Source organism: Malaclemys terrapin, chromosome 20, assembly GCF_027887155.1.
Source record: "Malaclemys terrapin pileata isolate rMalTer1 chromosome 20, rMalTer1.hap1, whole genome shotgun sequence".
NCBI lineage: Eukaryota > Metazoa > Chordata > Testudines > Emydidae > Malaclemys > Malaclemys terrapin.
This window is the reverse complement of record NC_071524.1, coordinates 16,399,048-16,461,764: the sequence shown is the minus strand read 5'-3', so window position 1 is coordinate 16,461,764 and position 62,717 is coordinate 16,399,048. Positions and strand designations below refer to the sequence as shown.

General features: G+C 50.7%; 2 protein-coding genes and 1 long non-coding RNA gene across 3 annotated transcripts; 1 reads left to right on the top strand and 2 right to left on the bottom strand.

Moving 5' to 3' along the window:
• Positions 1-41,179: 41,179 nt before the first annotated feature.
• On the top strand, positions 41,180-48,433 carry LOC128826786 (calpain small subunit 2-like). Its single transcript, XM_054010278.1, has 8 exons — positions 41,180-41,385; positions 42,803-42,860; positions 43,790-43,854; positions 44,971-45,039; positions 45,774-45,852; positions 47,154-47,270; positions 48,056-48,114; positions 48,328-48,433. Exons 1-8 carry the CDS (start codon positions 41,218-41,220, stop codon positions 48,352-48,354), a joined length of 642 nt encoding a protein of 213 aa, XP_053866253.1. The 5' UTR covers positions 41,180-41,217; the 3' UTR covers positions 48,355-48,433.
• A 1,127-nt stretch (positions 48,434-49,560) lies between these two features.
• On the bottom strand, positions 49,561-56,974 carry LOC128826797 (uncharacterized). Its single transcript, XR_008442889.1, has 2 exons — positions 56,078-56,974; positions 49,561-50,945 (listed from the first exon to the last, which is right to left on the bottom strand). It is a non-coding gene; the product is annotated as an uncharacterized LOC128826797 (long non-coding RNA).
• Positions 56,975-58,935: 1,961 nt separating this feature from the next.
• LGALS7 (galectin 7) lies at positions 58,936-62,340 on the bottom strand. The gene is made up of 4 exons (XM_054010283.1): positions 62,274-62,340; positions 61,104-61,192; positions 60,473-60,677; positions 58,936-59,913 (listed from the first exon to the last, which is right to left on the bottom strand). Exons 1-4 carry the CDS (start codon positions 62,310-62,312, stop codon positions 59,737-59,739), a joined length of 510 nt encoding a protein of 169 aa, XP_053866258.1. The 5' UTR covers positions 62,313-62,340; the 3' UTR covers positions 58,936-59,736.
• Between the last annotated feature and the right edge of the window lie 377 nt (positions 62,341-62,717).

Sequence of the window (62,717 nt, the reverse complement as noted above, 5' to 3'; positions counted from 1 at the left end):
ATTGTACTGAGGCACAGAGAGTTTAAGGGACTAGATTGAGGACAAACAGGGAGTCTGTGGCAGAGCTGGGAATTAAACCCAAGTCTCTGGCTAGTGCCGTAAGTGCTGGCCCACCCTTGCTGTCCAGGGATCTATGATGGCGTATGCCCCGCTGGGCTCCAGGCTCTCTGCCCCTGAACTGGTGACATTTCAGAACAGGAGATGGGAGGTGTTTGCTCCATGTGGCTTAAGGTGATTGAAGTGGGTAGCCAACAAGTCTCCAGTTCCTCAGTGGGATAAGCAGCCAAGAGCACATCCCTCCTGCGCTCTGCCCTGGCTCCAAGTTCTGATCTGCTGCCTGTGCAAGGCCTTGGTCCTGAATTCCAGAGCCATTAATGTTTCAGCACCCAGATATATTGGGGACGGGCTTGCCATCCACAACCCAGAGAAAACAGCGCTCCTCGGGGACAGGGCCCAGGACAAATCATGTGAGAATCATATTCATGGGGAGATGTTTGGGGAACAGGCTTGTGGAGAACAGCCAGCGCCAAAGACATCGTGCAAGGCCTGTCTCCTTAGCAAAGCTTTTCTGCCAGATCTGAAGTCACGAGCAAGCCGGGGGGGGGGGGGGGAACAAGCAGCGCATCCACTCGGGTGGGAGTCCAACTCTAACTCTTTAGTAGTCTGATAACCATTAACACAGGGCTGTTCTGTGATATGAGGCCTGAAGGGCCATGTCCCTGTCTCAGAGGCTTCGGAACGCCTTGCTGGGGACGCCGGGTGCGCTCAGGCAGGAGCAACCCTGGAGCCTGGCACAGGCCCATCTCCTGCACTGCCGGGAGCCAGTACATCGTCTGGGACTTCACAGAGGGAGCGGCGCTGGTCTGGCTAGAAATGATCCGTCCTCCTCAGTCAGGCTGCAGGGTTCAGGCCAGTTCCGAGGGTCAGGCCTGGCTCGTGCCCCTCCGGAGAGACTCTCGTGCCAACCCCAGACCAGCCATTTCAGTGCCCTGGGGAACGCCCCATCGCCCACGGGCGGGAGCCGCCAGCTGCAGCTGAGGGGGGCGGTGGCGCTGGGGGGCGTCCGCAGGGATGTTTGTGTAGAGGCAGTTTAACGAGTCGAGTATTGAACTAGAGCGACGAGGAGAGGAAACGTCCCAGGCGATAGCCGGGGCAATGAACCTACAGCCTGGAACAGCGGTAACTGACTCCGTGCTGCGTGAGTGGTACGGGCCGACTGCCGGAACGTTCTGTAACCCCGTCACCACCACCAGTGGGAGTGGTACAGCCCAACTGCCGGAACTGTCTGTATCCCCACCAGCACCACTGCGAGTGGGAGTGGTACAGCCCAACTGCCGGAACTGTCTGTATCCCCACCAGCACCACTGCGAGTGGGAGTGGTACAGCCCAACTGCCGGAACTGTCTGTATCCCCACCAGCACCACTGCGAGTGGGAGTGGTACAGCCCAACTGCCGGAACTGTCTGTATCCCCATCACCACCACCGCGAGTGGGAGTGGTACAGCCCAACTGCCGGAACTTTCTGTATCCCCATCACCACCACTGCGAATGGAAGTGGTACAGCCCAACTGCTGGAACTTTCTGTATCCCCATCACCACCACCGCGAGTGGGAGTGGTACAGCCCAACTGCCGGAACTTTCTGTATCCCCATCACCACCACCGCGAGTGGGAGTGGTATGGCCCACCTGCCAGAATGTTCTGCAGTGTCCCCACCAGTGGGAGTGGTACAGCCCAACTGTGCTGCTGACAGTTGAGGGGCTCCCTGACAGTCATGCCCTGCCCCTGAGGGGCCGGGGCCCGGGCAGAGCCCCCCGAACCCCGCTGCCCCCGTGAGGGGCCGGGGCCCGGGCAGAGCCCCCCTGAACCCCGCTGCCCCCGTGAGGGGCCGGGGCCCGGGCAGAGCCCCCCGAACCCCGCTGCCCCCGTGAGGGGCCGGGGCCCGGGCAGAGCCCCCCGAACCCCGCTGCCCCCGTGAGGGGCCGGGGCCCGGGCAGAGCCCCCCGAACCCCGCTGCCCCCGTGAGGGGCCGGGGCCCGGGCAGAGCCCCCCTGAACCCCGCTGCCCCCGTGAGGGGCCGGGGCCCAGGCAGAGCCCCCTCACCCCCACTGTCCCCGTGAGGGGCCGGGGCCCAGGCAGAGCCCCCCTGAACCCCGCCGCCCCCGTGAGGGGCCGGGGCCCAGGCAGAGCCGCCCCGCCGCCCCCGTGAGGGGCCGGGGCCCAGGCAGAGCCCCCCTGAACCCCGCTGCCCCCGTGAGGGGCCGGGGCCCAGGCAGAGCCCCCTCACCCCCACTGTCCCCGTGAGGGGCCGGGGCCCAGGCAGAGCCCCCCTGAACCCCGCCGCCCCCGTGAGGGGCCGGGGCCCAGGCAGAGCCGCCCCTCCACCCCCGCCGCCCCCGTGAGGGGCCGGGGCCCAGGCAGAGCCGCCCCTCCACCCCCGCCGCCCCCGTGAGGGGCCGGGGCCCAGGCAGAGCCGCCCCTCCACCCCCGCCGCCCCCGTGAGGGGCCGGGGCCCAGGCAGAGCCCCCCTGAACCCCGCTGCCCCCGTGAGGGGCCGGGGCCCAGGCAGAGCCGCCCCTCCACCCCCGCTGCCCCCGTGAGAGGCCGGGGCCCAGGCAGAGCCGCCTCCCCACCCCCGCTGCCCCCGTGAGGGGCCGGGACCCAGGCAGAGCTGCCCCCTAACCCCGCTGCCCCCCTGAGGGGCTGGGGCCCAGACAGAGCTGCCCCCCACGCCCACTGCCCCCGTGAAGGGTCGGTGCCCAGACAGAGCTGCCCCCCACCCTCGCTGCCCCCCGTGAAGGGTCGGTGCCCAGACAGAGCCGCCCTCCCAGCCTTGAGGCGAGTCTGGCAGTGTAGGTCACGGTTCTCCGCGGAGCAGTGTCCCTGCGAGTGGTTTGCACCCGGCCAGCTGCATCGGAGAGTAAGGACCCCGCACAGACAGAGGGGAAGCGACTTCCCAAGGCTACATGGTGAGTCAGTGTCAGAACTGAGAGAGTGGCTCCCAGCTCTCCAGCCCTCACTCTAACCACTAGACCTCAGAGCTGCGTGAGAACCCAGGAGTTCTGGCTGCCAGGACCCCCTGCTCTAACCACTAGACTCCAGTTCGCTCCCAGAGCTGGGATAGAACAATTCTAGGCAGAGTTATAACAGTTATTGCAATCAAAGAGTTTGGAAGCAGGGCTATTAAACATCCTGCTTCAGAGATTAAGTCAATCTCTGAGTACAGTACTAGAGACCTGAACAAGCCCTAATGGGGGTGGGGAGAGAATTTTCCCCAAACCGCGGGTTCTGTAGTGTCCAGCCCTCTCCTGGATTGTTCAAAGAAAATCCTCTGGTTCATTTGTGGGGTGTGGACGGGTGAATTATTATCATACACAGAGAGTTCTATGGAAGGTTCATAGTTTACAGGTAAAGGTGAGATTGAAGGTAAGAAGATCCCTCGCTACCCTTGTGAGGGCCTGGAGCCAGACAGAGCCTCTCTACCCTCCTTTCCCTCCCCCCCTCGTGCCCCCCTTCCCTCCTCCCCACTCCCTCTCCTTTTGCCTTCTATCTAATAAGAACGTGGCTTAGCTGGCCAATACTGTGTATTTTGGAACACTGCTGTAAGCCTGTGACCAGAGAGGCAGCTAAAAGAAATTCCCTAAACAGCCTGATGCTGGTACCAGTTAGGGTGACCAGATGTCCCGATTTTATAGGGACAGTCCCAATTTTGGGGTCTTTTTTCTTATATAGGCTCCTATTACCCCCCCATCCCTGTCCCGATTTTTCACACTTGCTGTCTGGTCACCCTAGTACCAGTTCAGAGTGGCTGTTCAGAGCGTGTGCCATGCCTGTGTTTTTCAGCAGCGAGGTTGCAAGTAAGAGACAACACCAGGGACAGAAGCTGCATTTCATGACTTTGCTTTTCTTTTCTCTCCCCTCCCTTGTGTATTTGCCTTGTAGGAAGTGGGACTGGACTTTAACAACAACAGTAATGACAACAAAAAGAACAGGAGTACTTGTGGCACCTTAGAGACTAACACATTTATTGGAGCATAAGCTTTCGTGGACTACAGTGAACACTCTATATGCATCCGAAGAAGTGGGCTGTAGTTCACGAAAGCTTATGCTCTAATAAATTTGTTAGTCTCTAAGGTGCCACAAGTACTCCTGTTCTTTTTGCGGATACAGACTAACACGGCTGCTACTCTAAAAGTAATGACAACAGCTCCAGCCCATCTCAACTAACTGCTTCTCTTTTCCCCAAAAAGGATTGTTAGTACCATCTAAAGGTGTGTTTGCTCCTGAGAACTCTGCCGAACGGAAATGAAATGAAAATAAAATGAAAGCCTTACTTAATACTTTACATGTCGAAGGCTTTAACTGTTTTTCCTTCTTTTCTGTGTCTCTAATAAGAGGTAAAGTTTCTGCAGGGCAAATAAAGCTCTCATTGATACCTGTGCAACCCCATGGCCCTCTCAGTCACTCCCCAGAGATGGGAATAGAACCTAGGAGAATCTGAGGCCTCCTGATCCAGCCATTAGATCAGACTGTCTCCCAGAACTGGGAATTGAACCCAGGTGTCCGCAGTCCCTGAGCCATATTCCCTGGGCTATACTCCTCCTAGCCCAGTGGTTCTCAAACTTTTGTACTGGTGACCCCTTTCACGTAGCAAGCCTCTGAATGTGACCCCCCCTTATAAATTAAAAACACTTTTTTATATATTTAATACCCTTATAAATGCTGGAGGCTAAGCGGGGTTTGGGGTTGAGGCTGACCGCTTACGACCACCCATGTAATAACCTTGCAACCCCCTGTTTGAGAACCCCTGTTCTAACCTATTGCTCCTGGACTTGTTTTAGAAGCCATGAATAAATTAACATTACTCACAATAACAACAGGCGTGACTGCATTTGCCACAGCAGAATTTATTGTATTTGGAATAACGCTTCCCTGATTCTATAGACTGATTTAAAATCAACACACACCATTGATTTTATTTTATCAGATTCAAAAAGTGCCCCAGTTGGAGGTGGGGAGAGCAGAATGGCCTGTTTGTTGGCACATCCTCAACCCCCAGCAACCTGACTACATCTGCTCAGTGGTCACCTCACCGAGACAAGTTTCCTGCAACTGCCTGCTTATTGTGGGTGTCACCTACATCACAGCCAGAATCACTCTATTTGGTTTCAGGGAATGTACAGCTGCTGTCTTTGAAGATCTCAATTTGCTGCACCTCCACAGTCCAGGCCACCTGGAGGATTTTCACTTGTTCGATCGGGATACGATGAGAGTACTCATAGAAGGGCTTGTTGTCCACAATCACCTGGTGAGTAAAGGGGAGTGTTAAAAAAGTGGGTGTCGGCGAGACCATTGGATGATGGTTCTTTGGGGGTCAGAGGGTTGGTCAGAGGTTCCTTGACATTTAGGTAGGTGTCGGTCAATGGATGTTTGCAGAGTGGAATCAGTAAATCAGTCACCAGCACGGAGCAGGGTAAATGCAGGGCCAGGGGTATGCTTCCCACCGTACTTAACCACTCAAGCTATTGCTCACTCTGGCTAGCAGGAAATGCAATAGAAGCAGGGACCGGGTGTTCATACCACCCCACCTACAGAACCAGCAGGAACTGGGGTCTGGGGGCACGAATGGAAGGTGGCCAAGAGCCTGCCTGCTCCCCTCAACCAGGAAATGGATTATGTGGAAGGAGGAGAACCTGTGTTAATGCCGGTTGCACCCACCCAAAACATTCTCAAAAGAAACAGGTAGTTTCCATTTTAAAACTGATGCTTTCCCTGGTCTGGGTAGTGCAACAACCTTCCTTGTCCCCCAAAGCCTCGATTAGAGACAGGCCCAACTACAGCTGCAGCTCCCAGCTCGGCACTGTACCTGGCTCACCATTTCCTCCCCACCTGGCCTCACTTTCCCCTCTTCCTCCTGGTCCAACTCAGTAAACTCTGAGAGAGATTGTTAAAGAAAAAGACCCCACTGTATTCAACCCCTCACCCTCGTCTCCAAGCTCCCCAAGTGCTTTCAGCCCTGCAGTCTCCTATCCCATCTCATCACCATCCTTCCTCCAATTTCCCTTCCCCAGTCCAAATGGGGAATTGTCTCCAGTCCCCAACGCAGAGGCTCTTTCCTGCTTACATCCCTTACCTTGTAGCCGTTTTCAGTAATGACAAACTGCAGCAGGAAGCTCGTCCCTTTGCGGAAAGGGCTAGTAGAGCTCTCTTCTGCGTGGCCCCACTCTTTGTTCAGCAAGCTGTTGAAAATGACTCTGTCCCTGCCCTCTTCGAAGCGGGGGTTAAAGTGAAAGGCGATTTCATTCTTTCTGTCCCCACCACAGAGAAAGTTCACATCAAACCTGGACAGGAGGAATAGGAAAGTAATGACCAAGTGGCCTGTGAGGCTTTTGGGAAGAGCAGCTCCTTCGCCCCACCACCCCCATCCTTAATATAAACTGGGGAATGGATTAGACCGTGGTATGTCTAACCTCATGCTGGATTTCTGTGTTTCCCCATATTGCTGGACGCTGAACCACTGTCTCGTGTTTCAATGGGGCCACATGGCTCCAGAGACCAAGAAGCAGTTCCCACCAGGTTCTGGTGTCAGGGAAATAACGTCGTCCTTTGAACATCTACTGGGTGGCTTGTTTTCAGTCTGCAATGGTGCATCACCAGTGAGACCAGCAGGAGGTGCTGAAGTGGCAGAAATGCTGATTTTAAAGTGGGTGGGGATTATAATTACTATTAATCATGTTTATTATGGCAATATCTAGGGGCCAAGGAGTTGGTAGACCTGGGTTCAATTCCCTGCTCTGCCGCAGACTTCCTGTGTCCTTGGGCCTGTCACTTAGCCTGTCTGTGCCGTAGTCTGTCCATGTCACAGTTTCAGGGTAGCGGCACCTGTATTCTCTATCCACAGTCCCTCGAGGTCACCCACTTAAAGGTTTCTGGCTCCCAGCTGTCACCTCTCTTGTGCAGAGACCTGCATGTGTCTCCCTCCTGACTGTGGTTTTTAGGCTGCACAGCTCCCTGGATTTACACTATGATATCCCCAGCAAGCCAGACTGCCTAAGCAGGCGAGTGTCCGTGCTTTGCTGTCTCCCCAGAGCCTATGCTCAGTGTATTGCCTGCAGCTGTGAGTTGCCACATAGCTTCTTCTAAGCAAGCACATGTATTCTTCAGGGAAAAGCTTTACAGAGAAAACACATTAAAAACAATAAACATTCCTACATGCACGCTGACAGCTCACCAGAGGTCACCATCAGTCTTGTGGGGCCCTAGCATGTCAAGCCCTTCCAATGCTTACGCAAGGGTCCCCCCAACCCCTCAGACAGAAAGTCCTGTCTATTTGCTGGCTCAGAAGGAAGGCCCCAGTTAGTTTAAACTCAGGCACTTTGTCCCAAAGGCCTTTCTTTGTCTGTTGCTCTCCGGAGAATCTACTTTGAACTAGTATATGTGAGTCTCCACAGGAATTCGTACCTTTTGGAGGGGAGGGGGGTTTGCAGCCTGGCTGATTTGCCTTAATCACCACCTCGTTTTTAGTTCCCGAAGGAGCTGTACATAATTATACATAAGCCATTCACTTAAAATAAGCGACCCCAAAGATATTACATGCAGTTGCAATATCTGTCACATCTCCCCCCAGAGAGCTTACAGACAATCCCGGCCCACAATAATATATAAACATCATGCAATACATTTTTTAAGGCATTTATAAGAAATTGCCACATCTGTCACACTCCTCTCTAGCACTGATGGGCTGGGATGTCTCCCCCAAATGGAGCAGTATAAAGGGGAGCCGTGCTGTTGAGAGAGGGGGCTTACACTGTATCTACACAGCAGATAAAGGGGGAGGGGAATGAGGGTGTTTCACTGAGGGGGGGTTCTTTTTTTATTTTTCAGAGCTGCCTTTTCCTAAACCCTCATGGGTGAAAACCTTGTAAATATGTGAAGAAATCCTTGTGTCGGGTACCTCTTGCTGTCCTTTGGCACGGAGCCACGGATATTCACCAACATCCCTAGCAGAAAGCCCCCAGCGACAGCGATGTTGGAAGGAGTCCCCTGGGAGAGAGAGAGAGAGAGACATGTGATGAGGAGAGGTTTGTAGCACTGACAAATCACACCCCTCACAGCCCATGTGGATCAAACTAAAGCAGATCTGACAAGATCTCCCCACACCCACCTGACTTCACCTGTGCAGATACCGAAGACTCCAGTGCCCGGTGCCAGCAGCATGACACTGGGGAGTCTGAAATCTTCCCACATCCTCATCTCATAAAGGGTAAGTGTACACTGCAATCATGGTGGATTGTGAGTTATGGTGGATTCTCCATCACTGACAATGTTTAAATCAAGCTGGGAAGTTTTTCTAAAAGATCTGCTCTGGGAATTATGTTGGGGATGTTTTCTGGCCTGTATTATACAGGAGATCAGACTAGATCATCACAATGGTCCTTCTGGCCTCAGAATCTATAAATCGGGACAGCATGTTTAGATGTACCCGAGCTAGCTGTGATCAAGATAGCTCACAACAAACAGAAGTGTAGCCACAGTGGCATGGGCAGTGACATGGGCTAGTTTCCAAGTATGTACCTAGGCGGGTGTGGGCGGGATTGTACTCAGGTGGCTAGACCCTGCCACCATGGCTAGTTTTAGTACAGCAGGTCGATCAAAGGTAGTTTGGGTGCACCTACACATGCTGCAATCAGGCCTCCCGATTGTTATGAAGACTAACCTCCAGTAACATGACAGGTGCAGCGCAGATATCACGGGAAAAAGCAGTAGACAAAGGTGTGACATTATTGATATAATCTGGGACCATATAGAACACGGTTGCAACCAAAGTCCGGTAGTGGCACCAAATCTTGTATAAAGGGGATCAAATGAGGTGTCCAAGACAAGGTTATGGTTTGCTGGTTATGATTATGCTGTCTATATGTGTGTATCAATTTTGTAGTTGAAGTTATGAATATTGGCTCTATATTGTCTGTATTTCAAACTTATGCTATGCTTCTGGGAAATATCCCAGACAAGTTGGTGTTAGCTCTGCCTAGCATGTTTGATGGCCCATTAAGGACCATCAGCTATACAATTGACCCATTGAGAGAAGGCAAATACGCCTTGAGACTCAGCAAAGTATGCAGGGACTGGCCCATGTGACTCCAGACTCCATTTTGCTGTAATTTTCCACAGTAAGGACAAAGAGGGGTTCTTACACCTGGAAAAGACTATAAAAGGCTGATGCCTTATCTCCATCTGGTCTTCAATCCTACTTCTTACCTCTGGAGGGATTTTGCTACAAACAGAAGCTCTACTCAAAGGACTGATGGCCCATCCCAGCTGGGGAAGTATTCCAGAGACTTAATTTGAACCTGCAGTTTATTTCATCACTGCTACAAGCCTGAACCAAGAACTTTGCCATTACTGTATGTAATTGATTCCATTTAACCGATTCTAGCTCTCATCTATATCTTTTTCCTTTTACGAATAAACCTTTAGATTTTAGAGTAGCAGCCGTGTTAGTCTGTATCCGCAAAAAGAACAGGAGTACTTGTGGCACCTTAGAGACTAACAAATTTATTAGAGCATAAGCTTTCGTGGACTACAGCCCACTCCTTCGGATGCATATGTTCCATTCTATAAATTTAGCTCTAATAAATTTGTTAGTCTCTAAGGTGCCACATGTACTCCTGTTCTTTCTTTAGATTTTAGATTCTAAAGGATTGGCAACAGCATGATTTGTGGGTAAGATCTGATTTGTATATTGACCTGGGTCTGGGGCTTGGTCCTTTGGGATAAGGAGAACCGTTTGTTCTTTTATTGGGGTATTGGTTTTCATAACCATTTGTCCCCATAACGTGTGGCACTGGTGGTGATACTGGGAAACTGGAGTGTCTAAGGGAATTGCTTGTGAGACTTGTGGTTAGCCAATGGGGTGAGACCAAAGTCCTCTTAGTCTGGCTGGTTTGGTTTGCCTTAGAGGTGGAAAAACCCCAGCCTTGGGCTGTAACTGCCCTGTTTTGAGCAATTAGTCCTGAATTGGCATTCTCAGTTGGGTCCCGCCATAACCAGCATCGTTACAAAACGGTTAACGTGCATTTGGGTTTTAACTTTCCCTATCAGACGCTGAATCATTTTTCAGATTTACAAACGTGCTTGTCACGTTCCTCTAAGGGCAGTGTGTGAAAACAAAACGTTCTCTGCTGAAGCAAATCACAGAACTAGGTGACACCACACACACAATATCCCTGGCACAGTCTGCAACTCTGAAATTTGTCAGTACAAACAGTGCTGATACTTCTTTACTTAATGAAGCTTGTAGTAAAAGTTTCTTTGCATGACCGCTTTGCAGACCCACCAGTGCTGCCCTGCATCCCTTTACTTTATTCCTGTCCCTGTCTCTGGCTGGCCTTGGGCAGCAGCACCTGCAGGAGCCCTGAGTGGAGAGAGGATCAATACTCACCAGGTTGGTGACAGAAACGAGAGCCATTGGAGCTGTCATTCTTCCTGTGCAGTGAAGGAGCTGCTGTCAGTTGACAGTCCAGGGCTCAGGTAGCACCTTATATACAGTCCTGGCTTCTAAAAGGTGGGGCCTCCACATCCAATTCTGCAGTTTCTCTTGCCTCTGGATTCCACCCACTTTTGTTGGCAGGAATCTGCATGTCCGTGTTACAAGGACTCTTATACTGGTGTCTGCAAACCCAGGGGGTCTAGTGTCTGGAAGCCCTATCTCTCCCCGACACTGCTGAGATGTTGCCAATTGGCCATTTAGTAACAAATCTCTGATTCTTACATAGTTAAGAACCCAGGAATTGCTGTGTCCAATGGCGGCCGATGCTCAAAGTAAATAGTGGGGCTACAGGCAGCAATCGCTTCCCCTTGTATTTTCAAAGAGAGAAACTGGGATGCTGTGGTTGGAGGTGACAGGGGGAAGTATTTTGGTGGGGATGTGGTAAGAAAAGGGAGGCGGACGCCCTCTCCTCTCTCCCTCCAGTTCCCCTTTTAGGATGAAAATCAGGGACACTTTACAGTGAAGGGGAGGATGGGAGAAAAGAGTATTTATCACTGTGAGCCCCCTCGCTGTTCTCACCTAGGCCATGTCTAAATTAGGAGGATTTACCGTTTGCCCTTGTTCCAGCATACTTCTGCCACCATTGCTATTTCCTGAGAGAACATGCACACTTGGCTGCCTCTGCCGGCACGTCGTCCTAGTGAGAGGTTGTGCCAGCAAAAGATACAAAAGCTTCCCAGTGTGCCCCGCGTCACCGTCTGGTGCACTGGCTTGTGGAACATTTTACAGTGCATTGTGGGAAACTAGTGCTCCTCTCAGGGACTTGTGAGAGCGTATATCCCATAATCTGCTGTTTTCTTGCCTTTTCTTAAATGACCACTCCCACTGTTATGTCCCATAATGTGCTCTTCCTTATGTGACTCTTCTGGGCTTATGAACTGAGCACTGAGTGGTGGGATGGGATCATGATGCAAACCTGGGATGACCAGCAGTGGCTGCAGAACTTCTGGTTGAGGAAGCCATGTTCCTGGCATTGTCTATCGAGCTCGCCCCAGCCCTCCAGCACAGACACCAGATTGAGAGCCGCTTTGACAGTGGAGAAATGGATGGGTATTGCGCACTGGAAGCTTGCAACCCTGGATTGCTGTCAGTCAGCGGACAATCAGTTTGATATTGGAAAATCGATGGTGGGAGCTGTTGTCATCCAAGTAGATGTAAGGCCTGTAAGTGCATCCTGCTCCATAGGATTGTGACTCTGGAAGTGTGCAGGAAATCACAGAGGGATTCCTGAATTGTGGTGGGGTGATTCACGAGATGCATATCCTGATTCTGTCCTTCTCCCAGTTTGCCACTGAGTATATGAACAAAAAGGGGAAGATTTCCATGGTTATGGTGGATCATCAGGGACATTTCCATGACATTAGCATTGTCTGGTCAGGGAAGGTGCGTGATGCTCACATCTCTAGCAACACAGGACTGTTAGAAATGATGCAAGCAGGGACATTTTTTCTGGCCTGGCCCATTAACATAGATGAAGTTCAATACTAAAAGTTATTCTCAGTGGCGTGGGCTACCCTTTCCTTTCCTGGCTCCTGAAGCCAGACACAAGATACATAGAGACACCAGCAAGGAAAGATCTAATTACTGTCCGAGCAGGTGCAGGATGGTTGTGGAATGTGCTCTATAGACAAAGGTTTATAGAGCCATGGTCCCATACATAGCCCAGAACAGGAACATGCTCATCAGGAGATGCCCTATTATAGTTGGAAGCCCGCATAGTAACTATGTCTGGGCACTTCCCAGAAATACATCCCATACTCCAGATTGGAGCCACTCATTGGCTTGAGTCAAACCAGCACTGTTGTTTCAGGATCTGCAGGGATTTTACCATTGAACACTAATAACTCCCTGTCATGGAGTCACTGGGTCAATGCTCTGGAACTACTCCGTATGTATGAAGCCAGTCCGGACTCTGGGGGAGCCTCCTCTCTCTGAGCATACCGTCTCCAGGGCAAGCGCTAACACAGCTTCGACCTTCCTGGGTCTGACCTCGGATCATTTAGCATCCCCTTCCAAATCCGTGCACTTTCCGCAGCGAGTCCGCCCATGCGGGACTCCGGGGGAAGCCAGAGGGCCCTGCACCCCAACTCTGCAGTCAGATGTGACTCTCATCCAGCCGGTAAAACAGAAGGTTTATTAGTCGACAGGACCACAGCGTAGAACAGAGCTTGTTATCACGGAAATCAGTGACTTTCAGCCAAGTCCATCTTGGGAGTCCTGAGCCAGATGCCCTGGACTCCCCCTCTTCCAGTTCCCCCAGGCAGACAGCCAGCTTCCAGTAACCTGACCTCTGACACCCCCCGTTGCTCCTCCTCCAGCTTTTGTCTAGCTTCCCAGGCAAAAGGTGTCACCTGGTCTTACCCCCCTCCTGGGTCTCAGGTTACACAGGTGCAAATACCTGGACAGCCTCACCTGTCCTGAGGGCCTCAGCAAAAATCACACACCCAATTCCTACCACCGAAGTATTGGTGCAGTACACTGGGAAACTGAGGTAACACAGTATTAGTATAGGACAGTAAGTCTCACATGCAGCATAACAAGATGAATAAAATCCCACTTCGGTACATCCTCCCCCCCCCCATCCCAGGAGCTAACTAGCTAATGGGAAATGGCTGCAAGGGAAGTAGGAGGAGGCGGTGCCTGGCTCTGAGCCTTTGTACCAGCAGGGCCAAGAGGAGCTGGACTAGGGGGGCTGTAGTTCCCCATGCAGCATGGAGTCCGTACATTCTGTGTGGCAATGGAGCATGCACAAAGCCCCAAGGGCCACTGCGTTCAGGGAGCTCCAACCTCTTATCTTGGGGTCCCCAAAGGAAAGTGTCTGCTCCTCGAATCCGGAAGGGTGTGTTAACATCTGGCAAGGGGCCTGGCGTGAGAAATTCTTAGGGTGGTGATAGGGAAATTATTGATATACACCGCGAGTTCCAAGGAAGGCTCCCAGTTGGCAGATGAAGGTGAGATCTTGGATAAGCTGACAGGCCTCATGTGCCGTGAAAGATCTCTCTGTAAATAGAATGGTTTCACCTGAACTTTAGTTGACTTCTCCCTGGAACAGAAGTTCAGTTCCTCAGAACTTCAGGGCATATTTACACTAAAAAAATATGTTGACCTAACTAAGCTATGTCAACATACAGCCGCCACAGTAATTAAATCATTTTTGCATATCCACCCTACACTCCTTGGGTTAGCGGTGTACATCCTCACTAGCAGCACTTGCATGGATGCAGAGAGCAGTGCACCGTGGGAAGCTATCCCACTGTGCAACTCAACACCCTTTGGTGCAGGTGTTTTGGGAAGGGTTTGCAAAACCTCATGGGGGCAAATGAGTCACGCAAAGGTGACTGGGAACACGATTCGGACATCCCATGATGCAGTTTTCTCCATCCCAGGGTATATGCTTCCCATAATGTTTTGTGCCTCTTTTAAGAAGGCCCACAAACCCTCAAGTCTGAGAGAAGCATGGATTCTGCATTGCTCTTCAGTACTGTGCTGACGGTTACAAACACAACGCGCCTGGTCCTTCCGTATTTTCAGGAGCTGCAATGGAGATGATGATGCTTACAGGCTGTCTTGCTGCCAGACATAAAAAGAAACAAATCAGGTTTCTTGTGAGACACTTGGCAACGTACAGAAAATGCTGAATGGTTTTGCAGGCATGGGGTTCCTCAACTGTGGTGGGGCAATAGATGGTAAAAATATCCTTATTTTGGCACCAGACCCCGTTGCCACGGAGTACAGGGCTCCTTTTCCATGGTATTGCAAGTTCTGGTGGGTTACGGAGGACATGTTACCGACATCAGTGTGGGCTGGTGAGGGAAGGTGCATGATGCTCGTCTCTCTAGGACATAGATGCAAGTAGGGACATTTTTTCTGTCCCGGACAATTAATATAGGTGAGGTTCAATGCCAGAAGTGATTCCCAGTGACTTTAGGTGACAAATCTGAGGAACTGTCCCAGATCGAGATGTCATTGGAAGAGGTTTTGGAACAAATTGTAATAAGTCACTAGGACCAATGGTATTCACCCAAGAGTTTTGAAGGAACTCAAATGTGAAATTGCAGAACTACTAACTGTGGTATAAATAACAAGGAGTCTTTATGGCACCTTAGAGACTAACAAATTTAGTCTCTAAGGTGCCACAAGGACTCCTCATTGTTTTTGCTGATGGAGACTAGCATGGCTATCACTCTGTAACTGTGGTATGTCACTTATCATTTAAATCAGCTTGTGTACCAGATGACCGGAGGATAGTTAATGTGATGCCAATTTTTAAAAAAGGCTCCAGAGGCAATTATAGGCCAGTGAACCTAACTTCAGTATTGGGCAAACTGGTTGAAACTTTAGTAAAGGACAGAATTATCAGACACAGAGATGAACATGATTTGTTGGGGGAAGTGTCAACATGTTTTTTGTAAAGGGAAATCATGCCTCACCAATCTACTAGAATTCTTTAAGGGGGGGTCAACAATCATGCGGACAAGGGTGATCCAGTGGAGATATTGTACTTTGATTTTCAGAAAGTTTTTGACAAGGTCCCTCACCAAAGGCTCTTAGCGAAGTAAGCTGTCACGGGATAAGAGGGAAGGTCCTCTTATGGATCAGTAACTGGTTAAAAGATAGGAAACAAAGGGTAGGAATAAATGGTCAGTTTTCAGAATGGAGAGAGGTAAATAGTGGTGTCCCTCAGGGGTCTGTACTGGACCCAGTCCTATTCAACATATTCATAAATGGTCTGGAAAAAGGGGTAAACAGTGAAGTGGTAAAATTTGCAGATGATACAAAACTACTCAAGATAGTTAAGTCCAGAGCAGACTGCGAAGAGTTACAAAGGGACCGCACAAAACTGGGTGACCGGGCAACAAAATGGCAGATGAAATTCAATATTGATAAAGGCAAAGTAATGCACATTGGAAAACATAATCGCAATGAGACATATAAAATGATGAGGTCTAAATTAGCTGTTACCGCTCAAGAAAGAGATCTTGGAGTCACTGTGGATAGTTCTCTGAAAACATCCACTCAATGTACAGCGGCAGTCAGGAAAGCTAACACAATGTTGGGAATCATTAGGAAAGGAATACATAATAAGACAGAAAATATCATATTTTCTCTATATACATTTGTGGTACGCCCACATCTTGAATACTGCGTGCAGATCTGGTCGCCCCATCTCAAACAGGGTATATTGGAATTGGAAAAGATACCGAAAAAGGCAAGAAAAATGATTAGGGGTACGGAACAGCTTCCATGTGACGTTATGAGTGTAATATAATATTTCGTTGGAAGGTGACAGGGCCAGAAAGAGTTAATTAACTCACAGACTGACCTGACCCATGGGTGAACCTTAAGGACTGCAAAAAGAGGAAAGAAGTACTTGTGGCACCTTAGAGACTAACAAATTTATTAGAGCATAATGCTAATGTTCTTAATGTTCTTCTTTTTGCGGATACAGACTAACACGGCTGCTACTCTGAAACCTTAAGGACTGGTTAGGAAGATATGTAAATGAATAGAGCTTTGAAATGCAAGTCTGCATTGTTAGAGATCTCAAGGGTAGATGTTTGCTCAGGTCTTGTGATGTAAGCAAACAAATCTTGTCTATTGCTATAACTTTAATTCAAAGATCGAAAAAGGAATATTAACATTTGTGATGATACTTGAGTGAAATAGTATTATTGTCTATAGGTCTCCTTGAAGGTTGTGGTAACCTGGATCTGAACTGTTTAATGGATAAATTACCCTGTGCTAATTGCCAGGATGTTTGGAAGGAGAATTGAGCCTATTGTTTTCTCAGGCCGAAAGGCTGCTGGAAATGTGTAAGAACCCTGGGACACGATCCTTCTCAAATCTGCTTTGGGTTCAAGAGGGGGAAACCTTAAGCCACAAGGATTGAGATCCCCAGTCATTGACTGGAGCCACCCTGAATATGAACATTGGACTATAGCCTATGAACTCTATCTAAAAGGACTTTTGACAACTACAAGCTCACCTCTGCTATGTGTCTGAACCTCAAGAATTGAATTCAAGTCTGTATATATATTGATCTTTGAACCAACACACTCTCTTTTCTTTTATAATAAATTTTAGCTTAGTCAATAAGAATTGGCTATAAGCGTATATTTTGGGTAAGATCTAAGTTATAATTGAACCTGGGTATGTGGCTGATCCTTTGGGATTGGAAGAACCTTGTCTTTTATATGATGAAATAAGATTTTCAGTAATCATCATCATATCTGACGTGTGTGTCTGGATGGAGGCCTGAGGCTGGGTACTTTAAGGGAACTGCGTTGTTTGGACTTCTCAGTAACCAGTGAGGTACTACAGAAGCTGTTCTGTGCTGGTTGATAAATCTAAGTATTGGATATCCACCAGCGTTTGTGGTTTGTCTGCCCCGTTCTGTTTGCAGCTCACCCTAATTGAGTGACCTCAGCAGGCTCCCATGGGCAGCACCGTCACATTCCATATGAAGAGAGATTAATAAGACTGGGACTATTCAGCTTGGAAAAGAGACGACAAATGGGGGATATGATAGAGGTCTATAAAATCATGACTGGTGTGAGAAAGTAAATAACGAAGTGTTATTTACTCTTTCTTGTAACACGAGAATTAAGGGTGACCAAGTGAAATTAATAGGCAACAGTTTTAAAACAAACAAAAGGGAGTATTTCTTCACAGAATGCATAGTCAACCTGCTGACAGGCTCTGTGTGCAGTGACAGACAGGTCTCTTTGTAAATAGCACAGCTCCATCTGCACTATAGTTGTCTCCTCCCTGGAACAGAAACAGGGCCGGCTCCAGGCACCAGCTTGTCAAGCAGGTGCTTGGGGCGGCTGCTCCGGAGAGGGGCGGCTGCTCCGGAGAGGGGCGGCACGTCCAGGTATTCGGCGGCAATTCGGCGGACGGTCCCTCACTCCGCCTGGGAGCGAAGGACCTCCTGCCGAATTGCCGCCGCAGATCGCGATCGCGGCTTTTTGTTTTGTTTTGTTTTGGCTGCTTGGGGCGGCCAAAACCCTGGAGCCGACCCTGAACAGAAATTCAGTTCTCAGAAATTCATTGTTTGAAATGGCATCAACTCATGACTGTGTTATTGTTCTGAAATGTGCTTGGGGGTGAGGTGCAGTGTGAGGGTAGATTGGGACTCTCCAAAATGCCTAACAGCCCCCAGGAAGCCTTAGGCCTGGTCTACTGTTAAAATTCAGCTCAACATAGCTGCACCGGTCACTCTTGCACAGTTTAACCAGACACTGAATCATGATGCATGTGTGGTTCTCTGCTACGTCTGAGCCCGTCGGTGTAGTGTGGGGTGAACTGGCATTTTCTACAGCACTGAAGGGATTTGGGTGCCTGGATGTAATTGACATTCATTGGGAAGAGGGTGTCCAATTTCCTTAGGATCCTTAGAATCTGCCTCCCACATATAGGGGTCATTAGAGGATCCCTGACCTACAGTTGTGGATTCCAGTAGCCCAGAGCAGCACGTCCAGCCAGTGGAGGGGAGCCCGCTTTCGCTGGTGCCTAAGCAATTAGGCATGCACTAACTCTGCTAGCTCCGCTCAGTGCTGAAAACCCCCTGGGGCATCTAGATACAGGCTGCACCCAGGACCCCAAAATTTTGTTCATGTCCACTCCTGAGCACACCGAGGAGCATCTTCCACCTAGGCACCAGATTAGGAGCCTCTAGGGTCATGTCCCCGTCATAGAGGCTTCCGAAATGTCTTGCTGGGAGTGCCAGGTTCTCTCATGCAGGAGCACCCTCCTGAATCCTGGCACAGGAGAGAATACATGCAACAAGGAGCAGCACGTCTCCTGCACTGTCTGGAGCCGGTGCGCCAGCTGGGATCTCTCAAAGGGAGTGTAGCTAGTCCTGCTAGAAGTGATCTGTCATCCTCAGTCAGACTGGAGGTTTCAGGCGGGTTCGTAGAGATCAGGCCTGGCTTGTGCCTCCCTCCTGAAAGACTCTTGTGCCAACCCCAGACCGGCCATTTCAGCCCCCTGGCAAGCACCGTCTCCTACAGGTGGGAAGTCACCAATAGCAGCTGAGGTGGATTGGGGATGGGTTTTTGCAGGTTATTTTACGTAGAGGCAGTTTAATGAGTCAAATACTGAACTAGAGCGAGAGGGACAGGGACAGGGATAGAAAACTTCCCAATCGATAGCCAGGGCTAATGCACATAGACCTTGAAACAGGTATAAATGAACCCATGCTGCATGAGTGGTATGGCTGGGGAGAGTGTTATACCAATAAAAACTAGCAGGATCTTATTAAAGGGGACAAGATAAAGATGCCACATTTATTATGATAACAATTTGATTTATGACCAATAATTAATATCTTATTCCTTATACACACACATTATACCTAATACACACACACACACACACCATCAGATGTTCTGCAGCTGCTGCACAGTTACCAGTCCTGCTTGAGTTGGCAGCTTGGGTTTGTAGCTTGTGGCGGTAACTGGCCAGGAAAGCCGGGCACAAGGACGAGCTGGGTCTCTGTTGGGCGCGCACCGATGCCCTTCCATGTTGGCAGCAGAATGTTACCCTCCTCCAAAGTTTTCCATCTCACCCATCCTTTTTGTAGGCTTTAGTTTGAATCCAGAGTCTATAGGGCTTGCTGTGTCACGCTGCCTTCAGGTTTGGTGATTGATCACCCGTCAATTGCAGACATGACTTTCAGCCTTGGACCGGGCTTTGATCTTCCTTCTATTGTACCTTTTCTTTTTAGGGTGGATTCTTATTACTTTGTTAGGGCTCTTGTCTACATTTTCAGCCGTTGGTGTTTGAACTTTATTTAACCAGGACAGGCTGGGGCTGGAAGTTGATTCCATCATTCATACATACCTCATTCACACATTTAAACTAAACCAATAAGATTACAGCAAGGTTTGCAAAAATTAAGGTTGCAGCAAGCCCTTACAAAACGGAGTAAGCGTTTTAAAATGGGGTTTGAATTACAATATGGCAAACAGTGAACAGAAGTTACAATATAGACAAGTATAATGGATGGCAAACAGTGAACAGAAGTTACACTGTAGGCAAGTGTAATAAATGGTGAACAGAAGTTCCAATACTGAAACAGTGAAAGTCTCAGTGATTTAAGCAGGAATTGGATTGATAGTGAAACTTACAAAGGCAACTGACTGAACAGCTATGGCTCTTAACAAGCATTTTAATTGTTAATTAGCCAGTTATTGGGGTAACCGGTTTTATGAATGAATATTGTTTCATTCATAAAACTTTACTTATGAAGTTACATTAATAAAGTGAACAATTAAAAACAATTTCATTCATCAGTTCTACAAGAGGTGAGAACAGAACCAGGAGTCCTGGCTTCCAACCCCCTGCTCTAACCACTAGATCCCACTCCCCTCCCAGAGCTGGGATAGAACAAATCTATCCAGAGAATCAGAGTTTGGAAGCAGGGATATTAAACCACCTGTTTCAGGGATTAAGCCAATCTCTGATTAAGCCAATCTCTGAACGAGCCCTAATGGGGTGGGGGTGGATTATCCAACAGCTGCCCACTATGGGGTCGTACTCCCTGCTCTGAAACCTCTGGTGCCAGCTGGTGTCAGAAACAGGATTCTGGGCTAGATGGGCCTCAAGTCTGATCCAAAGACCTTGGGTCTGGCCATTCCTGTGTCCCTATGGATTCTCTCCAGTCCCGGCTCTCAGAATTGTGGTTATTTTGAAAAGGCAGATCCCGTGTGAGTCTGACTCTCTCTCTTTATTAGTCTGATAGCCATTAACATGGATGGGGCTTTTCTGTGATATGAGAGGCCTCCAGGGGCAGTGGGGATGCAAACCTGTCAATAGAGAAACCCCAAACCAAAAGCCTGGCCCTTGGGGAACAAAACCTGCATCCAAATTTTGCAGTTCAGCCCTAGCTCTCCTCTAATCATTGAACCCTTACCTGGTGCAGGGCCGGATCCTGTTCCTTCCGTGGTGGGCAGAGAGTGCCTGGAGGCAGGGCCATTGCTTTGGTGCAGCGATGCTTGGGGGAGGGCAGGATTTCTGGCCTGTGTTTTAATTAGATTGGGATAGGAGATGGGACTCCATGATACATGGTTATCTAGGGTTGGGCTGGGCTTGTAGAGGAGAGGGAATGAGGTTCCAACAGGAGCCCAGTGAAGGAAAGTGCCCTTGGTGAGGATCACACGTCACCCATGCATATGGCCCTGGGGTTTCGATGGTTTGTAAGGAGGTGACTGTTCTGAGCACTTGTCCTTTCATTACCTAGCAATTTGGCCTCTGTGTTGGTTACAGTGGCTGGCTAGCTGGTGAATCTCTTTCCCTGGTGGGGTTGACTCAGATCAACCCTTCTATTGTAAAACCTTCCTCTTGTGTCAACCTCAGTGATAAAGATCTCCTAGTAGGAATGGAGCTGGTGATTCCATTGAGGACGTGTGACTCTGACTCCTTTTCCTAACAGGCCTAACGGGAGCAAGAAACAGAGTCATCCAGATATGCTGGTGAAACTCAAACATGTGGGAAGCAAAGACAGGACATGAGTAGGAGCCATTTTTAATGTCATTATCGTAACTCCCCCTAACTCCTCCTTGAAATCTCCACAACCCACTGCCAATTGCTGGTCTTTCCCTTTTCTTCCCCAGAGTGTCTTATGTAAAACAAAGTGTTTCTTTATGTCAGATTTCTGTTTGGTGCCTTTTTAATTTCATTGAATGTCTCCCTGTTCTTGTTTTATGAGAGAGGATAAACAGGAGCGTCCCATTTACCTTCTCTAAATCTTTCATTACATTGTATACCTCTCACATGTCATCTTTATTAATTTCCTCTCTAAATTATAATCTTAATCTTTCCAATCTCTCTTTATATGGAAATCTTTCCGGCTCCTAATAGTCTACGCATAATAACCTTTTTTTGTTGCCTTTCTGCGGACTCACTGCACTAGGGGTGCTGTACAGATACAGTGAAAAAATGATCTTTGGCCCAAAGAGTTTATAAGCTCAGTAACTGGACAGAGATTCCTGATACAAGTTTAGGGTGACCAGATAGCAACTGTAAAAAAAAAACAGGAGGGGGTTGGGGGGTAATAGGCCCCTATATAAGAAAAAATCCCCCAAAACGGGACTGTCCCTTTAAAAATGGGACATCTGGTCACCCTATACAAGTTTGAGATTCCTCAGAAATAGTTTGTTATATATTTTTTCCTGTCAGAAATAAATTTTCTGTGCGCTGGGGCCCTCTGGTTGGCCGGATGGTTCATCTCAGTTAGTAACTTTCCCAAGTACTTGTTACAGCTGGCTGGTGTAACACACTGGTAAAGAGCGTGTCTATGTGTCATAGGCTTCCCCGTCTAGTGGCTGGAAGCCTCACATTCTGGAAGAGTACCAGGGGCAGAAGGCCCTATTGTGCAGGAGCAACTTTAGCTCCCTCCTCCCCCTTAGAGTTTTGTCATAAATGAACTGAGGTTTGATGTGCAGCTCTACTCTCAAAAGTGACTGCATGAGTTGCAGGGCTCTGTGTTTGTCCCAAGGACTCCAGACCAAATGAATTCATTTTACGTGTAAGAAGAGGGTAAAATGTGTCAGTCCCACAAAGAGTCTGAGCTCTGAGAGGTTCTTTCTGGTTTATGCATCATCACCAGAATAGATTCTACAGGGCCAAATTCAGTCTTCTGGGTTTATCTAGATTAGGAAAAATTAAATCTGTCCCAATTTTACCTTCTTCTCTAATCTAGACAAAGACAGTCACTCCTGTGCCACCTTCATTGTCATCAGATTATTCCTTCTGGTCTGCCCTTGCCATCTTCTTGTCCAGTGGTGTTGGACGGGCGTCACTGAGGGCAGAACTTGGCCTTGTACTCGGACTTTGGCTAACAATTCCAAATCATGAGTCAGAATAAGATCCGTCTCCCGCAGTTGTGCTAACTCTTCAGGGCTACATCAGCTTTACTTCTGGGGGAATTCTGCGCATCTGCGGACGTGCAGTAATCCTCTGTCTCTCATAATTCTGTATTTTATAACATCAAATACGTTGCCTAAGAAGTGCTGCAGTTCCACCGGAGGCCGCTGCGGCACCAGAACAGCCGGCTGCGTTCATGCTGGCTGTTCTAGCGCCAGAGCAGCCTCTGGTGGGCAAAAGGTGTAACTGCAGCGTTTCTTAGGCAAAATGTATTTTATGCAGGAAAATACAAAATTCTATGCTCAGTGCTGCAGAATTCCCCTAGGAGTAGAAGTTCATCATAGCACCTTCCCGTGGAGCCAGGTTAGGACAGAGTGGGGCACCCAGGGCTGCTGGGGGTCACAGACTGGGGCTCAGAATGGCTAGTGTGGGGACAGACTGGAGCATCGGCTCAGGAGCTAGTGAGGTGACAGCATTGAGCCTGGGGATGGGGGAGGGGGACTGCAGGGACACGTGGGGATGAGGGGTGCAGGGATAGGGGCAGACTGAATGGGAGAGGCTTGGGGTCAGACAAGGTCTGCATGGGGGAGGCTTCCCAACACCCTAACAATCCCAACCCCTCCAAAGAAAAACCTCCCACCCACAGCCAACATCCTTCAGGTTCACTCTCTGACAGGTCTCCCCTACTTCAGGGTGCCACTTGGAACTGGGGTACCACTGCGCCTGCCTGACCCAACAGCCTGGGGTCCCTAGGCTTCAGACTGCACTTTACCAGCACACATACAGGTAGGGACACACCCAGCTGAAGGTTTACACACACATGCTGAGATCAGCTCTGCATGGGAAGCTCAGCTAAGGAACTGCCCAGTTACTCAAGTGCACAACCCCCTCTGGGGTGTAAATCCAAAATTATACCATCTTGCGCTGCATAGAGAACTGTACAGCGTAAGCTCATGAAATTCACCCCCACCCTCAATGTGGAGAGAGAGATGCAACAGCTTTTTGCCCCCCAGTTATGAATTCCACACACTGGGTTTTAGACAAAACAAAACCAAGTTTATTACCTACAAAAGATAGATTTTAAGTGATTATAAGGGATAGCAAACAGATCAAAGCCGATTACCCAGCAAATAAAACAAAACACAATCGAAGATTAATATACTAACGAAATTGGTTATAAGTGGCAAATTCTCACCCTAAATAATGTTTTTAGGCAGACTGCAGAGACTTGCTTGCAGATATCCTTTCACAGGCCAGACACCCTCTAGCCTGGGCTCATCCCCCCGCCCCAGCTCAGTCTCTTTGTTTCTCAGGTGTTTCCAGGAGAGGGTTCGTGAAGAAGGAACCACGATGATGTCACTCTCCTGCCTTAAATGGTTCTTGCATATGGCAGGAATCCTTTGTTTCCAGTTTGATTCCCACCCCTGGTCAGTGAAAAAAAATACTAGTATTACCCTGGAATCCAGTACCAGGTGACTTAGATTCATATTCATAGATTCTAGGGCTGGAAGGGACCTCGAGAGGTCATCGACTCCAGTCCCCTGCCCTCATGGCAGGACCAAATACTGTCTAGACCATCCCTGATAGACATTTATCTAACCCACTCTTAAATATCTCCAGAGATGGAGATTCCACAACCTCCGTAGGCAGTTTATTCCAGTGTTTAACCATCGACAGTTAGGAACTTTTTCCTAATGTCCAACCTAAACTTCCCTTGCTGCAGTTTAAGCCCATTGCTTCTTGTTCTATCCTTAGAGGCTAAGAGGAACAAGTTTTCTCCCTCCTCCTTATGACACCGTTTTAGATACTTGAAAACTGCTATCATGTCCCCTCTCAGTCTTCTCTTTTCCAAACTAAACAAACCCAATTCTTTCAGCCTTCCTTCATAGGTCATGTTCTCTAGACCTTTAATCATTCTTGTTGCTCTTCTCTATCCTCTCCATTTTCTCCACATCTTTCTTGAAATGCGGTGCCCAGAACTGGACACAATACTTCAGTTGAGGCCTAACCAGCGCAGAGTAGAGCGGAAGAATGACTTCTCGTGTCTTGCTCACAACATATCTGTTAATGCATCCCAGAATCATGTTTGCTTTTTTTGCAACAGCATCACACTGTTGACTCATATTTAGCTTGTGGTCCACTATAACCCCTAGATCCCTTTCTGCCGTACTCCTTCCTAGACAGTCTCTTCCCATTCTGTATGTGTGAAACTGATTGTTCCTTCCTAAGTGGAGCTCTTTGCATTTGTCTTTATTAAACTTCATCCTGTTTACCTCAGACCATTTCTCCAATTTGTCCAGATCATTTTGAATTATGACCCTATCCTCCAAAGCAGTTGCAATCCCTCCCAGTTTGGTATCATCTGCAAACTTAATAAGCGTACTTTCTATGCCAATATCTAAGTCGTTGAGAAAGATATTGAACAGAGCCGGTCCCAAAACAGACCCCTGCGGAACCCCACTTGTTATACCTTTCCAGCAGGATTGGGAACCATTAATAACTACTCTCTGAGTACAGTTATCCAGCCAGTTATGCACCCATCTAAGTTGTATTGGCCTAGTTTGTTGATAAGAATATCATGCGAGACTGTATCAAGTGCCTTACTAAAGTCTAGGTATGCTACATCCACCGCTTCTCCCTTATCCACAAGACTCGTTATCCTATCAAAGAAAGCTATCAGATTGGTTTGACATAATTTGTTCTTTACAAATCCATGCTGGCTATTCCCTATCACCTTACCACCTTCCAAGTGTTTGTAGATGATTTCCTTAATTACTTGCTCCATTATCTTCCCTGGCACATGTCCCTGCAGCCATAACTCAGAGGTTGGTTGTAAGGTTCCCAGGAAGGTGGGAGATTAGCATCTTCTAAGACCTATTGTTTTCTCTAATGGTCAATTGACTTTTTTCCAGCTAGCCATGTAGACTCATTGCGTTCTGTCTAGTAGGCGTTCCCCACGTGTAAACACAATTTGTAGTACAGTTACATAGACAGTATTCCTAACTTCAGATACAAAAATGATACATGCATACAAAAATAGGATAATCATATTCAGTAAATCATAACCTTTCCAATGATATCTCACATACCTTCTCTTGCACAAAATACATCATAGTTATGCCATAATCATATCATAACAATATCTATATGAAGAATATGGGGTGTGATGCCACACCTCTCCCCTTAGATTACTGCCAAAGGGTTAATCACTGACTAATGCAAAGGCAGTGTGCCTAATGCCCTCTCTAGGCCTTGGTTATACAACTCCCAAGTGTTACCAAACATTGTAGTATTATCCATAAGTGTTTTTGCAAAGTTCTTTGTTTTTTTCCCCCAAGGTGCCAGAAAGCATTCTAGTGTCCAGCATAGTTAACACAATGCAGATATCAATATCTTTTAGAGTGTAGGTGTCTTGGCATTTAGCCACCAATGCCATGAGGCGGTGTGCCTCAGTTTCCCCCTTCACACAGCAGTTTAGGTTTGTTATGCTTTCTCTGCTGTGCCAAGCTCTAAGCCTGTTTACAGGTATTAGCTGAGAAGCAGTATTCTCAGGTGTAGTGTGTGTCCTACACCAGAAGCAGATGTCCTGCTCTACTTTATGGGCTGTCTCTACTACGAAGGTGGAAAAGGAAGTCACCTGGGGCATTAGGGAATGCAGGTATGGCTAGTGTGCGGGTGTCTGAGGGGTGTGACGCTCATACACTTTCCCTAGCCCATGTTGTAGTGATAATAGGGTGCAGGTCTTGAGACAAAAGGGTTAAGATGCTCTAAATCTCTTCTTTTTATTAAAACATTGAATAGTTATGTGTGGTGGAGGCCTTGTACAAAGTTACAGCTAACTGCACACAGCCACCATGAAACACACTTCGACCTTTTATGAAACACACACAAAAAGAAGGAAAATCAATGAATGCAATTGAAACGTTCAAAGTTTAAATTTAAGAGACAAATCATCAGCAAAGACACCAGCAGCTGGAGAGGTGAGAGGGAGCTTGTGGGGGATCCCTCTGTCGGCTAATCCCCTTCTGGCTTTGTCTTGCTGAGCTCCCAAAGTGGGGCTTTTCTAACTGCAGCTCAAAGGCAAATTAAATCCTCCTGTTACTCCACTGCAATGATGTCCACACGAATGTCTTTGCCTCACGGAGACAAAACAGCGATCGCGTACACCAGCGGTCCCCAACGCAATGCCCACGGGTGCCATGGCGCCTGCCGGGGCATCTATGTGCACCCACCTACTGACAAGGGAACGCCCCACCGCTGAGAAGCACGGCTGCTGGACAAGCAGCCACCGAAATGCCGCCGAGAAGCGGCAAAGTCAAGAAGTGTTGCCACCGAAATGCCGCTGCTTCTCTGCAGCCAACCCATCCCTCCCCCTTGCAAGGCCCAGGAATTTTAAATCTCATTTCCCGCTTGCTGGATTCCCAGGTGGCTTTCCCCAGGTCAGCATGGCTGGCTATCGCACCAAACGCAGTCCCGCTTGATTGGGCTATGATTGGGACACGCAGCAGTGTAGAGCGAAGATAAAGGAGCTGACACAGGCGTACCATAAGGCACGGGAGGCGAACCATCACTCTGGTGGTGCACCTAAGACCTGCCGCTTCTATAATGAATGCTATCCTCGGTGGTGACCCCATCGCCGATAGCCCTGTGGATACTTCACAGGCAGCAGAAAGAGGGGGTAACCCGGAGGCTGAAATTCTGGATGAAGAAGTCGAGCTAGAAGAGGATGCGGTGCTCCCAGCGGGGTCGCCTGGTGGGGCAGGCAGCCAGGAACTTTTCTCCACTCCAGAAGTGCCGCTCAACGGGGAACAGGAAGCAAATGAGACGCCAGGTAAGTTGCTGTGGCTTGAGTAGGGAATTGAAAAGTGGGAGGCAGGCAGTGTTTTCTGTGAGCTGGACATTGCCCGGTGTAGCTAATCTGCATGGCCAAGCAGGATGTCGATGGACATCAAGACCTGCAGGGAATCCTCCAGAGAGAGGCTCTGGAAAGTTTCCAAGAGGTACTTGTTAATCCTCTACTGCAGATTCCGCTGAAGACTGAAGAGGAGCGATTGAGCTGCCGCCGAAGAACCTGCCGCCGAATTGCCGCTGCAGATGTGCCACCCCAACAATGGACGGACTGCCGCCCTTTTCTATTGGCTGCCCCAGGCACCTGCTTCCTTCGCTGGTGCCTGAAGCTGGCCCTGGATGCAGCAGTTGTGCCCTGGTTTCTCTGGTCACCCGCAGCAGCGAGATGTCAGCCAGCAGGTGGCCGCCTGTGAAAAAGTGTGGGATAATTTTAGAACGCGTTTCCTGCAAAGCTGCCCTGCAAGCCGTGACCTTTTTGTCCGTACGCACAACCGCCTTCCCCCAGCTCCCGACACTCACCATGATTGGGGTGCTTACAGAGCTGTGTGCCTGCCTAGAGTCACAGAAAAAGTGATTTCTGCTAGCAAAAGACCCTTGTTACTAAAATGTTTCAATCGTTTGCTGGAATGTAACAATCCCTCTTCTGTTCAGCACAGACCTTGAGGAACACACCACGTACCCCCACAGACAGGCTTCAGCAGATAAGGAAGAACTCTAGGCGCAGCAAAGAAGACATGTTCCAGGAGGTGCTGCAGCGCGATGAGAAACAGACCAGGGAACGCAAAGAGTGCTGGGAAGCCAACAGGCAGGACAGGAAAGAGAATGCTGCTTTTGCTAGACAAGCGACAGAGTGGATGATAAAAATTATGGAGGATCAGACAGAGATGCTCAAGTCTTTGATACAGCTGCAGATTGAGCAGATCCGTGGTCGACCGCCACTGCAGTACATGCAGATGCACAATTCTTTGCCAACTCCACCCCCCTCTATGCCCACACGTTCCTTTTCACTTCACAGCACTCCTGAGTTTGTATTCACCAGGGAAGCAACTCCAAAGCAGACATGTGTTAGTGCCCCTCAGTGTCAAAGTGGTTCCTCAAAGCCTCTCCGATGTTAATAGCAGCCCTCTGGGCCACTCTGACAGCCCTAGCATCTGTCTGTTCAAACTGTGCAGCCAAGTACTCTGCCTCAGTGCTCCACACCTGAGCAAATATTTCACCCTTAGATTCACACAGATTATGCAAAGTGCAGCACGCGGCTATGACCACGGGAATATTATCCTCGGTAAGGTCTAGTCTGCCATTGAGACACCTTCAGCGAGCTTTCAAACGGCGAAAGGCACATTCGACTACCATGCGGTACCTGCTCAGCCTCTTGTTAAAATGCTCCTTGCTGCTGTCCAGGTGCCCTGTGTAAGGTTTCATGAGCCAGGGCTGTAAGGGGTAAGCTGGGTCTCCCAGGATTACTATGGGCATTTCCACATCCCCCACTGTGATCTTCTGGTCTGGAAAGAAAGCCCCTGCCTGCAGCTTTCTGTACAGCCCACTGTTCCTGAAGATGTGTGCGTCATGCACCTTTCCAGACCAGCCTGCACTGATGTCGTGAAATGCCCCCAGTGATCCACAAGTGCCTGCAACACCATGGAGAAGTATTCCTTCCGATTGATGTATTCAGAGGCAAGGTGGTTTGGCGCTAAAATTGGAATGTGTGTGCCATCAATCGCCCGGTCACAGTTAGGGAAACCCATCTCTGCAAAGCCATCCGCTATTTCCTGCACATTTCCCAGAGTCACGGTCCTCTGCAGCAGGATGAGATTTATTGCCCTGCACACTTGGAGTAATGTACAGCCCCAACCATGGATTTTCCTTCTCCAAGTTGATTTGCGACTGACCGGTACCAGCTGGATTCGCCAACTTCCACACAGCGATTGCAACACGCTTCTCTACCAAAAGGGCAGCTCTCAATCTGGTGTCCTTGCGCAGCAGGTCGGGCGGCAGCTCAGCACATAGCTCCATGAAGGTTGCTTTGTGCATGCTAAAGTTCTGCACCCACTGGTTGTCATCCCACACCTGCATGACAATGCGATCCCACTAATCAGTGCTTGTTTCCCTAGCTCAAAAGCGACAGTCTACCGTATGCAGCTGCTCTGTGAATTCACAAAGCATTGATAAGTTGCTGCCGTCCATATCACACTCGGGTGCCTGTGATTCATCCTCTGTTAACTTTGCAAGTAACTCTGCGAGTAACAGAGCTGCTATGTGCGATGTCCTCACGACAGCTAACAATGCATAAAAGAGAAGAAGAAGTTACTCACCTTGTGCAGTAATGATGGTTCTTCGAGATGTGTGTCCCTGTGGGTGCTCCACTCTAGGTGTCGGTGTGTCCCTGCACCAGAGATTTCTCACAGCAGTACTCGGTTGGGGGAAGGGTGCGCACAAGAGTTGTCTTGTGCAGCCGTTGGCACCTCCCGTAGCGCGCGCTCCCCCGACCATCCCCTCCGTTCCTTCTGTACCACAGAGCTCGGCTGTGTGAACTCCGAAGTAGAGGGGAGGTGGGTGGGTAGTGGAGCACCCACAGGAACACACATCTCAAAGAACCATCTTTACTACACAAGGTGAGTAACTTCTTCTTCGAGTGGTGTCCCTGGGGCTGCTCCACTCTAGGTGCTTGTAGAGCAGTACCCCACCAGGGGTGGCAGGGGTTCGGAGTTATGTATAAGTGTGTGATGAGAGCACAGTGAGGCTAACGATAGAGTTTGAGACAAGGCCTTGGGTGATAGCGTAATGCTTTGGAAAAGTGTGCTCCCATGTCCAGGTTGCAGCTCTACAAATGTCTATTAAGGGGACATTGTTCAATAATGCGATTGATGTCGCCATGGCTCGTGTTGAGTGGGATCTGATGCCCACGGGGGGTTCTTTGTGATGCAGGCTGTTTGAATACAGGAAGAGACCCATTTGGAGAGTCTCTGGGTCGATATTGTAGAGCCCTTGGAGCGCTCTGCTGTAGAGACGAATAGACTTGGTGACTTGTGAAATGGTTTAGCTCTATCCGAGTAGAAGGCTACAGCCCGTCTGACATCCAGCATGTGCAACGTTGCTTCTCGAGAGTCCTTATGTGGCTTGGGATAGAAGACAGGTAAGTGTATGGTTTGGTTAATGTGGAAGTTTGTAGTCACTTTGGGCAAGAATTTTGGGTGAGGACGTAACATGATTTTGTCTTTGGCAAATACAGTGTACAGTGTTCAGCCATCAATGCTCCTATTTTGCCTACACGTCTGGCAGACGTGATTGCCACTAGGAATGTGACCTTCATTGAGTTATGTAAGAGCAAGCAGGTTGCTAGAGATTCGAAGGGTGGTCTTGTGAGACATTTGAGCACAAGATTGAGATCCCATGGTGGTGCAGGTTGGCGCACTTCTGGGTATATGTTCCGTATACCTGCTAGAAAGCGACGTGTAATCGGGTGAGCGAATATTGAACCCCCTTCTATCTGTTCATGGAGGGTCGTGATGGCAGCCAGGTGTACTTTAATAGAACTTATGGCTAACCCCGTTTCCTTCAGTTCTCGTAGGTAGTCTAGGATCATAGATAGACAGCTGGACGCCTTGGTCGCGTCCAGCTGGTTTTGCTGACACCAAATGGAGAATCTTCTCCACTTGTGGCGGTAAGTATTTCTAGTGGTGAGGCGACGGCTATTTAGTAATACCTGTTTCACTTTCTTTGAACAGTTCAATTCCCCATGTTGGAACCACACAGGAGCTACGCTTTGAGTTGGAGCTTTGCAGGGTCTGGATGGAGCATCAGGCCCTTGTTCTGGGACAGGAGGTCCATCCGGAAGGGCAGCGGTTGTGGGGCACAGACTGCTAGATGTGAGAGGTACGGAAACCAAATCTGCCTGGGCCATATGGGGACAATGAGAATGATATATGCTCTGTCGAGTCGTATCTTGCGGATGATCCGTGGAATCAGTGGTATCGGCGGGAAAGCATACATGAGCGATGCGTTCCACGGGATGAGAAAGGCATCCCCTAACGATCCCAGTGCCAGGCCTGCCCTGGAGCAAAATAGTGGACATTTGTGATTTGTTGCTGAGGCGAAAAGGTCATTACCGGGTGACCCCATTTTTGGAATATCATGCCAAGAACACTGTCGTGGATTTCCCACTCATGTTCCTGTGAGAAGTGCCTGCTGAGGTTGTCGACTGTAGTGTTTTGGCACCGTGGTAGGTATGATGCTGTGATGTTTATATTGTTGCGGATGCACATGTTCTATAAGTTCATGGCTTCTACGCATAGCGAGTGAGACCTGGCTCCCCCTTGGTGATTGATGTAAAACATGCACACCACATTGTCGGTGAGAATAGAGATTGAGATTTCTCGTGTGAGCGGGATGAAGTGTCGGCATGCATTGTGTACCGCGCGGAGTTCCAGGAGATTGATATGTAGTCGGGTTTCCATCGTAGACCGCTTGCCTTGTACATTGTGGTGACCCAAGTGTGCGCCCCAACCTATCAGGGAGGCATCTGTTGTAATAGTCACTGATAGGGGGTCTTGTTGAAAGGGAATCCTGGAGCATACATTCCCTGGCTGTGTCCACCATTGTAGGGAGAGGATAACCCTTGGGGTAGTGTAACACGTCTGTTGAGAGAGGTTTTGTTGAGTGCATTGACCATGCTCAACCAGTGCTACAGACAGCGCATATGGAGTCCGGCATACTTTACTACAAAAGTCCTAGCTGCCATACGTCCCAGAATCTGAAGGCATGTCCCCACTGAAGTTTGTGGGCTGATGGTCACCATGGAAATAAGATTGGTCAATGTAGTGAATCTGTGGTTTGGTAATATTGCCTTGGTTTGTATGGAGTCTAGGTCGGCTCTAATAAACTCCAATCGCTGGGTTGGTTCCAGGGTGGATTTCTTTTAGTTTATCTGTAGACCTAGCTGGTGAAACAGGTCTATTGTGGTCTTCAGCATGCCTGCTGTTTCTTGTCAATTGGCACCCTTGAGAAGGCAGTCATCCAAATAGGGGAAGGTTATGACTCCTTTGCATCGTAAATGTGCTGCTACTACCATGAGCGTTTTTGAGAATACTCGGGGGGAGCAGTGGATAGCCCGAAGGGAAGGACCCTGTATTGGTAGTGGTTGGGTCCTACTGTGAACCGCAGGAACCGTCCGTGGGAAGGATGTGTTGTAATATGGAAGTATGCATCTTGGAGGTCGAGGGCTGCAAACCAGTCCCCCCTGTCTAGCGCTGGGATTATTGTGGCCAGAGTGACCATTTGAACCTGTGGTTGTGTACGAACCTGTTGAGTTTTCGGAGATCTGAGATTGGTCTCTATCCCCCTCCTTTCTTCTCTGTCAGGAAATATTTGGAAAAAAAACCCCTCCCCCTCCCTCCAGCATCCAGCACTAGGAGGTGGTCTACTTCCTGTTGCAGAAGGTGCTTGTGAGAGGGGTCCCTGAGGAAGGACAGGGCAGTGGGGAGGGTGGAAAGGAATGGTGTAGCCAGATTGTATAATCTCCAAAACCCATTGATCTGTGGTTATCGCAGACCAGGTACAGTAAAATGGACATAGGCGGTGACCAAAATTGTGGGATGGGGTATCTGTTGGTGCTAGAGGTGTGGGGAGGTCATGCATACCCTCGACCAAGATTTCAAAATTGTGGCTTAGATGTAGATGGACGGGTGAACGAGTCCTGGTTCTGTGGAGCTCGTCGTCTCTGAGCCCGTTGTTTGAGTCTGTTCTGAGCGAAGTATCGTGGTTGTTGGTTAAATGAGGTGTCTCGTGACCTCTGGTATGGTGTAAAGCGAGGCGTTTGTCAGGCAGAGGATGTATGCCTAGCGTATGCAGCGTCACTCGGGAGGCCTTCATGGTATGGAGGATGTCATCTGTTTGAGACGGGAATAGTTTATCCCTATCGACGGGGAGGTCCTCCACTTTTAGCTGTAATTCTTTCAGAATTCCCGAAGCCTGCAACCATGATGTTCTTCTCCGAACCACAGCTGTTGTGGTTGTTTGGGCAGCTGTGTCCACTACATCCATTGAGGCTTGCAGCGCTGTGTGGGCTATTAACTGACCTTCATTAATAATGGCGTTGAATTGAGGACGTTTATGCTTGGGGAGGTCTTCCACAAGCTCTTGTATTTTACTATAGTTAGAGTAGTCGTAATTTGCTAGTAGAGCAGAATAGTTGGCAACTCTAAGCAGAAGGGTGTCTGACGAGTAAACTTTCCGCCTAAAGAGGTCCAGTCTCTTGTGTTCTTTGTCTTGCGGTGTGGAGTGGAAATGAGGCTGTTTACTGTGCTGATTGACAGCCTCTACTACCAGAGAACAGGCTTGAGGGTGTGAAAACAAAAATTCCATGGCTTTGGCTGGAACAAAGTATTTCCTGTCAGCCCGTTTGTTGGTGGGTGGTGCTGATGGTGGTGTTTGCCATATTACCTCCACAGGCTCCATTATAGCCTCATCCATGGGGTGGGCAATCTTAGTCAATGATGCCAGTTGTAGGATTTTTAACAACTTATGTTGTTTCTTCTGCACCTCATGTAAGGAAATTTCTTGGCTGTTTGCTACTCTTTTGAAGAGTCCTTGGAACTGTTTCATCTGGTGCCATAGGGGTAGACGGCGTCACCGCTTCGTTTGGTGCAGAAGATGAGTGTGGGGCAGGTGGTGAATCATCCAGATCTGCCTGTGATAGTATCTCTTCCTCTTCTGTCTCTGTCTCAGGGGGGTCAGAGGTTTCTCTATGCGGTAATGATGGGTGTACTCTGGAACCTCTTGTGGCTGGGGAAGGGGGACCAGAATAGGGGTTCTGGTATGTGGGCCAAGGACCCCATTGTGGCCATTGCATGGGGTAAGGTGGTAATGGGTAAGGCCAGTGCGGTGCATACCAGGGCTGTGAATGCTCAGAGGGATGAGGCTTAGGTTCTTCTTCGAGTGCTTGCTCATATCCATTCCATTAGGTGTGCGCGCGCCGCGTGCACGATCGTCGGAGAATTTTCTACCCTAGCAACACCGGCGGGTCGGCTGTGGAGCCCCCTAGAGTGGCGCCTTCATGGCGCTGAATATATACCCCAGCCGACCCGGCGCCCCCTCAGTTCCTTCTTACCGCCCCTGACGGTCGTTGGAACTGTGGAGCGCGGCATAGCTGTTCTCCACTCTCCCTAGCTTAGTTAGTTATTCACAGTTATAGTATAGTTCTAGTTGTTTATAGTTAAATAGTTAAATAGTTTTTAAAAAAAAAAAAAAAAAAAAAATTGTTCGTTTGTTCTAGTTGTTATAGTAGTTCAGGGGTTTAAGGGGGTCGTCTCCCCCTTTCTCCCCCGGCCGCGGGGCCGGGCTCATGCCCAACGCTCCCGGCTTCAAGCAGTGCGCCTCCTGCGCTAAGCCTATGCCCACGAGCGACCCGCACGACTCCTGTCTGAAGTGCCTGGGAGAGTCCCATCAAACAGATAAGTGCAAGATCTGTAAGGCCTTCAGACCAAGGACCAAGAAGGAGCGGGACTTTAGGCTCCGACAACTCCTTATGGAGGCGGCACTTAGTCCGGACGCTCCGTCAACGAGTCAGGCCCCGGCACCTAGCACCTCGGTGGGCAGTGCCCCGGCGGCACCGGCCTTGCCGAACACGCGAGTGGCGTCGGACAAGCCTCCCCGGCACCGGACCTCGTCGGCACCGCAAGCACAACAAGTGCCTCGGCGCCGGTCATTATCCCCGGGGCATAAAAAAGCCCATAAGACGGGGACCTCCGTGCCGAAGACGCCGGCTCCCCCAGTGCCGGGGGTAGAGCCGCGTCCGCCTGTGGAGCACCGAAAACAGGTGACTCCAGCACCGTCGACTCCGGCTCCGAGGCCGTTGAGTCCGGTGCAGATAGCGTCTCCACCGAGACCGGCGGTGATACAGTGCCTCCCGTCGACTCCAGAGACCTTCGCGGCGGCGAGAGACTTGATAGCTCTCACGGAGCCGGCACCGCCTCAACCACCGGCACCGACGGCACCGTTGACTCGTCCGGTCCATTCTAGAGGGAAACCTGCCTTGATGCGCCCTCCATCGCAAGGGCTGGAACCACGGCACCGGTCCAGGTCCCGAAGCAGGTCCCCACGCCGCTCGCAGTCCCGGCGCCGAATATCACCTCGGCACCGGTCGTACTCGCGGCCAAGATCTTCGTCGCGGCACCGCTCTACGTCTCGGCACCGCTATGATCGTCGGCACCGATCAACGTCGAGACGTAGTTCTCGGCACCGCCACGATCGACGCTCGACGTCGAGAGGCCGCTCCCGGCACCGGGCCTACTCCAGGTCATCGTCGAGGTCCAGATCCGACTCCCGGCACCGACGTAGTCATCGGCACCGATCCCGTTCTCGGCACCGTTCGCCGGCACCGCACAGGGACCGTTCATCTCTGGGCCGGCACCGTACGGCACCGTACCTTCCGGAGCTCGTCTCGGCGCGGTCGGCACCGCCATGGCCATCCAGATCAGTGTCCCGATCCTCCGATGGGGCATCGAGATCGGCATACCCCCCTCAGGGACAGGCCGATGATCCGGACATGGGCCACTGGCAGGAGGTAGCGGAGGATCCCGCTCAGGGACCTTCACACTGGTCGTTTTGGACCCCGTGGGCATACCACCAAGCTCAAGGGGCTCCACCACCATCAGCCTCTCGCTCGGTGCACTCTGAGCGAAGGGCCCCAGAGTCCACCATCTCTCGCCCTCCTCCAGGGGGCATGGAGGCCTCCGTGCCCGCACCTGACGTCCTGGACCCAGAGGCAGGTGATGCTCCGCTCCAAGGCTCATTGGACCAGGCCCCGCCCTTGGATCCCTTGCCACCTGAGGCATCTTCCTCATCTTCCCCAGATGAGGCAGTGGCGGGCACAACGAGCACGGGTCCACCCCCGATTGATCTCCGGGCACACCAGGACCTATTACGTAGGGTGGCACGTAATATGGACCTTCAGGCAGAGGAGTTTGTGGAGGTGCAGGACCCCATTGTGAACATCCTCTCTGCGGATGCCCCATCCAGAGTGGCGTTACCCCTGATCCGTACGATCCAGGCTAGCGCCACTACGATATGGCAAACTCCTGCCTCTATCCCACCCACAGCGAGAGGGGTGGAAAGAAAGTACTTTGTCCCCTCAAAGGACTATGAGTACTTGTATACCCATCCCCAACCGTGTTCACTGGTGGTGTCATCAGTGAATGCAAGGGAGCGCCACGGTCAACAGGCCGCAGCGCCCAAATCGAAGGAGGCTAAGCGCCTCGATTTGTTTGGCCGTAAAGTTTATTCAGCCGGAGGGCTGCAACTTAGAGCGGCTAACCAGCAGGCGCTCCTGAGCCGCTATAACTTTAATTCCTGGAACTCTATGGGGAAGTTCAAGGAATTGGTTCCCCAAGACTCCAGGGAGGAGTTTGGGGCCTTGATAGAGGAGGGTAAGAAGGTGGCTCGGACCTCCTTGGACATAGCGGACTCGGCTGCGAGGACCCTGGCTTCGGGTATCGCTATGCGGAGGATCTCCTGGCTTCAGGTTTCGGGTTTGCCTCCGGAGCTGCAGCAAACCCTACAGGATCTGCCCTTTGAGGGACATGGATTGTTCTCGGACAAGACGGACTCTCGTCTGCAGAGCCTCAAGGACTCGAGAACAATCATGCGCTCCCTGGGGATGCATGTTGCGGGCCCTCAGCGCAGGCCATTTAGGCCGCAGCAACTTAGAGCGGCTAACCAGCAGGCGCTCCTGAGCCGCTATAACTTTAATTCCTGGAACTCTATGGGGAAGTTCAAGGAATTGGTTCCCCAAGACTCCAGGGAGGAGTTTGGGGCCTTGATAGAGGAGGGTAAGAAGGTGGCTTGGACCTCCTTGCAGGCCTCCTTGGACATAGCGGACTCGGCTGCGAGGACCCTGGCTTCGGGTATCGCTATGCGGAGGATCTCCTGGCTTCAGGTTTCGGGTTTGCCTCCGGAGCTGCAGCAAACCCTACAGGATCTGCCCTTTGAGGGACATGGATTGTTCTCGGACAAGACGGACTCTCGTCTGCAGAGCCTCAAGGACTCGAGAACAATCATGCGCTCCCTGGGGATGCATGTTGCGGGCCCTCAGCGCAGGCCATTTAGGCCGCAGCCTCAGCGCTTCTACCCCCCCCCCGCCTCGTCAGAGACAGGACTCGGCCCGGAGGCGAGGGCGAGGTGGTAGAAGAAGGTGGACCGGCCCTCAACCCGGTCAGAACCAGGGGCCACCTAGACCACCTTCAGGGCCCAGGCAGAACATTTGAAGGTGCGGTCGAGGACGGCGCCCCAGTCATCCCCCAGGATCCAGCCCCCTCCTTTCGGGATCGCCTTTCCCATTTCCACCGTGCTTGGTCCCTTATAACTTCGGACCGTTGGGTCCTTCACACGGTGGACAGGGGATACGCTATCCAGTTTTCTTCAATCCCCCCCTCCTCCCCCCCTTCTTCCCCGTCCCTCTTCAGGGACCCTTCTCACGAGCAACTTCTTATACAGGAAGTTTCTACGCTCCTTACTATGGGGGCCATAGAGGAGGTTCCAGTAGAGTTAAGGGGCAGGGGATTTTATTCCCGGTACTTCCTCATTCCCAAGTCCAAAGGAGGTCTGCGACCCATCTTGGACTTGCGCGGACTCAACAAATTCGTAGTAAAGTTGAAGTTCCGCATGGTCTCTTTGGGGGCCATTATCCCTTCCCTCGATCCTGGAGACTGGTTCGCCGCCCTCGACATGAAAGACGCATACTTTCACATCGCAATTTACCCACCTCACAGACGCTTCCTGCGATTCGTGGTAAGCACGGTGCACTACCAATTTGCAGTCCTTCCCTTCGGCCTATCCTCGGCCCCAAGAGTGTTCACGAAATGTATGGCTGTCGTGGCAGCGTACCTTCGTCGGCAAGGGATACAGGTGTTCCCGTACCTAGACGACTGGCTGGTACGCGGTCGCACCAAAGAGCAAGTTCGAGCTCACGTCCACATAATAGTGCACACATTCAACGAGTTGGGCATCCTACTCAACAAGGACAAATCCACTCTAGAACCTACCCAGAGAATAGAATTCATCGGCGCAGTTCTAGACTCCAGACGTGCACAAGCCATCCTGCCAGACAACCGCTTTGGCACCATCACGAGCCTCATTCAAGGGCTCAAGGCCTTCCCAACTACCACGGTGAGGTCGTGCCTTACCCTGCTGGGTCACATGGCTTCCTGCACGTACGTAACCAGGCACGCCAGACTTCGGCTTCGCCCACTCCAGACCTGGGTGTCGTCAATATACCGCCCACATCGGGACAGCCTGAACATGGTGGTCACAGTCCCGAACTCGGTCCTGACCTCCCTCACCTGGTGGCTAGATCACAATGTGGTCTGCGAGGGGATGCCATTTCACGCCCCACAACCCTCTCTGCACATGGTCACAGACGCTTCATCTCTGGGTTGGGGCGCCCATCTCAACGAACACCATACCCAGGGCCTGTGGACTGCACCCCAGCTAGCCCTGCACATCAATGTTCGGGAACTGATGGCGGTGCGCCTGGCGTGCCAGGCATTTCTCAATCTCCTACGTGGCCGCTGTGTGTTAGTTCTCATCGACAACACCACGGCCATGTTTTACATCAACAAGCAAGGAGGAGCACGTTCGTCAATTCTATGCCAAGAGGCCATTCGCCTGTGGGACTTCTGCATTGCCCACTCAATCCATCTCACGGCATCGTTCCTCCCTGGAGTCCAGAACACTTTAGCGGACCGACTCAGCAGGTCCTTCCAGACGCACGAGTGGTCTATCCGTCCGGACATCATACATTCCGTCTTCCAGAAGTGGGGGTTTCCCCAGATAGACCTGTTTGCTTCTCGAGACAACAGGAAATGCCACGTGTTCTGCTCCCTGCAAGGTCGAGCTCCGGGCTCCCTCTCGGATGCGTTTCTCCTTCCCTGGAAAGACCACCTGTTTTATGCCTTTCCTCCGTTTCCTCTGGTCCACAAGGTACTGCTCAAATTGCGCAGAGACCAGGCACAGGTAATTCTGGTCGCTCCAGCGTGGCTGAGACAACATTGGTACACCACACTGTTGGAACTCTCGGTTCAGACACCGATCCCGCTTCCATTATGTCCGGATCTCATCTCTCAGGACCACGGCCGGCTGCGTCACCCCGACCTGCAATCACTCCACCTCACGGCGTGGCTGCTCCATGGTTCACCCAAGCAGAGCAGCAATGCTCGCACTCTGTCCAACAGATTCTGCTGAGCAGTAGGAAGCCCTCAACACGCACCACGTACCTGGCCAAGTGGAAGCGGTTCTCCTGTTGGTGCGAACAACGAGCCACGTCCCCGTTGCAGGAACCCATTCCTCTCATTTTGGAATATCTCCTCTCCCTAAAACAGCAGGGGTTGGCGAGATCTTCAATTAGAGTTCACCTGGCCGCTATATCGGCCTTTCACCCAGGGGAACTCGCGTCTTCGGTATTCTCTAACCCGATGGTCGTTAGATTCCTCAAGGGCTTAGACCGGATGTACCCACAACAACGTCAGCCCGTTCAGACGTGGGACCTCAACCTGGTTCTCTCCAAGCTCACAGGTCCTCCATTCGAGCCACTGGCCACCTGTTCACTTTTGTACCTATCCTGGAAGACAGCCTTCCTCGTAGCCATCACCTCAGCAAGGCGCGTTTCTGAACTCAGAGCGCTTACATCCGAGCCCCCTTACACAGTTTTCCATAAGGATAAAGTGCAGCTTCGTCCACATCCTGCCTTTCTCCCTAAGGTGGTTTCTCCATTTCATATCAACCAGGACATATTCCTCCTGGTCTTTCATCCTAAACCACATGCTACTCGCCAGGATCAACGTTTGCATTCTCTGGACGTACGCAGGGCCCTGGCCTTCTATATTGACCGCACAAGGCACTTTAGAAAGACGACGCAACTCTTCGTTGCAGTGGCCGACCGAATGAAAGGCTCACCGGTCTCCTCACAACGCCTATCCTCCTGGATTACGTCTTGCATCCGGACTTGCTATGACCTGGCAGGTGTCTCAGCACCGCACCTCACCGCTCACTCCACGAGGGCCCAAGCTTCCTCGACTGCTTTCCTGGCGCAAGTTCCGATCCAGGACATTTGTAGAGCGGCAGTTTGGTCATCAGTCCACACATTTACAGCTCACTATGCACTAGTGCAGCAGTCCAGAGACGATGCTGCTTTCGGATCAGCGGTTTTGCACACAGCAATGTCTCACTCCGACCCCACCACCTAAGTTGGGCTTGGGAGTCACCTAATGGAATGGATATGAGCAAGCACTCGAAGAAGAAAAGACGGTTACTCACCGTTGTAACTGTTGTTCTTCGAGATGTGTTGCTCATATCCATTCCAAACCCGCCCCCCGTCCCCACTGTCGGAGTAGCCGGCAAGAAGGAACTGAGGGGGCGCCGGGTCGGCTGGGGTATATATTCAGCGCCATGAAGGCGCCACTCTAGGGGGCTCCACAGCCGACCCGCCGGTGTTGCTAGGGTAGAAAATCTTCCGACGATCGTGCACGCGGCGCGCACACACCTAATGGAATGGATATGAGCAACACATCTCGAAGAACAACAGTTACAACGGTGAGTAACCGTCTTTTTTAAATTCCAACCATTCAGGCACTACGAAATGCCAGAAGCAACCTATCCGGTTCTGATCGTTTCAATGTCTGTACTTAGGGTTGTTTTAAAATTTGTATTTTGTTTTTTAAACAATTCTTGTCATTATGATTTTTTTCCTGACCCTCAGATTTCCCTGGCAGTTTTTTTTAAAGTATTTTCATTTCTGCACCCCACCAAAAGTCCAAATTAATATTTATTTAAAAGACAAGAAAAAGGCAGGCAAAACAGTGACTTTTTAGCACTATCACTAGTTAAAGGTTAACAAAAGCCTTGGATTGTTTTCCCAGATGAGTTGATGTAGCATTCAGGGCGAGGCCCATCCTGCTACCTATATGGAGGGGCATAGGAAGAAGTTTGATGTGGGTGGAAATATTTTGGGGAATAACCTTGGCCCTTGGCTTGAGAGTGCAACTCGGGTTCCCCTCCTTCTCCCTCAGATGGGCACCAGTGTGGAAATTGGGGAGGAAGTGGAGAACATCTTTCTGCAGTTTGCAGGACAGGTAAGTGGAAAAGAATCCATGTCAGAAATGTCTTGAATGAGATCATTCTTGTGTCATCCCTTTCTCCACTCAGCTCCTCAGACCAAGGCTGGGCTTCTTTACAAAGATCAGGTTTACTGTTTCCGTAATGTATACCATGCTCCTGGGACAGGACTTAATGGCTGCTATAGAATTAAACAGGACTCTCTCCCGTACCTCTGAAATGCGTTGGCCGTTGGGGTACAGACTGTTCGTCTTAGTCCTGGTCTTCAGTCTGGGAAACTGACCCATTGCTGCTAGGGGTTGCCAGCAGCATGCCCCTTTGAACTGGTATTGAAATATGGGCTGGAATAGCATCTACAGCCCTTCTGCACTGGTCATGGGGGCTACTGTGGCCACTGGGTCTGTGTAAACGTGGCTCCCAGAGCCCCGCCCCACTGTGGCCTTCCTTGTTGGCCTGAAAGGGCCAGTGCAGGGAGTATTCCCATGGTGCATGGGGGGGCGGGGTGCAGGCAGCCCTATGGGGCCATTCTGCAGGCAGCTCTCCCCACTCTTCCCCATGCAGGTCTTAAGAGATGAGGAGGGCTTTGTGGTGGCTCTTCTGGCCTTCCACTACCTGAAGGTGGGTTCCAAAGAGGATGGAGCTCGGCTGTTCTCAGTGGTGGCAGATGACAGAACAAGGAGCAATGGTCTCAAGTTGCAGTGGGGGAGGTCCAGGTTGGATATTAGGAAACACTATTTCATTAGGAGGATGGTGAAGCACTGGAATGGGTTCCCTAGGTAGGTGGTGGAGTCTCCTTCCTTAGAGGTTTTTAAGGCCCGGCTTGACAGAGCCCTGGCTGGGATGATTTAGTTGGGGTTGATTCTGCTTTGAGCAGGGGGTTGGACCAACCCTAATCTTCTATGATTCTGAGCCCTGACCCCATAGGTGAATTTCCCCTGCAGTGAGGATGGTTTTTAAAAAGGCCTTTCGGCGAATGTGCAGCCAGACTGTCCACTGCGCGGAGCAGAAGCTGGGCACAGAATAGGGGGGACACGTAGCTTGTTACAGTTCCCACCTTCTCTGCCGCCCCTAGGGGCAGGTGACAGCAGCCAAGGGGTGCTCTAATTGTCATCCATTAGCCACAATTCCCAAAGGCTCATCATCTGCCAGCTGAACACGGCCATGCCCTTTCCCACGGCCCCCTTACCACCCTCTGGCCAGGGAATTCCCAGCTTGGGGGATGCAGTCAGTCTCTGCTCCCAGTTTGTGCTGCCAGAATCTGATATCCCCACAGGATGAAGTGGGACCTAGCGCATTAACCAGTGCACCTCTTTAAATGATTGACACTTCAGGAAATATTTACAACTTGCAACGTTTTCAAACGTTCCCTTCGGGAAGCTGGGGGCCATGTGATCATGATAACCCCACTCATTTCCTTGTGGGGTACGTTTGCAGGACCAGGAAATCGGTTTTGTCAAGCTCAAAAAGATACTGGCTGTGACCTTGGCAAGAGGTGAGTGTTGAGACGCTCGAGGGCAACAGGGCCTGAATCCTGTTCTATTGACCTCGCCCCGGCCAGCCTGGCTAAGCTGAGATGGCCTTTTGCTCTTGTTACTCATGGGAGCAAGGAGATTGGAAGATCCCTGATCCTGAGGTGATTCCATTATAGGTTATGGACTAAGGGCTTGATGTGCTGGGGCCTCATACAATCAATCACACCCATGTCAAGCGAGTGCCCCGTTAGTATAAAATGCTGCCACATCCAAATGGCAGCGTGTTACAGACACTGCGGAGTGGTGAATTCGGCTGGAAAAGCCCGATCGGACCATCCTTAAGCGGAGATAATTTCCACTGACCTCCACAGGACTGGGCTAAATTTCTGTACATACCTTCAAGTGCGATGACTTGGGTATTTTCTGATAGACTGTGTGGGAAGAGGAAGGGAATGGTTTTTAAAGGGTTTCTAGTTTCGTATATCTCAAGGGCAGAAGGGACCACTGTGAACATCTAGGCTGATCAAGAAGGAAGGTCAGAAGAGCTGACAGTAGGCAGTGTGGTTGTAGCCATGTCAGTCCCAGGATATTAAAGAGATGAGGGGGTGAGGTAGTATCTTTTATTGTACCAACTTCTGTTGGTGAAAGAGACAAGTTTCTGAGCTTACACAGAGCTGTCAGGAGATACTGCCCTTGACAAAGCACCGAGGAAAGAAGGTGGGATGGGATGGAGGAGGTATTTTAAAGAATTTGCAAAGTGTGCAGAACAAGAAACAATGTGTGACACATAAGTGCAGGGCATACAATGATATCTATCTCTACTCCTATATGTAGAACTGCTATTGAAGTAACAATAGTGGTTTATTAGTCCCTACTGCTTCTAAACTAATAAGGCACAATGAGAAGTCTAAACATATACTTGAAAATAAAACATGTATTTGTGTTGCAGAAGCTGGTTCAAAACCAGAGAGATTCCAGCTGGAGACCTGTCGGCAAATGATCCGTCTCTTTGACGTATCCTTTGGAAAAGTAATATTGCCCAGATGTTAAAACCACACATGGCTGGAGATAGATATTAGACAACATCACAATGAAGTTTGAGGGCTGGCCTGGACAGCATGAGGCCATGCTGAGGATCTGTATTTAGTTTTCCCTGCTAATTGCCTGCCAAGGCTGACTTTAGGTCAAGTCTACACTGGGCTTCAAACCAAGTTTAGGAATCAGATTTGAACTAGAGTCCAGCTAGATTGGGTTCTGTGGTTTGTCTGGAGGCCTGCTAGGACCGTGTCTAGAAGATAGCAGAGACAGGCCCAGACCAAAACTTCCATTCCCAAAATCGCTGAGATTTGCGGGAGAACTTGGAGGTGAGGCCCAAGCACAGCTTTCAACAGTGTAAACTCAGCTAAGGCCCTGTCCATGCTGATCTGGCTTAACCACATTTACAAACCTTGGTTGGCAAATTGGAACCTCAGAGCACATGGGCCCTTCTGCTCCGTACCACACCTAGAAGTGCGGTGTCATTGGCGCTGGGCTGCTCCGCGCAGCAGCCAGAGAGGGAGTTCAGCTCCCCAGTCGTCAGGGGCACTGGAAGCAGCACATTCAATGTCTGGGAGTGGGGGGGGGGGGGAGAACAACTCTGTGCATCTGCCTCGGACTGGAGGGGAGTGGCTGGGATGATGCATCCAGGCATCATGCAGTAGCCGCAAGGGTTGCAGAGATGCAAAGCCTTTGGGGAAGGAGAAAACGAGCCCCACATTGACCTCTGGGGTAAAACTTTTGAGGTGGCTTAACTGGTGCATTTGTGAGCAGTGATGTCCTCACAGACTTCCCTTCCCCGCCCCCCCACCTCCCAGTGATGTTACCAGTACTTACAATGCCCATTACATGTCCACTGCCTGCTGCTGAAACCCCAGGGAATCCCGGCTCCGGCTATCTGATAGAGAGACACGCTGCTGGTGGGAGCCTTGTTCGTCCCCTGCTCAGGAGGCAGTGTGCTCTGTTGCACGAGGGGTGGGAAGGAGAGGTGGTGGGGACAGGAGAACATACTTAGGGCTGAGGGGCAAGCCCTGGCAGCAGCCATGTCTCCTCCACACACAATGGGCTTTGCTTTCCCTTCATGCTGAGAATCAGTACAGCAAGAACGGCCGGTTGTCCCTGGAGGAGTTCAAGAAGCTCTGGGAGAGGCTGAGGGAATGGAAGGTGAGTGTGGAGCAGGGAGGAATCAACAGAGCATAGGGGCTGGAAGCCGCGGGTTAGGTCCGGCAGCTGGCGGTACCCAATGCTGACAGCAAAGTGAAGGCAGGGCCATACAGAGACGGTACGTCCACACTGCGATAGAAAACCTGCAGCACTGACTCGCAGAGCCCCGGTCAGCTGACTCCGGCTGCCGAGCTAAAAATAGCCATTTCAATGTTCGGGCTCGGGCTGGAGCCTGGGCTCTGAGACCCTCCCTACTTGTAAGCCCATTTTACAGTCCTGCAGCCTGAGTCCCGCGTGCCCAAGTCAGCTGACCCAGGCCAGCCATGGCCGTGCCGCAGGTCTTTTATCACACTGTAGATGTCCCCTTAGAGATGAGACCAAAGCAAATTCGTGGGCCCCGGCACCCTGGAGCTTTGGCTTGGCAGCTGAACAACACAGCTCATGCTGCGAGAACAGCCATTGTCAGGGGAAACAATAAATTCACCTCCCTTCTGCTGGTTGCTGTCCAGGGGGGAATTAAAGGACCCCACCCATCTCAAAAGACTGGAGGGATAAGAACAGAGGGATAACGTATCGCAGTCCCTTCCAGTCCTACGTTTCCATGATTCCATAACACTGTGTCTTAGCAAACAACCCCTCTCTCATGCAAATTGCTTCTGGCACCTGAGGCTGGAGGGTGCCATTGTCATCCCTGGTGCATGTGATCAGATTCTGGTTTTCTGCTCCTGCTACAGGCCATCTTTACCGAGCATGACGGAGACAAGTCCGGGTCCATGGATGCCAACAAAATGCGCCTGGCCCTGGACACTGCAGGTAAGAGGTGGGGAGTACATGGAGGTAGGAGAATTAAAGTGGGAATGGAGCAAGAACACATTTTCTGTCCACCTGGGACAGAATAAATAGCACCACGTTCTCCGGCTGCGGGTGGATTCATAGGTGTTAAGGCTAGAAGGGACCATCACAGTCATCTAGTCTGAGCTGCCAGAGAATCCAGCCCATAACGTCTGAGAACTAACCAATGCTCATTCAGTGAGTCAGAGCCAGGGACAGAACCCTGGAGTCTCCTCCCCGCCCCTTGCTCTCCGCAGCCTAGGGAGGGAACGTGGTTGTCGTCAGATGTTGGCTGCGTGCGTGTTCTCTCTGCATGTTCCACCGGCTCTGTCCAGACAGCCCGTGCAGCAGGCTCCGATCGAACTGCCCAATAAGCCGACAAGCCTTGGTTTAGTAGCGAAGGCGCCTGGCCAGGTTTATTGCCGACGAAGCACAGTGCTACTGCCCCGGCTCATGGTTACAGGGACACGAACACGTGTATGCCCATGACAATGGACCGGCTCGGTTAGCGGCAGGACTTTCCACTATCCTCTAGGCCAGACAAAGACCCTCCCTCTGAATAGTATCAGGGGGTAGCCATGTTAGTCTGTAGCCACAAAAACAACAAGGAGTCTGCTGGCATCTTAAAGACTAACAGATTTATTTGGGCATAAGCTTTCGTGGGTAAAAAACCTCACTTACACCGATACAAACAAGTTACAGATCACCCTTGAGGTATCAGGGTGCCCCCTTCTGATGTCTTAGGGCCCCCACATAGCCTTGTTCCTGTAGGTTCCATCAAAACATTGCTACTTATCATGCTGTCACCCTGGCCTTCTCCGTAAGATGGGTCAACATGTTCCTGTTCTCTTTGGGGAACGTGTTTATCGGGGTGTTCTGGTACCATCTGGAATGTGCTTGTGTGAGTGCCTAGCACCTCTTAGGAATATGTGTTTTTACAATATCAGCCCCCTGCTTGCCAAATTCGGTGAGCAGGGCCTGCCTCTTGCTCACAACTTAACCTTGCTTTATATCAGCAAGGTTTTGACTACTTTAGACCAGGCCTCAGGCCTCAGACCAGGCCTCTGATACATGGGCTCATGTTTCAGGCCCTCTTCCTATTATAGTGGTTAGTGGTTGAAAGCCTAGCTGGACTCAGTTCATCACACTGGACCTGAACTTGAAGTTTGGATCCAAATGCAAAACTCAGATCCAGTGGTAGCTGAACCAGGCTCCAGCTGGAAACCCAAACGCTGCGGAATCGGAGGAAGGTGAGTCAGTTGTGGCTTTTTCCTTCTTCCCAGGGTTCCACTTAAACAATCAGTTCTGCGAGATCATCACCAGCCAATACCGCAACCGTGGGCTGTGCATTGACCTCAACAGCTTCCTGTCCTGCCTGGCGCACCTGACCTGGATTTTCAGTAAGAGATGGCTACGTGCAGTTCTGCCCCCAGAGCCAGAGGCAAAGCTCTAGGTTGCCTGTTTTACCACAGGCCGCAGCAGCCTGTCAGGAGGGATGGTGCTTTATCCCTCCAGGGTGTAGCTGCTGCCTTGTTTAGAGGAGTTAAAAGTGGGCCAGGTGTGTCCAGCTGGATCCGGTGTGGGGATTACGCTAGATCTCTCTTCTGCTGGCAGGTCAGATACGATGAAAGAGCCCCTGGGGATTGTGCTCTCAATAAGAGGGCAGTTTTAATCCAAGCAGCCCTGGCCTTCTGGCAGCTGCGTGTCCCTATACATAGCAAACGGAGCCACAAACAGCTCCGGCTGTGCTTGCCCTGCCAGCCTCTCTGCTGCCCCTGCTTGACGGCCCAGCCCAGGGCGACCAGACAGCAAGTGTGAAAAAACGGGACTGGGGGTGGGGGGTAATAGGTGCCTAGATAAGAAAAAATCCCCCAAAATGGGACTGTCCCTTTAACAACGGGACCTCTGGTCACCCTAGGCCAGCCACAGGGCACAGCAGAGGCTATGCAGGGGGAGAAATGGCTAGTCAGAGTGGATGGGGTTTCTGAGGCTGAAACTCAGAGGCAGGACCTGGCTGTGGAAGCTGGACATGGGGCCAAAGCAGCCACCCTTTGGTGGATGAAATAACACAGCCTTGGGGTGTAACTACAACCGCTCGCCTCGCACCAAGCTCGGAGCACCTGGTGCGGACGGGGTGGGGATGTTAAAGGTGAAATGGACACGTCACTTTGTTCTGTTCCAACAGGGCAGTGCAAGACCCGTGACCGAGACGGCACGGGGATCGTCACCATGGCCCATAAGGAGGTGAGCAACAGGGTTCATTCTCCCCGTAGAGCTCTGAGCTGAGCCGTAACTTTGGACACGGCTATAAATTAAAGCTGCCCTCCACCGCGGCGGGTCGGACTCTGCTGCTCTCAGTTACGCTGTGAGCAGGGAGCGACCCCGCCGCAGGCAGTGGAGTTACACTGGGACAAAGCACTGGCCACCCACTGACCTGGTTAACTCTTTGCTTTTCAGTGGCTGGAACTCATCACCGCCACTTAATGGGAGGAAGCCGCATCGTCCCCAGAGTGTAGCCTAAAGGACTATCCTGCTTGCTTGCATATCTATCTATCTATCTATCTATCTATCTATCTATATATCTTTTCTTATAGTTTAAGTATTTAGTTTATTGTAATAGGTTTATAGATTTATATTAAAGTAAGTTTGGCTGTAATGCAAGAGACCTACAGGCCATATCCTGTATGTTAAGCTAAAGCAAAGTGAGCCTATCTATATTAAGAACTTTTACTCAGAAAGCAAAGTTGACCTATAGCTTGTTACCTAAATAGCTGAGTACCCACGCCTATGTCCATGACCTTTTATTTAGACCAATAGAAATGGAGAATGGCATAGGGGGGGTTTCAGTGTGGTACCCACAGACTTAACAAGTACACCACAAGAGACTGATGTGCGTACGTACCTGTCATCAATACGCACATACATACTAGCCTATGGGGTACGTGTACCCTAACATTTCTGTGGGTGAGGAATGAAATTTGGGCATAAGAGGAAGGATTTCGGGCATTTGCCCTATAAAAGAGGTAACCCACCTCAGTAGAGTACTCCAGTTCTTACTTTACTCCATCTCTATTCTCACTTACTTCCTCCACTTTAAGTTTCAAAGGAACTAGGCTAAGGTTGGTTTCCCTAAGTTTTATTCTTAGTTTGTTTATTAGGTTTTGATTTAAGTTAGTCAATTAAACCCTAGTCAGCTTTGATAGCGCTTAGCATTTTCTAAGCACTGCCTCCCTCACTTGAGAAACCTGAACCGCAAGGCTGGTCCTGTGTCTCTTACCACCAGGTTATCAAGGAAGGGTGTGAGTATATTAACCAAAGCTTTGTTGCATATCCTACTATATTATCAGATGTATCTTTTGAATAGCAGTAACGCAATTGTAACTTTGTAACTCTGGGTATTTTACCATTTACTTACTATTATTGATTTTAATAAAAAAAGTCTTTCAGGCTATATCTGTCTCTGTGTGAGCTTCTTGTCATACCCCCGAGGGTCCTTTGTCAATTCTGTGGAGCCTGATTCAGGACAAGAACTTTTATCTTCTGATCAAACAGACTGGTGAGCCTAAGACCCACACTAATTCATATGGATGATAATAATTATTGATAGTATTGTTGCCTGCCCTAAAGGGCTCGAGGGGACAACAATGGTCCGTCGCCCGGTGTGCTTGGCACCAATAAAGACACCGAGGGGAGAAAGCAAGCCAAGTTTATTTCAGAGCTCTGAAATGGCACTAGGAGACCAGCATGTCTCAAATCCAGTGCAACAAATACAAACAACTTTTACCTTTTATACTCCAAACTGTTTACATACATCTCTTTGTCTGGCTGTTCCCCCTTACCCCTCCCTTCCAGACAACCGTTACAATAAGCTCTACATAAGCTTGTGAGAAAACTTTCTCAATCTTTGCGACCTTGAGTTAGACGCCTGCAAACTAACTACCCCGCTTCTTATCTCTCTTATTTCTGTTAGTGTGAGTGAAACTGCAGCCATCTGCTAGAAACGCTGACCAATACATTTCTGCTTCAGCCTACTTCAGAGCATGTAAACAGTTAGCATAGAAGTAGGTGAGAGTTCACAAGATGGGGTTTGGGGGTTCAGATAGGCCCAGAGCAAAAGAGCTTCATCGGCACTTGTGGTCTTCCACTCTCCTGAGTTACCTGGTAGCTATGCCTAGTGGACCCCAACAATCCCTCCTTTGAGAACACTCAACAAACCTTTGTCAGAGTTTTCTCATACTCTAAAGACAGAATGCGATTAAGCTCCATGCAATCAGGATTATCAATGAGAGGGTATAAGGGAACTTCTGGGGTATGGGAGGTACAAATCTTACGTATGAGCACTTTACAGCAAATGAGCAAAAGAACAAGAACAAAACATATCACCACACCTGTGAGCAAGATGCGAACAATGCTTCCCCCTATACCCCCTAGTTCTCCTAAACCAGGTATCCAACCCCAAAGGGAATCCAAAATAGTGGGTTCTCCTTCCTGGGCCTTCCACTGGTTAAAGGCCCGTTCAGCTGACAAGATGTGCTTGTTAATGTCCTGTGAAAACTCTGGGACATAGGTACAACACTCTTCTCCAATAAGGGCACAGACAATTACAACAACCCAAATGCCCAGAAGATAAGAAGAATTGTTGACACTAAACAAGTCAAAAAAATAACAAGACCAAATACATAGGCCAGGTCGGCCTTCTGTGAGAAAATAAAACCAATGCTCAGGGTTCTCGCGGGGAGTATGCTGTGACTGTTCAGAGATCACAACACATTCCCAGTGACCCTTACTGTCTTTTGAATAACAGCTTAAGTCCCAAATCGTCATTAGCAGTCTTCTCCGCAGGCTGGACAGTCCACTGTTTAGGAGCGGGTACTGCTTTCAGTCGAGAGTGATGAATCCAGTTCTTGTGTCCTTCGACCTTTGCCGCTGTATGGGTGACAAGCAGGACGGTGTGGGGTCCCTTCCACTTCTCTTGGAGAGGCTCGTCCTTCCAGGTCCGCACGAGAACGGAGTCACCAGGCTGCAGGGAGTGGACCGGAGTATCCAGCAGAAGAGGCTGTGAATCTTTGGTGTACCTGTGAAGAGAAGAAAGAACAGCAGACAGAGAGCACATGTACTGAGACAAGAAACCACACCCCATCTCCCACTCCCCTGCCAGAACTGGGGTACCATTCATAGGCCATGCTCTTCCAAACAATCTCGAAGGGACTAAGCCCTATCCTACCCTTAGGGAGAGCACGAATGCGAAGTAACACAAGGGGCAAGGCATCAGGCCACTTAAGAGAGGCCTCCTGACAGACCTTTGAGAGGTGTCGCTTGAGTGTCTGATTTGTGCGTTCCACTACTCCACTGGCTTGTGGTCGCCAGGGTGTGTGGAGTTTCCAGGGGATTTGCAGAGCACTTGATATCTTTTGAACCACTTGAGATGTGAAGTGTGTTCCATTATCAGATTCCATCCACTGAGGAAGGCCGAAGCGAGGAATGATTCCTTGACAAACTTAAGAGCCACTGTCTTGGCAGTGTTGTTGCAACATGGGAAGGCCTCAGGCCATCCACTGAATCGATCCACTAAGATGAGAAGGTACCCATACCCTTGGGTTCTGGGAAACTCAGTAAAGTCTATTTGCCACACCAATCCTGGGCCTGGGGTAGGTTCCAGGGTGGCTGGTGGCACTGCTACTCCTGGTCGAGGGTTATTCTTTTGGCAGATTAAACATTCAGCTTGTACCTTAAGTATCAGGGGGTAGCCGTGTTAGTCTGTATCTACAAAAACAACAAAGAGTCTGGTGGCACCTTAAAGACTAACAGATTTATTTGGGCATAAGCTTTCGTGAGTATAAACCTCACTTCTTCGGATGCATAGAGTGAAAGCTACAGATGCAGGCATTATATACAGACACATGGAGAGCAGGGAGTTACTTCACAAGTGGTGAACCAGTGTTGACAAGGCCAATTCAATCAGGGTGGATGTAGTCCACTCCCAATAATAGATGAGGAGGTGTCAATTCCAGGAGAGGAAAAGCTGCTTCTGTAGTGAGCCAGCCACTCCCAATCCCTATTCAAGCACAGATTAATGGTGTTGAATTTGCAAATGAATTTTAGTTCTGCTGTTTCTCTTTGAAGTCTGTTTCTGAAGTTTTTTTGTTCAATGACAGTGACTTTTAAATCTGTGATAGAATGACCAGGGAGATTGAAGTGTTCACTTACTGGCTTGTGTATGTTACCATTCCTGATGTCCGATTTGTGTCCATTTATTCTTTTGCGGAGGGACTGTCCGGTTTGGCCAATGTACATGGCAGAGGGGCATTGCTGGCACATGATGGCATATATGACATTAGTGGATGTGCAGGTGAATGAGCCCCTGATGGTGTGGCTGATGTGGTTGGGTCCTCTGATGCTGTTGCCAGAGTAGACATGGGGACAGAGTAGGCAACGAGGTTTGCTACAGGGATAGGTTCCTGGGTTGGTGTTTCTGTGGTGTGGTGTGTAGTTGCTGGTGAGTATTTGCTTCAGGTTGGGGGGTTGTCTGTAAGCAAGGACTGGCCTGCCTCCCAAGGTCTGTGAGAGTGAGGGATCATTTTCCAGGATAGGTTGTAGGTCGTGGATAATGCGCTGGAGAGGTTTTAGCTGGGAGCTGTACGTGATGGCCAGTGGTGTTCTGTTATTGTCCTTGTTGGGCCTGTCCTGTAGTAGGTGATTTCTGGGTACCCGTCTTGCTCTGTCAATCTGTTTCCTCACTTCCCCAGGTGGGTATTGTAGTTTTACGAATGCTTGATAAAGATCTTGTAGGTGTTTGTCTCTGTCTGAGGGGTTGGAGCAAATTCGGTTGTATCTTAGGGCTTGGCTGTAGACAATGGATCGTATGATGTGTCTTGGATGGAAGCTGGAGGCATGTAGGTACGTATAGCGGTCAGTAGGTTTCCGGTATAGGGTGGTGTTTATGTGACCATCACTTATTTGTACTGTAGTGTCCAGGAAGTGGATCTCTTGTGTGGACTGGTCCAGGCTGAGGTTGATGGTGGGGTGGAAATTGTTGAAGTCCAGGTGGAATTCTTCAAGGGCCTCCTTTCCGTGGGTCCATATGATGAAGATGTCATCAATGTAGCGCAAGTAGAGGAGGGGCACTAGGGGACGAGAGCTGAGGAAGCGTTGTTCTAAGTCAGCCATAAAAATGTTGGCATATTGTGGGGCCATGCGGGTACCCATAGCAGTGCCGCTGACTTGAAGGTATAAGTTGTCCCCAAATCTGAAGTGGTTGTGGGTGAGGACAAAGTACCTGTGATGCTAGGGGTTTAAGTCCAGAGGTTAGAAAATATTTATTCATGAGCTGGGTAAGAGCCTCTCTGCCTGCGTGTGTGGTCTGATGCAGTTTCTGCAACACTGGTCGAATCAAGCCCTTGGGCAGGAGGATTTTTCCCTCTGTGGAATAAAGCCATCCCTCCTTTTCCTGGAGACCAAGACTGTCAGCCAGGTTTCTGTCCTCTTGGGAGTAGTGAGGGGCCGCAAGCTCACCCACTGATGGGATGAGGGCATGCATTTGGGCATTCTCCTCAGTTGGTGATTTTAGGGTAGCAGCTCGCTTAGCTTCCCTGTCTGCTCTGGCATTACCCTTGGATACATCTTGATCTTCCCTTTGATGGGCTTTGCAATGCACCACTGCTACTGCTGAGGGGAGTTGTACCGCTTCAAAAAGCCGGAGAATTTGAGACCCATACTTGACCGGAGAACCTTGGGCTGTTAGCATTCCCCTTTGCTTCCACAAACCAGCGTTAGCATGCAATACCCCAAAAGCATACTTTGAGTCAGTAAAGATATTAACCCGTTTGTCTTTTGCCAGCTCGAGTGCACGAGTTAGGGCCACTAGTTCAGCAAGCTAGGCAGATGTCCCAGCCGGTAAACTCTCAGCTTCCATGGTATCATGAAGAGACACAATAGCATAACCAGCCCTCCTTTGCCCATCCACAACAGTACTACTGCCATCTGTATACCATTCCAAGTCAGCATTTGGGAGTGGCTGATCTTTTAGATCTGGGCGGCTAGAATACTGAACATCTATGATTTCTAGACAGTCATGTTCCTGCTTTTCTGTCTCTGGTAGCAGTGTAGCTGGATTAAGGGAGGGACAGGTCTGCAGGGTGACTTCAGGATTCTCTAACAGCTTCGCCTGGTACCGAGCAACCCGAGCCTGTGTGAGCCAAAGACCACCCTTAGTGTCCAGCAAGGCTCGGACCATATGGGGAACATACACTTGCACAGTTCCTCCCAGTGTCAGTTTTTCAGCTTCCCCAAGCACTAGAGCAGTAGCTGCGACCGCTCTCAAACAGGCTGGCCATCCCTTTGAAACTTGATCCAGTTGTTTAGAAAAGTATGCCACAGGACATTTCCAGGCACCTAATAGCTGGGTAAGCATTCCCAAAGCTACCCCTTTTCGTTCATGCACATACAGTTGGAACGGCTTAGATATATCAGGCAAACCCAGGGCTGGAGCTTCCATTAGCTTCCTTTTCAAGATTTTAAATGCCCTGTCCGCTTCTGGGGACCAGTGAAGGGGTCATGATCTGCTCCCTTAACACATTCATACAGAGGTTTAGCCCACAGTCCAAACTCTGGAATCCATATTCTGCAAAAACCTGCCATGCCCAGGAATGCCCTAAGCCGTTTACGGTTGCTGGGGATGGGAACTTGGCAGATAGCCTCCTTTCTTTCGTTTGAGAGCTGTCTCTCTCCCTGCCTGATGTGAAATCCCAGATATTGAACCTCTGAAAGAGCAATTTGGGCTTTGCTTTGAGATACCCTGTATCCTCGCAGTCCAATAAAGTTTAGGAGACTCACAGTAGCTCTAAGACAAGGGATTAGACCCACAGCAGCAATTAACAAATCATCTACATATTGGGGAGGGCTCTGTCTGAATTATCCCACTCCTCCAAGTCTTTGGCCAAAGCCTGTCCAAACAGAGTGGGGGAATTTTTAAATCCCTGGGCCAATACTGTCCAGCAAAGCTGCTTTTTAACCCTTCTTTTGTCCTCATTATGCCTTGCAGTATTTTGCAGATCTCACAGTTGCTTGGGCACATTCAGGCCCCCCTTTCTCTTGGTTGTCAGCCAAGTCTTGGCTGTGAACAATGTCCTTGGATAGCCTGCTAGCTGTATTTTCCTCTCAGTTAACTCATTCTGTTCTCTTTTTCCTTCTCCCTTTCTTGGCTTCTTCTAACTTCCAAAGGAACCTTCCACTCTTCACTCATATACCTTTTCTCCAACCATTAACACATACTCATTGCCATCATACATCTTTCCCGTAACATAACTTCTGTACAGAACTTTGAAGCAACAAACCAGGACAAGCACACTCACTTCTGAGGATTCCACACTGTACAACCTCTGGTATCCAATAGCTTTCCCTTTTAAACCTTAAATGCCTTCTCTGTCTTCATCCCTAGCCTTGGCTATAACCTGATTCCACTCCACTTCAGACAACAGGGTTCTCATAAGTATATTACAATCATCCCAGTCAGGCTTATGGCTAGCTAGACATCCTTCAAAGATAGAAATGAACTTGCTTGGATTCGTTGAGAATTCTCCTGCCTCTGCCTTAAAAGCAGCTAGATGTACAGGGTTAAAAGGTACATGCGAGTAGACAGATACTATCTGAGCTGGCCGTTCTTGTGTTCCTGGACGGGCTACCACACTCTCAGTAATCAACGGATACAATCCCACGGGGTGGGGGTACTCTCTGAAGCCTGTGGGGGTGGAGGAGCCGAAGGGGACACCGATTCTGGCATTACAACAGTGGGAGGGTTCTGGGGTTTAGCAGCCGTTACTACCGAGCCTTTCGGAGTCAAATGGCACTTGAGCAAAATATCAGTCCTATCTCTTAACACCATAAACGTATACGCATAGAGATGTTCATTCCATTTACCTGTTCTCTGACAGAACAAGAGCAATTGAAGGATCGTGTTGTAATTAAGTGATCCTTCCAGTGGCCACCTTTCTTGGCACTCTAGCTGGTACTGAGGCCAATCAACTGTACAGAACCTTTTCAATTTACTTGTAATCAACTGATCAGATCCAAACACCTTCCAGTTCACCAGAATGCATTCTAAGGGTGTACACTGTACCCTGCCGGCTGTACTCTGTCCCTGCCCCATACCAAGGGAGACTCTGGGCGTCCCCAGGTCACAACAGATAAGTCCCCACTGGACTGTTCCTACCTTATCCAAGGGTCCGGTTCTGCACCGTCACCGTTGCCCTATCAACGGGACCGGTTCCCCACCGTCGCCCGCAGCTGCTTCTCCACTGTCTGTGTGCGTTGCACCGTTGTGCCCTCCGGGGTCGAGCAAATCACGTCTCTGCCGAGGCCCCCGATGAAGTCACCGGTGAGCTCTGGGCGTCGGTCATCGTCGTAATCCGTCGGCCACCAGGAGGGATCCGGGCAAGGCTAAATTTCAGCCTCGAGCCCACCCAGGGACGCCAAAACTGTTGCCTGCCCTAAAGGGCTCGAGGGGACAACAATGGTCCGTCGCCCGGTGTGCTTGGCACCAATAAAGACACCGAGGGGAGAAAGCAAGCCAAGTTTATTTCAGAGCTCTGAAATGGCACTAGGAGACCAGCATGTCTCAAATCCAGTGCAACAAATACAAACAACTTTTACCTTTTATACTCCAAACTGTTTACATACATCTCTTTGTCTGGCTGTTCCCCCTTACCCCTCCCTTCCAGACAACCGTTACAATAAGCTCTACATAAGCTTGTGAGAAAACTTTCTCAATCTTTGCGACCTTGAGTTAGACGCCTGCAAACTAACTACCCCGCTTCTTATCTCTATTATTTCTGTTAGTGTGAGTGAAACTGCAGCCATCTGCTAGAAACGCTGACCAATACATTTCTGCTTCAGCCTACTTCAGAGCATGTAAGCAGTTAGCATAGAAGTAGGTGAGAGTTCCCAAGATGGGGTTTGGGGGTTCAGATAGGCCCAGAGCAAAAAAGCTTCATCGGCACTTGTGGCCTTCCACTCTCCCGAGTTACCTGGTACCTATGCCTAGTGGACCCCAACAGTATTAATTACATTAATGAATTAAATTCCCATATTATCCAAATGAATATTATCAGTACACCCTAAATCAGGCTACAGGAGCGAGGCCTGACGCACAGAGCACACACCAGTCCAGCCCTACGGCACGGAATCAGAGCGAAGAGCAGGGACGGCGCCGGAGGAGTTCCCCTGGACGTTTAGTCCGCACCGATTATTCGTGAAAATAGCTTGTTTTGAGCATTGCACTGCTCTAGTTTGCACTCACACTTGCTGTACTAAGAATCATAGTAATCATGAGCTTTTATCACAGCAGCTCTCCGCTTTGCGCTGGTCCTGTGGTAGACCATGTCCTGCGACAAGTTCACATTGTGATCCCGGGGTTGAGATTACAATGGACACACTACCAGCTCCTGTCTTGACAAATCTTTGAATCTAGTCGTGGGCTCCGGTGTCACTTAGTTGCTTTTGAAAAGTGGATTCCTGGGGCAAAGCTGAACCTTAGTTTGAAAGTTTGGGCTGCAGAGAACAACCCAGCCCTGTGGGAGCTTGGACAAAATTAAAATCGAATGGGGTTCCTTCCTGCCTCAATGACATGGAGTAAACGATCGCTCTCAGAGACAAGACACTGTCAGTGCCTGGATTCAGCAGGGCAGAAGTTTATTATTGGATCCAGGCGAGTTACTGATGGCTGTCCATGGAGTTTTTCCATGGTCCCTGTTCTCCACCAGGGGCCCAGGGTCCCCTGGAGGGCTGCGAGCAGGTTTCAGTGGGTCCGTCAAAATAAAGCAGAGAGCAGAGCTGGCATTACAGGCCCGGGGCTGAAACCTGAGCAACTTAATTTTGCAGGGCCTCCTGGGCAGAGTGACCAGATAGCAAGTGTGAAAAACCGGGACAGAAGGTGGGGGGGTCATAGCCACCTGGATAAGAAAAAGCCCCAAATATCAGGACTGTCCCTATAAAATCAGGACATCTGGTCACCCTACTCCTGGGGCATGGAGCCCCAAGCAGTTCCCTTGCTTGCTACCCCCTAGTGCCTGCCCTGGCTTTTAATCCACTGGATTTTATTACTCCTGGGGGAATTCTGGGGATTTTGATTTTTCCTGTATGAAATACATTCTGCCCAAGAAGTGCTGCAGTTCCGCCTTTTGCCCACCAGAAGCCGCTGTGGTGCTAGCATGACCGCAGCCAGCTGTTCTGGCCCCACAGCGGCCTCTGGTGGGCAGGAGGCTGAACCACTGAAGAAGTGGGGGGTTTACCCACGAAAGCTTATGCCCCCCAAAATCTGTTCGTCTTTAAGGTGCCACCGGACTCCTTGTTGTTTTTCTTGGCCAGAATGTATTTCATGCAGGGGGCAGGGGGAATTCTGTGCGTTCCTGGTGCTGCAGAATTCCCCCAGGAGCAGCACCTGCCCGCGGAGCCAGGCTACGACGGAGTGGGGCACCCAGGGCTGCTGGGGGTCACAGACTGGGGCTCAGAATGGCTAGTGGGGGGACAGACTGCGGCATGGACTCAGGAGCTAGTGAGGTGACAGCGTTGAGCCTGGGGATGGGGGCGGGGGGCTGCAGGGACACATGGGGATGGGGGTGCGGGGACAGGGGCCGACGTGTCTGACTGAATGGCAGAGGCTTGGGGTCAGCCAGGGTCTGCATGGGGGAGGCTTCCCAGCACCCTAACCCCCCCACCCCAAAAAACCACCTTCTCCCACCCACACCAACACCCTCCAGGTTCACTCCCAGGCTCCTTCCCTCCCCCTCAGCTCCTCCATTACCCCGACTCCCCCAAGCCTTTGCGCTGCTTCTGACAGGTGCAGGAAATGACTTACTCAACGTTCTGTTTTAACATGCCTCGTAAGGAATCCAGCTGTCAAAGAATATTACCAGAATCTTTTTTTACCTGCTCGGTATAGTTACAGGCACGCTGGCTGACAGCTACTTTGAAATAAATTACCAGACTAATTGCAACTGGCATGATCATATTGTGTTATTCTGACAAATAAAATATGCAGAACTTTCAAATTATTGTGTGCAGAGTTTTTAATTGTTTGGCACAGAATTCCCCCAGGAGTAATCGGATCTGGAGAAAACCAGTTGTGGCACAGGCTGGCTATGGAGTTTTTATAGCATGTCGAGGGGGGGGCTTAGAAAGGAAAAGGTTGAGAAGCCCTGTGCTAGACAAAGCACGTTGTGTGGTTCTGGAAGGCGACATGACAGCGGGTTTGCAGGTAACGCCCCTGCACCTCCAAGCGATCACCTTAGTCACTGATACGCCCAGCGATGCTCACGGTGAGGCTGCTAGAGACCGTGAGTTCAATCCCAGCTCTGCTCAAAGCTTCCCGGATGGCCTCGGGCAAGCCACGTAGGGCCAAACCTTCACAAGAGCCCGACTCAGCACCCAGAAGTGAGGCCGGACTTCCAAGCTCCCTTGGCAACCCTGCCAGATTCGGCAGAGGCTTTGGCACCAAATCTCTGCCTGACTTAGAGGCCTACGCGGGAGCGGGGCTGTGTGGGGAATCTGGCCTCCAACAGGGTGCTGAGCACGGGAAGACGGGGCCGCTGTTTACCCCGGGAAAGTTTTCCGATGGCGCCTAGTGAAAGTCACTGAGCAGCTGTCTCCTGTGTGTGCTGTTGATAATCTCCCCGCTCCGTACAGCGTGGAGCACAGTCCCTCCTTCTCCCGCGGGCGGTGAGAATCAACCCACGCACGGGGCTCAGGGACTGCGGGGATCAGGCCCTCGCCACGGTGGCTTCCTGCACATTGTCCAACTCAGCGACCTCGGGGTTCGCCGCCGCCTTGAGGGCGGGTCCGTGGGGGCGGTGCCGGGACCAAAAGCTGCGCCGTCTAATACACGCGGGAGGCTCCCCAACTGGGCACCGCTGTGAGACGGTTCCAGTAACTACCACCGCCTTCCCAGCTGACGGCCTCCAGCTTCACGTCGCCGTTCACCTCCAGGAAGCGCACGTGCTCCGGCGGGAGGCGGTGCCGGAACGCGTAGTGATGACGCTCGTTCACTGTCACCTGGAAGGGAACGGGCAGCGTCAGACGAGCGGGCAGAGGCCCCAGCCCATTGGACTGGGGCTAGGGTGACCAGACAGCAAGTGTGAAAAATCGGGATGGGGGTGGAGGGTAATAGGAGCTTATATAAGAAAAAGACCCCAAAATCGGGACTGTCCCTATAAAATCGGGACATCTGGTCACCCTAACTGGGACGTCCTTCCAGGGCAGCAGGGGCTGGGCCGGGGCCTACATCTGGGGCTCGTTGGACGTTTGCAAACTGGGGGCAGTTCCCCAGAGGGTCCAGCAACGAGAGGGGCGTGGCTCACGTCCCACTGAGCCCACGCTCCCCCTGGCTGCAATGCAGGCGGGGAAGGTTCGGTCCAATGAGCCGGGAGCTTTGCCTAAAATAAGGGGACAGTTCACTGCACAACGCCCCACATGGACGAACCCGGGGTTGTGACGTTGCAGCTTTCTCTGATCCAGCTGGACGCAGTCCGGACCCTCCCGATGGCCGAGGTAGGGCGTCCCCCAGTGCCCTGATGGAGAAGGGGCGTCCCCTCCCCAAGCCCTACCTACCTACCTCGTACGCCTTGGCGGTGGTGGTGAACGTCAGCGTGAAGCTCTTCCCTTTGCGGAGGGGGCTGTTTTCCTTCCGCTCCTCCTGGCCCCACTTTCTCTCCACCAAGCTGTTGAAGACGATGTGGGGGGCGCCCTCAAAGCGGGGGTTGAAGAGCAAGGCCACGTTGGCCCCTTCGTACTGACCGTAGAGGAACGTTACCCGGAAGCTGGAGTGGAGACGGCACTGGCTGAGCCTGGAGCCAGCTTCAGGGACTGCGCTCCCGGCCCAGTGTCCAGCATTAGGGATCCTCTCGCCTACTTGTAGGGCCCCGTGACCTGTGCAGCTGTGACCAACCCTGGCCCTGGCGCACCTTGGTTTTGCAAAGTGGCTGGAGACTGAGCTGGTGACGAGTGCCAGGAAGGGAAACCCGAGGCCCCTCTCCTTCCAGCCAGGTTGCTCCCATCTGCAACTAGCCGAGTGTGGGGAGAGGTGCTGTCTCTGGGGCGTGCACGGTGGGGCAGGGGGGTGCACAGATAGGGAGCTCACACTGCAGCGGAGGGCTGAGGGCGTCTCGCTGCCTTGGGGGGGGCGTCCCCTCGCCCTACCCGGGAACGAAGGGGAAGCCCCGTGTACGGACGTGCTGGTCGCTCACCCTGCGCTTGTCTCCGGCACCGAGCCCGTCATCTTCACCCATGTGTGTGGACGGAGTCCTCCCGGGATGGCAGTGCTGTACGGGACGGTCTGAGAGACAGAAACTGCTGGGTGAGTGCCACGCCTGGGCCGGGAGGGACCAGGCCCCTGGGGAGAGAGCTGGGGATGTGCAGCCATCCCTCCTCATGTCCCTTCCTTCTATCTCTCTTTGGACCGGCCCGTCTCCCGGGGCAGAGGGGTCCTGTCCCCCCATCACAGCCTGCACGCTGCACACCCTCCCTAGGGATAGCCCCCGGGGAGAGACCCCCCCAGCCTCGCCCCCTCCGGGCGCTGCCCAGCACCAGTTCCGGGAACTCGCTTTGCAGAAGGAGCAACCCCTTGGGTTGAACTGAAGGAGCCTGCGTTTGGGGCTGTCAGATCATTTTCTAGGGGAGCTTCTGGGGGTGTGGGTGTGAGGAGATGGTTCTGTGTGTGGGGGAGATTGTGGGGGGCGGCTGTGTGTGTGTGTGTAGAGGATTGGGGGGGAGTGTGTGTGTGTGGGTCTGTATGTGGGGGGGTCTGTGTGTATTGGGGATTGTGTATGTGTGTGTAGAGGATTGTGGGGGGGGTCTGTGTGTGTGTAAAGGATTGTGTGGGGGGGGTCTGTGTGTGGGGGGGTCTGTGTGTGTGTAAAGGATTGTGGGGGGGGATCTGTGTGTGGAGGGGATTGTGGGGTGTGTGTGTGTATGTGTGTAGTGTGTGTGTGTCTGTATGTGCATGTGCCCCTCTGGGTGTTGGAAAAGGCGGTGTCTATATGTGGCTGCCTCTGTCTGCAGGCCTACGTGTCTCTACATGTATAACCAGACACAAAACTACTCTGTGCAAATCCCAAACCCCAGTGCAGCTGCTCCGGCTGTGACACCCTCTGATCTAACCGCTCCGCCACCACCCCGGCCCCACATTACCGAGCCAATTCACTTCCCATTCCCCACTTGCCAGCCACCCAGTGCCAGCTGCTGAATGCCCCTGGGAGAAAGCCGCCCGGCCCCTGGGCACGTCCCAGATCTGCCCTGGGATGCCCCGCTCGTGCTCTGTCGCTCCTTGCTGGTTCTTCGCATCGCTTGATTTCCCATCTCGGGTATGGGGCAGCAGCAGGAGAGGAAAAGGCGACTCAAGGGAACCAGGAACTCACCGGCCTGTCCGGAATTAGAGCCATTGTTGCTGCTACCATCCACCCTCCGCAGTGCCGGGGATGGAGAGCCCAGGTTAGAGGCAACACCTTATATACGGTGCTGGGACGGCCCCGGAGAGGTGGGGCTGGTCCTTCCCGGAAGCGTTGTCTTGCCTGCACGTTCTGCCCGTGCCCCGGGATTGTGTCAGAGATCTCTGTATTGGTGTGACCAAAATGTTGTCATGCGCTGGCATTTGTCAGCTTGGACTCATCGCCGCCTGAGCGTGTGTCATAGCCCCTGCATTGCTAGCAGTGGGTGGGGGGTTTTACAGAGGAGTTTGCATACTATGTGTTTGTTTTGGCTGAACGATGTGTTTGTTTTGGCCAAATTTTGCTAAACATGAGTTATAACAAAGGCCTGTCTCTCTGCTGGAAAAATGAGAAGTATTTAATTCCGGATGAGAA

Coding starts and splice junctions, on each gene's coding strand:
- LOC128826786 (XM_054010278.1), top strand. CDS start 41,218: ATGGAGGGGCATAGGAAGAAGTTTGATGTGGGTGGAAATATTTTGGGG. Junction 42,861..43,789: donor GGCTGTGACCTTGGCAAGAG/GTGAGTGTTGAG, acceptor TTTGTGTTGCAG/AAGCTGGTTCAAAACCAGAG. Junction 48,115..48,327: donor TCACCATGGCCCATAAGGAG/GTGAGCAACAGG, acceptor TTTGCTTTTCAG/TGGCTGGAACTCATCACCGC.
- LGALS7 (XM_054010283.1), bottom strand. CDS start 62,312: ATGGTAGCAGCAACAATGGCTCTAATTCCGGACAGGCCG. Junction 60,678..61,103: donor GTGCCGGAGACAAGCGCAGG/GTGAGCGACCAG, acceptor TCTCCACTCCAG/CTTCCGGGTAACGTTCCTCT. Junction 59,914..60,472: donor CCACCGCCAAGGCGTACGAG/GTAGGTAGGTAG, acceptor GTTCCCTTCCAG/GTGACAGTGAACGAGCGTCA.